General features: G+C 47.1%; 2 protein-coding genes and 1 pseudogene across 5 annotated transcripts; 2 read left to right on the plus strand and 1 right to left on the minus strand.

Moving 5' to 3' along the window:
* Window positions 1-726: 726 nt before the first annotated feature.
* LOC111589717 (uncharacterized) lies at window positions 727-884 on the minus strand (annotated as a pseudogene).
* A 22,673-nt stretch (window positions 885-23,557) lies between these two features.
* On the plus strand, window positions 23,558-26,647 carry LOC100276351 (uncharacterized). 3 transcript variants are annotated; one of them, NM_001150160.2, is made up of 4 exons: window positions 23,558-23,710; window positions 23,793-23,930; window positions 24,291-24,440; window positions 26,020-26,563. In NM_001150160.2, the coding sequence occupies exons 2-4, from the start codon at window positions 23,801-23,803 to the stop codon at window positions 26,430-26,432; spliced, it is 693 nt and encodes a 230-aa protein (NP_001143632.2). In that variant the 5' UTR covers window positions 23,558-23,710; window positions 23,793-23,800; the 3' UTR covers window positions 26,433-26,563. The 3 variants fall into 3 exon arrangements, with proteins under 3 accessions (NP_001143632.2, NP_001352127.1, NP_001170520.1); NM_001365198.1 differs by having other exon boundaries at window positions 23,584-23,710; window positions 26,017-26,647; NM_001177049.1 differs by having other exon boundaries at window positions 23,658-23,710; window positions 25,462-26,630.
* Window positions 26,648-49,536: 22,889 nt separating this feature from the next.
* LOC103629720 (potassium transporter 10) lies at window positions 49,537-54,329 on the plus strand. Of its 2 annotated transcripts, none has more exons than XM_008650835.4 (9): window positions 49,537-49,977; window positions 50,168-50,717; window positions 50,812-50,865; window positions 51,792-52,052; window positions 52,142-52,194; window positions 52,292-52,415; window positions 52,517-52,771; window positions 52,861-53,267; window positions 53,390-54,329. In XM_008650835.4, exons 1-9 carry the CDS (start codon window positions 49,915-49,917, stop codon window positions 54,065-54,067), a joined length of 2,445 nt encoding a protein of 814 aa, XP_008649057.1. In that variant the 5' UTR covers window positions 49,537-49,914; the 3' UTR covers window positions 54,068-54,329. The 2 variants fall into 2 exon arrangements, with proteins under 2 accessions (XP_008649057.1, XP_008649058.1); XM_008650836.4 differs by having other exon boundaries at window positions 49,678-50,011.
* The last annotated feature ends 16,888 nt before the right edge of the window (window positions 54,330-71,217 follow it).

The raw sequence follows: 71,217 nt of genomic DNA on the forward strand, positions 1-71,217 counted from the left end.
GGTCGACTGCGCCGTTTAAGGAAAGAAATCGGGCACCGGACAGTGTCCGGTGTGCACCGGACTGTCCGGTGCGCCCGATGACAGAAGGCAAGATCAGCCTTCCAGAATTGTTCTCAACGGCTCCTAGCTGCCTTGGGGCTATAAAAGGGACCCCTAGGCGCCTGGAGGAGGACACCAAGCATTCCTACAACATTCCTAAGCACGAAGACATCGATCTCACGCATTCGTTTCATTGTGATAGCATCTAGAGCTCTTGTTGAGTTGCGAACTTTTTGAGTTGTGTTGCGAGCTCTTGTTGCGACTTGTGTGCGTGTTGTTGCTCTGATCTTTTGAAGTCTTGTGTGCGTTGCTCATTCCCCCTTTGCTCTGTGTTCTTTGTGAACTTCAATTGTAAGGGCGAGAGGCTCCAAGTTGTGGAGATTCCTCGCAAACGGGATTGAGAAAAAGCAAGCAAAACACCGTGGTATTCAAGTGGGTCTTTGGACCGCTTGAGAGGGGTTGATTGCAACCCTCGTCCGTTGGGACGCCACAACGTGGAGTAGGCAAGCGTTGGTCTTGGCCGAACCACGGGATAAACCACTGTGTCGTCTCTGTGATTGATCTCTTGTGGTATTGTGTTTTGTTGAGACTCCTTTCTAGCCACTTGGCATTTATTGTGCTAACACTTAACAAGTTTTTGTGGCTATAAGTTTAAGTTTTACAGGATCACCTATTCACCCCCCCTCTAGGTGCTCTCACCTAGTAAGCCAGTGTGATGGACCGTCCCTCAAAAAGTACCCATAAAATAAATTTAATATCAAAGTGAATGTATAGTCCACATAGCAAATATTAAACTAATAAGAACACATATTATACTATATTAGCCAAAAGGTCGAGACATGTATGAGTTGAAAATGAGTCTAACCCCTTTTTTATAACTCGTTCGTAGCTAGCAAGGTGGTACTGTGTGGAAGTGTTACGCTGCGTGTGGTTGGGCGATTTTCATTCTCCCCTCCTCGCTGCCATTTCGTGTTCTGCCATTCCCATTACCCCTCCCCGCACTGTCTTTCTTATTCCCCCTTCCCCACAAATCCCATTCTCATTCCCACGTGCATCCCACACCTAGCTAAAATTAGATTAAAAAACACAAATGTGGCCCCAACGGGATTCGAACCTGCGACCTCTCAAACAAATATATTCGTAGCTACCACTACACCATATGTGTGTTTATGTCAATATATGTTACAGTAAAAATATCTACTACATCTCTCCCAAAGCCCACCTGCTACCTTTGCACAATGTGTAGTAGTAGATAATTATCAACGAGATTCCTGAATTAATTTTTGGATGGAGGGGGTAGTATTTAAAGAAGAGCCTTGCATGCAATTTCTTTTGTTTGAATAATGTTTTTAACTTAAATTCTTTTTTATATGTGTGACATTTATTCTACGTAATATTTTTTCCATGGACCTGACTTGTGAGTCATTTTCATAAACCAACGACAAAGATGAATCTATGTTTCTTACTTGGAAACCCCGAACAAACAACACTGGCAGGAGGCGCTCGTGTTGGCGTCGCTCATCGACAACTAGAAGAAGCTTGGTGACTGCCAGTTCGACCTCTAAAAGCAGTACTACGTGGCCGCATGCGTCACTGTGTTTGGCAAGCTCCGGCGCAGCCGCCGCTTGGACGCGGTCCAGAGCGGCTGCACTGCGCTATCCATCTTCAAATAGGGGGACCTAATGGTCATCGCCAACGCCGGCGACGACCGGGTTGTTCTGTGCACCGCATCCGACAACGGCACCGTCACACCGTCCAGCTCATCATCCACCTGAAGCTCAACCTCCCACGTAAGTCACTACTGACCGGCCATGAATTCTTGTACGCTGGGACGACGGTCGTTGCTGACGTTGTGTGAGTGTCCTCGAACAAGATTTATGTAGAGGAGTAGCACATCCGGTGGTGCAACGGCTAGGTGTACTACCTCGCTGATGAGCCCGGGGTGCACTTCGTTTGGCAGCCTAGCCAAGAGTTATCGGTACTCGTCATGTCGTGCACGTTCGGCGACTACTATATCAAGGACTATGACGTCATCTTGGCACCAGAGGTGACAAAGAGGAGGACCGACAACAACGACCACTCACCATCGTCGGGGTAGCTTTTGTGCCGGCCTGCCTTTAATTCTCTTCGCAAACACATACACTTGCTTTTTTGTTTAAGCAAGCATGTATGGTGGTGTGTACCTGATGACTGACAATGTACGAGGGAACTTCTACCGGCAGGTGTGACACATGTTCTTCAATGATGAGATCATGCAAATCGTGGCATATATTGAAGTCTGCATGATACTGATGGTTGCAATGTAGTAGTGAAACAGCTAAATTAAAATAAAAAAATTATGTATGGCTAGGATTACAAATGGATTATGAAATATTTTTTATAACAATATAAGACGCATTTTGTATATAAGTTATTATGTTATTATATGTTCCCGTTGCAACGCACGAGTACTCACCTAGTAGGCAAGAAGCGGAGAGAAACAGATCTATAAGGTTATACCCCTGTCATGTTGGGTTTAGGATGGTATCTCACGGTCCATGTGTGGGTTAATGACCTACCGGTAGGCGAAAAGCAAGAGAGAGTGAAATGGATGTGTGCTTCGTGTCTTAGTTTTAGCTCTGATGAGATAAGATTATCAGGGGAGGGGAATAACCATACGCGCTTTGCGCGTGGCACACGACGACACAAGAAACTATATCTAAAAATAGAATTAAAACATATAAGTGTATAAATATCTACTATATAAAGCATCGGCTTTCTTGGTTTCTACGAACTTGCGTGCCACTCTTCTCGCTTTATGCAAAAATAAGATAAATTGTGCATGAGTAGAGGTTGAACCTTAGTTGTTGGCTCTACATCCACACCCACATAACCAATATAATACACACATTTTTATATATTTTAAAACAATGTTTACCCAACATAATATATTGAAGTCTTAGCAATGCACGAGATAATATAAAGGGTATAAAATAAAAGATTTGGAACCCTCTATGTGAGGACCCGATTCCCCGTGGGAACAGGGATATGGTAATTTCGTCCCCACAAGGATCAAAACGGGAAAATGTAGTCCCCATTGGATTCGCGGACCATCCACCCTCTTCGTTTCCCGCGTACCAGCCCTACAAACTTCACTTGATCTAAATTAGACCATTAATATGTTAGAACTATACTAAAAGAGAACATATCTAGTGCAATCAAGCTAATTGGTGCAACCAAGACACATAAATGGAGGTGGGAGGAATTTTTTAAAAATTTCAAGGAGAGGTTGGAGGGTTATGAAAAACGATGTTTTTAAAAACGTCCCCCACCTCCATTTCTGTGTCTTAGTTGCACGGTTGCACCAATTAACTTGTCTGCACCAGATACAATCATAGACTAAAAACTCAATGTGTAATCTATTATAAAATAGCAAGCTAAGCTCTAAAGTTGACGTCTCTTATGATTTTAAATTTTATTTATTTAATTTATATTGATTTAATATAATTAGTTTAAATTTAACTCTAAATATTGCATTTTTCTAAGGGCTAGTTTGAGAGCTAGAAAACCGGAGGGGATTGAAGGGGCTAGAATCCCCCTCTTATTCAAAATTGAATAAGAAGGGAATTCTAGTCCCTCTAATCCCTTTCGGATTTGTGGCTCTCAAACCAGCCATAATGGGGTGGATTCCCGCGTGGAATCCCCAACGAGGCCGGACATGGAAAAGGATTCACCCGTAGTCATTTGTGGGGATGTGGGAAGAGAATTTTTCTCCCCACGAGAACAGGGATGAGAGCAATTTTCGACGAGGAATTTGTTAAGTAACCCTAGTTAGGGTTATGTGGGTAAATACCGGCTTTGCCCCTGAGGGGTCTCACATATCTATATAAGGAACTTGTACACCCCTTCATATGATAGAGATCAGAAAGAGGCCAGAGGCCCAACCCTATATCATGTGTCTCGTGTGTTTCCTCTGTCGTGCTTATGGGAAGGGAGACGGATTCTCTACAGCTTCTTGCGCCTCTACTGCTGACGGGGAAGGGAGCGGATCTGGTGATCCGTGGTAACGTAGTTCTCAACACGTTATCAGCACGCTCTACCTCGACGTTACTGCGAGATCAGATCTGCATCAACTCTCCGTCAAGCCGGCAGGTCTTCGATCTAGCCGAACTGTCCTATGCGACAGGCTTCGATTTCCTCTACGCAATTATGCGGTATGTTTAAATTGAATATACTATTCTTGATCTGCCAATGTGTGCGCGTTGTGATCCATGCGCCAAGAACTTGTCATCGTCATCGATGTGCTGTGTTCGCTTCAGGCCACGCCTACGCCGGAAGCGTTCGCGTCGGAGCCTCGCCGGGAGACGGGGCTACGCCAAAGTCACACCTAGTCGAGACCGTCACTGGCCAGAGGGACTGCGCTAGCACCCGGGCAAGCGTCGTGGTCGTGCTGGAAGCGGCTGCTCCGCGCCGCGTCGTTGGCCGTCTGGCCTGTAGTCTGCTAAGTCGTATGCTCCACTGCTCCTCCCACCAAATCGAGAGGTTGAGAGCAGCTGGATCCTCGGTCTTAGCAGGCTGATCCGTTTTTCCGGTAGATAAAGGAGAGCGTGCGGTTGAGATTTTTTTTTAATAAAAAAAGTGACCGCTATTGACCGGCTCGCCTCGTTTTCCGCTTGGAACAATGACTGCCGTCCATGCAGCCACACACAAAAAAAAACTTGTACGCCATGAGATTGCATGCACCATGTTTTCCGCTTGGAGCAATGACTGCCGTCCATGCAGCCACACACAAACAAAAAAACTTGTACGCCATGAGGTTGCATGCACCATGCAATGTGCCGAAAGGAAAAAAAAAGTCCACAGGGGAACACACGTTACAGATTATTGTGCAACAGCGTCTCCTAAAACTAGATGTTGTTGGTGCATTAATCAACTTTGGTGTAATTTTAATTTATACATGCTCATGTTATTTATTTTATTTATTTCTTGTTGCAAATAACAAATAGAATTAAGCATGTTCTCTACCGTAATTTTTATTTTCAATTAATTATTTCCCGCAGTAAATAATTAGTAGAAAAACACATGTTCGAATATAGGAAAAATGCCTTCATGCACTTGATCTGCTTATGCTTATGCATTAATTCCAATATTATTTGTCTGCTTTATTTCTCGTAGTAGATAATCAGCAGAAATTATTAAAATGTGTGAAGGATATAGTGCGCATACTCAAATCGCTCATAATTTTTTTTTTTGAGTTTTTGGACTCATGTCGAGCGATTAAATTGTATATTGGGTACTCAGACGCACCGATGAGATTGCGTTATTAATCGACTGCGTTATGGCATCAGCTATGCATTGGCTGCGTCCTGGCAACACGACACAGTATTTGTGTCGTACGAACTTGGCTGCGTCATGTGATTGCTATGTCGCACTCTCTATTAATCGGATCGCTCCTATTGAGTCAGACCGCCATCGCTGAGTCACGTATTTTTCGCATGCCCTGTAGGCACTGTCTGTCAGCCGTGATCGTCGAGCCACAATTGCACCTATTGTGCACGTTGCGTGGACTTATCGTGTACCCCAATTATCGAGCCATAATTGTGCCTATTGCGCTTATTACGAAGGCTTGCTGTGTTGTCGTGGCCCTGATGGCCGCACACACGTTGACGCTAGATACGCTAGAGCTTGTACTCGAGTGGATTGTGGTGGGTTGTTCAAGGTCCTGAAATCACATTATGCGCAACCTTTATAAACAATTTTGTTTGGCCCTATATTTTATTTGACTGTGTTGTGTGGCATTATATAAATATATCGCCAAGTGGTCATAACAACTATATCAAGCTCTATAGTGCTTGAATAATCTGGGAAATTAAATTGAAATACAATGAAACACAGATAAGTTAAATCTCTGCTCTCTCCTCGTGCATAAAGTTTTACCCGAAGTAACCTGAAGAAATTCAATATTAGTGCATGAAAGCCTTTTTGGCACAGAAAACATCACAAATTGGGATTCTATTAGTAAGCAAAAGGCCTTACTAAATAATTTAAGACTATAAATCTCAGCCATATATTGCTCAACCAGATGTTAGCACATTGCTCTCTTTGTCGCTAAATGACATGAAGCAAACTATGAGATAAAAGAACATGTAATCGCCAGCAACACGAAGTTGCGAGTATACCGAGAGGTTATTCTGAGAAAATTTTCACTATGTTGGTGTGAAAACCATAGTGTGTTCCCGTCGAACCACTTTACTCGTTCTATTTAGAACCTCTATGCTTGTGTCGCATACATCTCTCGGAATTGTAAATACTTATAGTCACTGAATTGACTCGGGATAGTCCTTTGACAAGTTTGGTATACACTATAAACTAAATGGTAAAGGTCGGTCCTGACTGGACACATACCTGGGGTTTATGTAGCCGAACTACACTGAATTCCACCCTTTGGTATGCTTGTAACGCCCTGAATTTGGGGGTAGATTTTTTTCTTCTTTTCTCTCACCAAATTCGGGCGTTACTCTCTTTTCTCTTTCCCCGTTTGCTCCTTCTTCCCAATTTCAAACCAGTATAGCGGCATGTGTCCGTGTCATGTATAAACCAAAACCTAAGTGTCATGGGTGTTGCATCATGCCGAAGCACATTTCTTTGTCTGATGATGAGTGTTCGTCTCGTTCCGTTCCGGATTTCGGTTCGCGATTTAATTCCGTTTAGTGGTCGCGCTCGTCGTGGGTTTTCGATCCGCGAAGTGGCCCGGCCCAGCCCAATCTAGTCCAGCCCAGCCGGCCCGGCCCGGCCCGCCCCGGCATGCGCGCCCCTGGCGCCCAAACCCCCCTGCGCCCCCTCCCCTCTCTCTCTCTCATTTGGATCTCCCGCGCAACAACTTCCCTCTCCCTCTCCCACCTCTCTCTCCCCGTGGTGCCCTAGGATTTGGAGACGGCGATCACCGGATTTTGGACCCCGAGGTGAGCTCCCCTCCCCTCCCCTTCTCCTCTCTCTCTCTCCCTCTCCCTCCTCTTCTTCCCCCCCGCGCGTGCCCCCTTTCTCCCCCTGCCCGCGCGCGACCCCACCCCGGCGGCGCTCGCCCGCGGCGGCGCTCGGCCTCGCCCGCCCGGCCTCCCTCCCCGCGGCGGCGTTCGGCCCCCCCGCCTCGGCCCTCCCCGGCGGCGCCCGCCCGCTCGGCCCCTCGGCGCGGCCCCCGTCCGGCCTCCTCGGCGCGGCGGCGCGGCGGCGCGGCCCCCGCCCGGCCTCCTCGCGCGGCGCTCCCCCGCCCGGCCTCCCACCCGCGGCGGCGCTCGGCCCCGCCCGGCTGCCCTCCCCGGCGGCGCTCGCCCGCCCGCCCCCTCGCGGCGGCGCTCGGCCCACCCGCTCGGCCCCCTCGCGGCGGCGCTCGGCCCCCCGCCCGGCCTCCCCTCGCGGCGGCGCCCGCCCCTGCCCCGGCCCCTACGCGTGGCGCTCGCCCGCCCCGCCCCTCGGCCCGGCCGGCCATGGTGGCTCGGCGCCCTCCCGCGGCGCGGCAAGCCCCGCTCGCCCGCGCGCCCCCCGCCCCCGGTTCAACCGCCCTGGCCCCAGCTCGGCCGCCCGTTCCCCGTCCCGGCCTCGCCCGACCGTGTCCCCGCTCGCCCGCGCTCGCGGTGATTATTCGTTAATTAGCGTGTTGCGTCGCGCGCTTCGCCGCGCGACGGATTTGTCTAAATTCAGATTCTATCTTGTGTTGCGTCGTGCGCTTCGTCGCGCGACGATCCATTTTTGTTTCAGGTTATTTAAGGTGTAACGCCGCGTGTGTATTCACGCGACGTTCCACTTTGGACTCAGTTTAGCCGACGTATGCCGTCGTGCGCTTCGTCGCGCGACGCTTAACGTCTCCTCGTAACTAAGGCGAAGTGTCTCGTTGCGTGCTCGGTCGCGCGACGAGTCGTTAACTTCTTAATTTGTTTTAGAGAGCTTTGTCGCGCGTCTCGCCGCGCGACCATCCTTTTATTTATCTCCACCTGCTTATAATAATTAGACATGAAACATGACTTTACTTTACGCTAAACATAGTGTCTACATTAAATTTCCTTCCATTAAGCGAGTGGTTAATTTATAGTCATGTAACGTGATCGTTTCTCGACTGTCTTTTTCTCTTTCTCTCTTAACCGTACTCGCGAGCCCGCGTGGAACGTCTGTTTACTTATTGCATTCTATTGTATGGTGTACTGTTCTTTGGTATTAAATATGTGGATGTATGTATGTTTGCGCTCGTATAGAGAACGATCCGGTTGAAGAACCCGAGGAACCCGCAGGAGAAGCCCCTGAGCAGCAGTCGGTTGGTGGAGGCAAGTGTCCCTTGACCTATCTCTGTCCTATTCATTCTTTAATTCACCTCCCGCTTTACATATTTATACCTAAGGTTTGACTAGCTTTTGTTATCCCTGTCCTTGAATACCTATTTGGGTTGGATTATTACTGTTTAGCTCTATGCTATTGCTCAAACTCTAATCAATGAACATGATGAGATTATCTATGATACGCTGTTTTCCCTTCTCTTATTATGATGTTGTACTTGTGACCTTCAAGGGGGCTCGAGCGGTTTCTCGAGTGCCTCTCCGTAAGGACCTGTTCTATGGATGACCGCCCGGGAAAACAGTGCAACCATGAGGGTAGAATGGGGTGCCCTTAGCTGAATAATTAGAGGATCCGGGGTGTAGTTCGCTTAGCCGTCGTGCCGTCAATGGGGCTCGGTGTATGCGGCTCGCTCTGCCAAGGTTGATTTGTCCCTTGGGGAGGAGTGCGGTACATTTAGGAAACCTAACGGGTGGCTACAGCCCCGGGGAATCTTTGTAAAGGCTACGTAGTGATGCCCTGCTGGGTCACCTTGGTAGTGATCAATGGAGAGTCATGATCTCCGGGTAGAATGGGAATCACGGCTTGTGGGTAAAGTGCACAACCTCTGCAGAGTGTTTGAAAACTGATATATCAGCCGTGCTCACGGTTATGAGCGGCCAAGGGAGCTCCAGTGATTAGTGAGACTTGATCAGAGATACTTTGGTACAGGTGGTTATGAGATTGATGGTTTTGGTTATGACTATGGTGCTGGTAAGTGGTATTCTTTCCGTTTGGAAAGGGTACATCGGGTTAATAACTTGGGTTAATGCTAAAACTTGGCTTTCTACTAGTAAGTAATAATCTGACCAACTAAAAGCAACTGCTTGACTTATCCCCACATAAAGCTAGTCCACTACAGCCAAACAGGATACTTGCTGAGTATGTTGATGTGTACTCACCCTTGCTCTACACACCAAACCCCCCCCCCCCCAGGTTGTCAGCATTGCAACCACTGCTCAGGCGAAGATGAAGCTGTGGAAGGAGACTTCCAGGAGTTCCAAGACTACGACGAGTTCTAGGTGTGGGTTAGCGGCAACCCCCAGTCAGCTGCCTGTGAAGGCCGTAGTTATCTACGTTTCTTTTCCGCACTTTGATTTATTGTAAGAACTATATGGACGTCTCAGACGTACGATGTAATCGACTATTATTCCCTTTTAATACTATTTTGAGCACTGTGTGATGATGTCCATATTATGTAACTGCTGTGTACTTGAATAACTGATTCTGGCACGTACATGGTTTGCATTCGGTTTGCCTTCTAAAACCGGGTGTGACATAAGTGGTATCAAAGCCATGCTGACTGTAGGACCGCTAACCTAGAGTAGAATGGTCGTTCTAAGGACTATAGACCTCTGTCTCTGCCTTGACTTTGATATCCCTTCAAAAGTTGGTCATACCGATCAAACCTATGTTCTACTATACATTATACCTTGCTGAAAATCATGTTTTATTCTAATCCTTCATTCACTCATGATTCATTATTTGCTGGTCCTATTAATTCTGTTCTCACCCTTTTGCTTGCGATGTCTTTTGTAGATGGCTCGACTTAGACACACTGCACGTAAGTCAGTCATCCCCTTCTTACCCTCCCGCCTTGCTGAGCGTCCGCTTCGCCGTCCCGTGGCTGGACAGTCCAGCCACTTGGAGAGACTGCACCACCGCCTGCATGAGGAGCAGGAACGTCGATGACAGGAGCAGCAGGGCTCCTCTTTCTCGCTCCACCAGGAGATAGAGTCTGTGAGGAGCTGCTCCCCTGTGCTTCCTCTAGAGCCGCCCCCTGCACCACCACTGGGCGTCCCAGCTTCTAGAGTAGCTGCTGGAGGAGACCCAGACGACGGAGGAGGCGACGACAGCTCGAGCCACGACACCGACTTCTCTGCTAACCTTGAGCCGGAAGGATGGGTTGCTCGACCCATCACTCGCGACGCTGCTCGCGGGTGTCACTTCCACGATGCGCTCGACACCCTGCTACGTCGGGCATTTGACCGGCGTACTTGGTCCGTCGAGTATCGCTGTGTGGTCTACCAGCACAGTCGCGGGGTCTACCCGGACCGCTGGGAGGCAACCTGCTTGGTGCGCTGTCCGGAGAACAGTCTCCAGGGTGCTGAGGTCTGCTCAGAGCACTATTCTATCTCTGAGCGGGACTCAGCTGAGGCAGCCATGCAAGATGCTGCACGGCGTGCGCTTTCGCACTACTGCTCGGTTTTCGGTGGGGCAGCTGACGGTCTTGACCTGAATTATTACCCCCGCCGTCCATCTGGCAGCACAGGAGGCGTGATTGTCTCACCTGTCGGTGAGGGCAATCCTAGGTTGAGCAGCACAGTCAACCTAGCCGCCGTGCTAAACACGGAGCTGGACCATGCATTAGATGAGCTGAGTAGGGCTCGTGCTGAGATCGCCCTGCTGCGGGCTGAGCGCGCGGAACGTCGTCACTTGGATGGTGGTTCCCCCGCTCCCGTCGGGACTCAGCACCCGTACCGCTCACCTCAGCGTGGACACCAGTCTTATGGCAACCCCGACTGCAAGACCAAGATAACTCTAGAACCATAGATCGTTAGAGTTGGATCTTGTAATTAATACGAAATATATACATAGAAGCTTCAGTCTTAGCGTTAGTCTCGCTCTTAGTTAAGTCTTAGTTAGACAGGGTAGTTTGCTATATCCTGTGCATTCATGTTTGTCATGATGAACTATGTTTGGTTTGGATCTTTGTAATGATTGTCACCAGAGTGTGGGTATCCCCTGCATTTTGGTTTACCTATTATGATAATGGAGTTAGTTATATAGTTGGGAAACCTTTTATTCCACTTTCCTCTTTATCTGAGAAGCTGTGTGGTCTGTGTTGGAGATCAGTGAAGATGCTCATCTGTTCAGTGCTGTTGAAGAACTCTATTCTCTTTTCTTATGCTGCAAGACTTGTCAGATCAGTTCTGATGTGTGGTTGCATTCTGCAGATGTCAGAGAACAGGCGCAGAGGAGGAAGGCGTGCTCAACAGGAGCGAGCCGCTCCGCAGGATGAGGTGCCCCAGCAGCAGCACCTGCCGCCCCCGCCCCCGATGTCCATCGAGCAGATGTTTCTGATGCAGACTCAGGTAGTTCAAGCCATCGGTCAGACTTTGGCCGCCATTCAGCAGCAGCAGCAGCAGCAGCAGGCCCCACCTCAGCCTCAGATGTCTCAGATGCCTAGAGACAAGCGTGCTGAATTCATGAGAGGTCATCCACCAACGTTCGCTCATTCTTCTGACCCCATGGATGCTGAAGACTGGCTGCGCACTGTGGAGCGGGAGTTGCATACCGCTCAGTGCGATGACAGGGAGAAAGTTCTGTATGGTCCCCGTCAGTTGAGAGGAGCAGCCCAATCATGGTAGGAGTCTTACCTCGCCACCCATGCCCACCCTGACGCCATCACTTGGGAAGAGTTCAGAAGTAGCTTTCGTCAGTACCATGTCCCTGCAGGTCTGATGACAGTGAAGAAGGAGGAGTTCCTGGCCCTCAAGCAAGGGCCATTGTCTGTCAGTGAGTACCGGGACAGGTTTCTGCAATTGTCTCGCTATGCTCCTGAAGATGTCAACACTGACGCCAAGCGGCAGTACCGTTTCCTGAGAGGCTTGGTTGACCCTCTGCAGTACCAACTGATGAATCACACTTTCCCGACATTCCAGCACCTGATTGATAGAGCAATCATGACAGAAAGGAAGCGTAAGGAGATGGAAGATCGTAAGCGCAAGATCAGTGGACCCCAGCCTGGAAGTAGCAGTCGTCCTCGTTTCTCAGGCAATCAACCTCAGCAGTTCAGGCAGAACCAGCGTTGACCTCAGCATCAGCAGTTCTGTTGGGGACCTTCGGCGTCCGAAGGTCCTCAAAAACAGGATTTAACAGTATTTCTGTAGTACAATGTGTGAACAGGTACCCTCAGACTAAAGTCGGCATTGCAGCAGATCGGAATAATACGAAGCTTGATACAGAGCCGAAGGTGTTGAGTAGGAAAGCTTCGGCGTAACAGCAGAAAGTGGAACCGACTTAAAGATGAAAAGGCTATTCAGACCTCGATAGACTACTATAGAGTTATTATCAAATGTAAAGGGCATGAATGTAATTTTGTAAGGGCTGTGTCCCATGTCTATAAATAGGAGAACAGTATCCCCGTACTGTTCACGCTGACTTGGCATTCGCTTTTTTCGTCACGCTTGTACTATCGTTTCCTTCCGATTGAAGGTACACTTATAGTTTAATAATATTCTTTGTTTATGTTCAATAATAATAAATGATTGTTCATGTGTTCTTTTACATTCTTTATATTTCATCCTTCGTCGTTGTTTGATGAATTTATGAAGATAAGTCTTTCATAGCCTTCGTCCGTAAGCTATTATATCCTAAGGGAAATAATGCTTCGAAGGACGAAGGGTGTTAACGATTAACATTTTCTATGTTGCCTTGTTCTTAACTCCTAGCACTTGAGAACAAGTCTCCAACAAGTTCCAAAGGCAGTACCCTCAGCATCAGTACCAGAACCGTCAGAACAATCAATCAGGAGGTCAATTTCCGAGGCAGAATCAGCAGGCACCTCGTCTTCCTGCCCCAGCAAACCAGCAGAACAGTCAGGCAGCACCAGCTCAGGTTGGAAACAGAGCATGTTTCCACTGTGGAGAGCAAGGCCACTGGGTGATGCAATGTCCGAAGAAGGCAGCCCAGCAGCAGTCAGGCCCCAATGCCCCAGCAAAGCAGAATGTGCCTCAGCCTGGAGCAGGCAATCGCCCTCAGCCGCGCTATAATCATGGAAGACTGAATCACTTGGAGGCTGAAGCAGTTCAGGAGACCCCCGGCATGATAGTAGGTATGTTCCCAGTCGACTCCCATATTGCAGAAGTGTTATTTGATACTGGAGCAACGCATTCTTTCATTACTGCATCATGGGTAGAAGCACATAATCTTCCAATTACTACCATGTCAACCCCCATTCAAATTGACTCAGCCGGTGGTAGAATTCGAGCCGATAGCATTTGTTTGAATATAAGTGTGGAAATAAGGGGGATAGCGTTTCCCGCCAACCTTATAGTAATGGGTACTCAGGGAATAGATGTCATCCTAGGGATGAATTGGCTAGATAAGTATCAGGCAGTTATCAGTTGTGATAAGAGGACAATCAAGTTGGTGTCTCCACTAGGAGAGGGAGTGGTGACCGAGTTAGTCCCGCCTGAGCCAAAGAAAGGAAGTTGTTATCAGATAGCTATTGATAGCAGTAAAGCAGACCCAATCGAGAGGATCAAGGTTGTGTCCGAGTTCCCGGATGTGTTTCCAAAGGACTTACCGGGTATGCCACCAGAGCGGAAAGTTGAGTTTGCTATAGAGCTTCTTCCTGGAACCGCCTCTATCTTCAAGAGAGCTTACAGAATATCTGGACCAGAGTTGGATGAACTTAAGAAGCAAATTGATGAGCTGTCAGAGAAAGGTTACATTCGGCCAAGCACCTCGCCTTGGGCCGCCCCTGTCCTATTTGTGGAAAAGAAGGATGACACCAAGAGGATGTGCATTGATTATCGAGCTTTGAATGAGGTCACAATCAAGAACAAGTATCCCTTGCCCAGAATAGAAGATCTGTTCGACCAGTTGAGAGGAGCCAGTGTGTTCTCCAAGATTGATCTGAGGTCAGGTTATCATCAGCTCAGGATCCGACCTTCGGACATTCCGAAGACGGCATTCATTTCCAAGTATGGGTTGTATGAGTTCACAGTGATGTCTTTTGGTTTGACCAATGCGCCAGCATTCTTCATGAACTTGATGAACAGTGTATTCATGGATTACCTTGATAAGTTTGTGGTAGTATTCATTGATGACATTCTGGTTTATTCTCAAAGCGAAGAAGAGCATGCAGATCATTTGAGGTTGGTATTGCAGAGATTGCGAGAGCATCAGTTGTATGCAAAGTTGAGCAAGTGTGAGTTCTGGATCAGTGAGGTCCTGTTCTTGGGTCACATAATCAACAAGGAAGGATTGGCTGTGGATCCGAAGAAAGTGGCAGACATTCTGAACTGGAAAGCGCCAACAGATGCTCGAGGAATCAAGAGTTTCATTGGAATGGCCGGATATTATCGGCGATTCATTGAAGGGTTTTCGAAGATTGCGAAACCAATGACCGCGTTGCTAGGCAACAAAGTTGAGTTCAAGTGGACCCAGAAATGCCAAGAGGCCTTTGAAGCGCTGAAAGAGAAGTTGACTACAGCGCCTGTCCTAGTCTTGCCTGATGTGCACAAGCCCTTCTCGGTGTATTGTGATGCTTGTTACACAGGTTTGGGATGCGTGTTGATGCAAGAGGGAAGAGTTGTGGCTTACTCGTCCCGACAGTTGAAGGTTCATGAGAAGAATTACCCAATCCATGACCTAGAGTTGGCAGCAGTGGTTCATGCACTAAAGTCATGGAGGCACTATCTGTATGGACAGAAATGTGATGTTTACACAGATCATAAGAGTCTGAAGTACATATTCACTCAGTCAGAGTTGAACATGAGGCAACGAAGATGGTTAGAGTTGATCAAAGACTATGAGTTGGAGATTCATTACCATCCAGGCAAAGCAAACGTAGTGGCAGATGCTTTGAGCAGAAAGAGTCAAGTCAATCTGATGGTTGCTCGTCCGATGCCTTATGAGTTGGCCAAGGAGTTTGACAGGTTGAGTCTCGGATTTCTGAACAATTCTCGAGGAGTCACAGTTGAGTTGGAACCTACCTTGGAGCGCGAAATCAAAGAAGCGCAGAAGAATGATGAGAAGATCAATGAGATCCAGCGACTGATTCTAGATGGCAGAGGCAAAGATTTTCGAGAAGATGCAGAAAGCGTGATATGGTTCAAAGACCGCTTGTGTGTTCCCAATGTCCAGTCTATTCGGGAGTTGATCCTTAAGGAAGCTCATGAGACAGCCTATTCGATTCACCCTGGCAGTGAGAAGATGTATCAGGATCTGAAGAAGAAATTCTGGTGGTACGGAATGAAGAGGGAAATCGCAGAGCATGTGGCTATGTGCGATAGTTGCCGAAGAATTAAGGCAGAGCACCAGAGACCTGCTGGATTGTTGCAACCGTTGCAGATCCCTCAGTGGAAATGGGATGAAATTGGTATGGATTTCATAGTCGGATTGCCTCGCACTCGAGCCGGCTACGATTCCATTTGGGTAGTAGTGGACCGCTTGACCAAGTCAGCCCACTTCATACCTGTCAAGACCAACTACAGCAGTGCAGTATTGGCAGAGTTGTATATGTCTCGGATCGTTTGTCTTCATGGTGTGCCAAAGAAGATAGTGTCAGACAGAGGAACGCAGTTCACCTCTCATTTCTGGCAGCAGTTGCATGAAGCCTTGGGCACGCATCTGAATTTCAGTTCAGCTTATCATCCGCAGACGGATGGTCAGACCGAAAGGACCAATCAAATTCTTGAAGACATGTTGAGAGCATGTGCGTTGCAAGATCAGTCCGGATGGGATAAGAGATTGCCTTATGCAGAGTTTTCCTATAACAACAGTTACAAGGCCAGTTTGAAGATGTCACCATTTCAGGCGCTCTATGGAAGGAGTTGCAGAACTCCGTTGCAATGGGATCAGCCTGGAGAGAAGCAAGTGTTTGGGCCAGACATTTTGCTTGAAGCCGAAGAGAACATCAAGATGGTTCGAGAGAATCTGAAGATAGCGCAATCGAGGCAGCGAAGCTATGCAGACACAAGAAGAAGGGAGCTGAGTTTCGAAGTCGGAGACTTTGTCTATCTGAAAGTGTCACCGATCAGAGGAGTCAGAAGATTCGGAGTGAAAGGCAAGCTAGCACCCCGCTACATTGGTCCGTATCAGATTCTTGCAAGACGTGGAGAAGTGGCCTATCAGCTCAGTTTGCCCGAAAATTTGTCTGCTGTGCATGATGTCTTTCATATGTCTCAGTTGAAGATGTGCTTGCGTGTACCAGAAGAGCAGTTGCCAGTGGAAGGTCTTGAAGTCTAGGAGGACTTGACCTACGTTGAGAAGCCAGTGCAAATCCTTGAGGTTGCAGACAGAGTCACCCGAAGGAAGACCATCAGAATGTGCAAAGTCAAATGGAATCATCACTCTGAGGAAGAAGCAACCTGGGAGCGTGAAGATGATCTGATGGCTAAATACCCTGAGCTCTTTGCTAGCCAACCCTGAATCTCGAGGGCGAGATTCTTTTAAGGGGGATAGGTTTGTAACGCCCTGAATTTGGGGGTAGATTTTTTTCTTCTTTTCTCTCACCAAATTCGGGCGTTACTCTCTTTTCTCTTTCCCCGTTTGCTCCTTCTTCCCAATTTAAAACCAGTATAGCGGCATGTGTCCGTGTCATGTATAAACCAAAACCTAAGTGTCATGGGTGTTGCATCATGCCGAAGCACATTTCTTTGTCTGCTGATGAGTGTTCGTCTCGTTCCGTTCCGGATTTCGGTTCGCGATTTAATTCCGTTTAGTGGTCGCGCTCGTCGTGGGTTTTCGATCCGCGAAGTGGCCCGGCCCAGCCCAATCTAGTCCAGCCCAGCCGGCCCGGCCCGCCCCGGCATGCGCGCCCCTGGCGCCCAAACCCCCCCTGCGCCCCCTCCCCTCTCTCTCTCTCTCTCATTTGGATCTCCCGCGCAACAACTTCCCTCTCCCACCTCTCTCTCCCCGTGGTGCCCTAGGATTTGGAGACGGCGATCACCGGATTTTGGACCCCGAGGTGAGCTCCCCTCCCCTTCTCCTCTCTCTCTCTCCCTCTCCCTCCTCTTCTCCCCCCCCCCCCCCCGCGCGCGCCCCCTTTCTCCCCCTGCCCGCGCGCGACCCCACCCCGGCGGCGCTCGCCCGCGGCGGCGCTCGGCCTCGCCCGCCCGGCCTCCCTCCCCGCGGCGGCGTTCGGCCCCCCCCGCCTCGGCCCTCCCCGGCGGCGCCCGCCCGCTCGGCCCCTCGGCGCGGCCCCCGTCCGGCCTCCTCGGCGCGGCGGCGCGGCCCCCGCTCGGCCCCTCGGCGCGGCGGCGCGGCCCCCGCCCGGCCTCCTCGCGCGGCGCTCCCCCGCCCGGCCTCCCGCCCGCGGCGGCGCTCGGCTCCGCCCGGCTGCCCTCCCCGGCGGCGCTCGCCCGCCCGCCCCCTCGCGGCGGCGCTCGGCCCGCCCGCTCGGCCCCCTCGCGGCGGCGCTCGACCCGCCCGCTCGGCCCCTCGCGGCGGCGCTCGGCCCCCCGCCCGGCCTCCCCTCGCGGCGGCGCCCGCCCCTGCCCCGGCCCCTGCGCGTGGCGCTCGCCCGCCCCGCCCCTCGGCCCGGCCGGCCATGGTGGCTCGGCGCCCTCCCGCGGCGCGGCAAGCCCCGCTCGCCCGCGCGCCCCCGCCCCCGGTTCAACCGCCCCCTGGCCGGTTCAACCGCCCTGGCCCCAGCTCGGCCGCCCGTTCCCCGTCCCGGCCTCGCCCGACCGTGTCCCCGCTCGCCCGCGCTCGCGGTGATTATTCGTTAATTAGCGTGTTGCGTCGCGCGCTTCGCCGCGCGACGGATTTGTCTAAATTCAGATTCTATCTTGTGTTGCGTCGTGCGCTTCGTCGCGCGACGATCCATTTTTGTTTCAGGTTGTTTAAGGTGTAACGCCGCGTGTGTATTCACGCGACGTTCCACTTTGGACTCAGTTTAGCTGACGTATGCCGTCGTGCGCTTCGTCGCGCGACGCTTAACGTCTCCTCGTAACTAAGGCGAAGTGTCTCGTTGCGTGCTCGGTCGCGCGACGAGTCGTTAACTTCTTAATTTGTTTTAGAGAGCTTTGTCGCGCGTCTCGCCGCGCGACCATCCTTTTATTTATCTCCACCTGCTTATAATAATTAGACTTGAAACATGACTTTACTTTACGCTAAACATAGTGTCTACATTAAATTTCCTTCCATTAAGCGAGTGGTTAATTTATAGTCATGTAACGTGATCGTTTCTCGACTGTCTTTTTCTCTTTCTCTCTTAACCGTACTCGCGAGCCCGCGTGGAACGTCTGTTTACTTATTGCATTCTATTGTATGGTGTACTGTTCTTTGGTATTAAATATGTGGATGTATGTATGTTTGCGCTCGTATAGAGAACGATCTGGTTGAAGAACCCGAGGAACCCGCAGGAGAAGCCCCTGAGCAGCAGTCGGTTGGTGGAGGCAAGTGTCCCTTGACCTATCTCTGTCCTATTCATTCTTTAATTCACCTCCCGCTTTACATATTTATACCTAAGGTTTGACTAGCTTTTGTTATCCCTGTCCTTGAATACCTATTTGGGTTGGATTATTACTGTTTAGCTCTATGCTATTGCTCAAACTCTAATCAATGAACATGATGAGATTATCTATGATACGCTGTTTTCCCTTCTCTTATTATGATGTTGTACTTGTGACCTTCAAGGGGGCTCGAGCGGTTTCTCGAGTGCCTCTCCGTAAGGACCTGTTCTATGGATGACCGTCCGGGAAAACAGTGCAACCATGAGGGTAGAATGGGGTGCCCTTAGCTGAATAATTAGAGGATCCGGGGTGTAGTTCGCTTAGCCGTCGTGCCGTCAATGGGGCTCGGTGTATGCGGCTCGCTCTGCCAAGGTTGATTTGTCCCTTGGGGAGGAGTGCGGTACATTTAGGAAACCTAACGGGTGGCTACAGCCCCAGGGAATCTTTGTAATGGCTACGTAGTGATGCCCTGCTGGGTCACCTTGGTAGTGATCAATGGAGAGTCATGATCTCCGGGCAGAATGGGAATCACGGCTTGTGGGTAAAGTGCACAACCTCTGCAGAGTGTTTGAAAACTGATATATCAGTCGTGCTCACGGTTATGAGCGGCCAAGGGAGCTCCAGTGATTAGTGAGACTTGATCAGAGATACTTTGGTACAGGTGGTTATGAGATTGATGGTTTTGGTTATGACTATGGTGCTGGTAAGTGGTATTCTTTCCGTTTGGAAAGGGTACATCGGGTTAATAACTTGGGTTAATGCTAAAACTTGGCTTTCTACTAGTAAGTAATAATCTGACCAACTAAAAGCAACTGCTTGACTTATCCCCACATAAAGCTAGTCCACTACAGCCAAACAGGATACTTGCTGAGTATGTTGATGTGTACTCACCCTTGCTCTACACACCAAACCCCCCCAGGTTGTCAGCATTGCAACCACTGCTCAGGCGAAGATGAAGCTGTGGAAGGAGACTTCCAGGAGTTCCAAGACTACGACGAGTTCTAGGTGTGGGTTAGCGGCAACCCCCAGTCAGCTGCCTGTGAAGGCCGCAGTTATCTACGTTTCTTTTCCGCACTTTGATTTATTGTAAGAACTATATGGACGTCTCAGACGTACGATGTAATCGACTATTATTCCCTTTTAATACTATTTTGAGCACTGTGTGATGATGTCCATATTATGTAACTGCTGTGTACTTGAATAACTGATCCTGGCACGTACATGGTTTGCATTCGGTTTGCCTTCTAAAACCGGGTGTGACAATGCTTACCATTATCTACCTCTGATCTACCAGAAGTGAGAAGAGTAGACAAATAACTATGAAATCCCACATCACCACAAAGCTTGTAGCTAAATTAGACATTAACATATTCTTGGTCCTCGGATCCAGAAGAGACATGTCTTGACCACTAGACTACTAGCGATGATAATTTGTGATAGAAATATGAAGATCTTGTAGAGACCTGTTGTATCCTCTCTACTCCTGATGATTTCTTCGTACGAGAGCAGTACTATCTGGTGTTGAAGATGGATCCTAGGCGGATACCAGTATTGTTTCGTTCTTGCCAAGCAGTTATCATCATTTGCTTCATCAAAAGCTAGCTATATGGTGATTTTCCCAGATAAAATGAATTCTTGGCCTTGTCTGTTCTATTCAAAAGCTTCTCTTTTTGTCGAACAACGAAGAGATCGAAATAATGCTTTATAGAACAAATTGGTATATAATATGAGGAGAAATGTTTGTCCTGCTGGCAGCATCACAAATTATTAACTATTGTTATAAATTCTCTCTCAAAATTATCATACCCAATTTCAGATCGGTATGAGTAATTGGGTAAACCATGGACAATAATAAAACGAGTTGGACTATACATCTCTGCATATAAAAATCTCTGCTTGGCAGCATTGGCCTGATGTCGTGCACTTTACTACCAATATAAACACACATTTTCCTATGTGCCTCAAAGCACAATGCAACCAGTGGATGTCTTTGTGAGCGTTAGACCCTGATGGTCATTTTACTTGTTGATCTGAAGTCAACTAATGGCTCCAAATAACGAATGGTATTCATGAGCCCCTGAAGAAGCCTTATGGATAAAATAGCGTTGTGCATGTTAGTTTAAATCTTAATGATTGACTGTGCATTTGGTAATAATAACAATAAGTTTGCAGAATTGTAACCATGAAGCAACTTGTTGTTGCGTGTCTCGCTGGATGTTGAGACTAATCCTTCATGTGAAGGACAAATATGTAGTATTCATGCCACTACATTAATCTAAGTCCAAAGCTCACTGCATAAAACCCCTATTTGTAATGTGCGTAAGATTTCCCAAATAAATCACCACAATAGCATACATTGGCCACAACTGGATGATTGTGGTTGGGGATTTTATCTGTTTGCTTTTAGAACATCTCGGCATTAGGGGGAGGAATGCCCATATATTGTAATGCCTCAATATTCTATTAAACGCACAAAAGCCAAACTGAACCTGTCGTTCGGTGTGTACTCCTGTGTATATGGAGTTTGCCAGAAATCGTTGAGGAGTAACCATATTGGTCTGAATGCTTCTACCTGATGTAGATGTGGATATACCCGGGATTAATATCATATCCACATTTTACTTATTGACATTTGATCTATTCTCGGGGACGCCTGCGAATATGATCCATTGGCCTTAGTCAAAGCATATGTTCTGTTTGCAGATTCACGTGGTCTGTGATAACTCTCCTTCGATTAATTCACTCTGATGGTGATTTGCCTCACGAAGAGGTTCATCTTGATGACGAAATTCCTAGCAATGCGCGCAATATCATTGTGCTGGGAATACGGAACAATGCATATTTCGTTTTGGGAAATGACGAAGATCATTATTAAATGTGGGAGACAAATATGTCGACACTTATCTTGCCTCTCTAGATTGCAAAGGGATCCAAAACAAAGTCCTAGGCATGAGTGATTTAAGCTCTCTTATCGGGTCATTGATAAATGCAATCAAGGCTAAACCAATAATCGCAAAATAAAAGTCACGAGCTTGAAGTTTGGACATTTATGGGCACTGTTGAAATAATGTGTGGTGAATGCGATGGTTCAAGTGGTCTTGTGAGAGACTCATCCCAAATATGTGTTGAATAAACAATGTTCCGCTATGTAATATATCTAGCAAATGGCATGAACTAAAATATGCAGTTAATAAGATTCTGAAGATCCATCATGAGATCCTAGGAGGACTCATATTTTTGAATTATAAATATGCAACATATAAATCTCGTACCGAATAATACATTCCTGACGAATGAACACTCTCCTGTGTAGGGAGAATATCTCCTAGCTGAGATTATAGTTCCCAGATGGAACCTTTTCAGAAGAAGCAAAGTCTGTGTTGAACACCAAAGTTTGATAACCCCTATTAATGGATAAAGACCCATACATACCCGAAAAAGGAATATGATGAGGTACCAAAGGACTTGAAGTTCACCAAATAAGCACATGTGCATTCCATGAGTTTTACTCATGGTAATTTCCACTAGATGTGGAATTACGGTATCCTCTAAAGCCCTGATGGCAGAAACCTATAAGGTTTAGGTGTTACTGGCAAAATATACCCATTGTGCCAGAATGACAGACTATAATGATGTATCTGATCGATGAAAAATCCCTGATGGATTACGATCTTTGATGGACTTTTGTTACACCATCATAGATGTTGCAATGGATGAACGCCTGGAGCGATGTGTCATATTTAGAATATGTATTATTGCAACTATATTATCCCCTAAGTCCTATTGAAGGACATGTTACTTGCTTTGCACAACTATGTATAAATTGCGGTGTAAGATAGAAAATTATAGCACCCCAACCTCATCCATTCTCGTTATTCCAGATGAACAATGAGACATATATCTTGAAGAGTATGCTTGAGTTATGAGGGATAACGACTTAGACGGATGTCATCGTCAGGGGGAGCGAATGCTTATATTGATCACAATTGTGAGACAATAAATATCATATTCTATGCCCTGAAGGCATCAGCTTGATGATTAATATGTGAACCTTTATGGAAGTTTCTATCAAATATAAAGATCCAGTCGATCGAACACCATCAGTCAAAGTGGCTTGTTTATGTTGATACGTGTACTTACCTCGTATATCCTAGAAGTGAGTAGAGGTGAAGTTCCTGAAATAATCCTTGCAACAGTATGCAATCTGTTTGCTAAATCTCTATGTGCGTATACTTCCAGAAGAAGATGTTGTGCCATATTGATACGTTTTTCCAAGGATCAGGGGGAGCACATTTCTAAATTTAGCCCTTGTAGAAGATTCGATGGAATCCTGATCCAGAAGATCGAAATTTGTTCTGATGACATTTGTTGTACTCTTTTTTCCTTAGTGAGTTTTTCTGAAGTTTCTCACATAAGGTTTTTAATGAGGCAACAAAGTGCAAATGCAATTTGCGTCACCATGTACTCTTTCTCCATATTTTTCTCACTGGGTTTTTGGGAGTTTTAAAGAGTCATGTGTTGGTCGCGGTATTCGCCCAAGGGGGAGTGTTAAGTAACCCTAGTTAAGGTTATGTGGGCAAATACCGGCTTTGCCCCTGAGGGGTCTCACATATCTATATAAGGAACTTGTACACCCCTTCATATGATAGAGATCAGAAAGAGGCCAGAGGCCCAACCCTATATCATGTGTCTCGTGTGTTTCCTCTGTCGTGCTTATGGGAAGGGAGACGGATTCTCTACAGCTTCTTGCGCCTCTACTGCTGACGGGGGAAGGGAGCGGATCTGGTGATCCGTGGTAACGTAGTTCTCAACAGAATTCACTATTGAGTATTGACCTCCCTGTTCTCCCGGGCTCCCCTTCCTCCCACTCCCAAGTCACAAATGGGCCCTCGTATGCTATATATGGACCAAGAAAGACATTCAGTCCATTTGGGCCAGATTCGTCTACTGAGCCCAAGGAATAGAATCAATCAGTGTCTACTCTCTCCACAGGCCCAAAACGCCTCCAAGCCGTCCAAGGGTACTCGAGCTCGAGCTACACTCGGCGTTTACGGCGCCGGCGATCACCCACCGCGTCCTCCGCCTTGTCCTCTTTCCTCAACCTAACCCCCATCCAGCGAGGTTTCTCCGCTCTCATATAGGTGAGGCCCCAAACCCCCTGCCCCTCTGCGTTCTCTGCGAGCTTCGGATTGAGTGGCGCTGACCGCGTTTGTGGGGGATCAGAATCAGATATGAAGAGGGCGGCGCCGTCTCAGGAGCCCCTCGACGTTTCTTCCGGGGACTCCTCGGGCTCGGATTCCGATCAATTAGGCGGCAAGGATAAGGGCGGGAGCGCCTCTAAAGCTGCTGCAGGGGCTGAAGGTGAGAGCTCTCCGATGGTTTGCTGACTCTAGATCTGCTAATCTAATTGCATATGCGTGTTCCGGTTGCTGCCTTGGTATGGTTGATCGATGGTTCACTGTGCTGTGACTGTTGAAAGTTTTACTTGCTCCACTGGCCCTGAGATAATTGATTGGTCAATTCTGAGTAGTCTAGTCGAATATGAGTAGTCTGGTCGATTGTTAGTGTGTGGTCACATAGTTCTTATTGTTCAGTTTTCACTTTCACAATCGATGCAACATAGTCTATAGGATTTATTGATATTAACCAACTATACATGAAGAATCATTTATGAAGATTATCTCCTAATGGAGTGGCACTGACCATGTTTCTGGTTACTAGATGTGAAGAGGGTGGTGCTGCATAAGGAATCCCAGGACGTATCTTCTGATGATGACCTTAGCTCGGATTCTGATGATGATGCTGGGAAGGGGAATGCTTGGAATGCCTTTGGGCTGCCCAATTCCTCCAAAGCTGCTTCGACGGCAGAAGGTGAGAGCTAATGACTTTGTTTCTATGTGTTTCACTTGTGGATAGGACTAGGTGACGAATTGATATGGTTGATGTACTGTGACTGTTGAAGTTTGTGGATTGGACCTTAGCTGACACCTGGTTTTTGAGTATGCTTGTCTCTGGGTTTCACCTTTTCGATGATGCAGCGTAGGTCATAAGGCGTATATTTGCATTGGAACCCTACATGAAGACTACTGCCTATTGGTTCATGAATCTGGTCTTGTCAAATCAAATTTAATATGGAGAGAATAATCAAAAGCAAGTTATTGGATAGACTTCTTAGTTGATATTTATTTGCCTTACAAAAGTTGGTGTGCAACTGAAAAATAGGCTCAACAAGTTTCATTTTAAAATGGAAGAACAAAAGTACTTTAGGAATGTAATTACCATAACCGGAGCTCTCTTCGAACATGGTAGTCTTCATGTGATTGAGTGAACTCTATGATATGTTGGCTTGATTTCCATGGAATGTTGTCAGCTTATCCTACATATAGTCTTGTCCTTGAGTGGAATAGTTGAAAGTTTCGAGTTTCCCAAACTTATGGTCATCATATTAATACAGCAGCAGCTTGGAATTTTTGGTAGATTAGGTTTGTTGTTCTTTTTTACAGATTGTTATGGCACTAAATAGGCTCGCCTTTCCTGACCTCCAATGTTTTGCTTTAAGCTGCAGCTGCTGGTTTACCAGCCAATGCATGTATTTGGTTATCCGGTTTATTTAAGAAATTTGTTTCTGCATTTTCCCAAGGAATAGTTTGTGCTACCAAGGAAGATGCTTTTTAAAATATGGCTTTAGTATTTATTTTTTTTGGTTGCAACTTTTTTTTGTAACTACTATAGCCAAATCAATTCTTGCGAATAAGACTAAATTCTTTGATTTTAAAAATGTCCATTGAGAAAAAGAGACTATTGTTTCTTAACTTGGCACGTCTGAGACATGGATCGAGCTGCCACAGATCCTTGGGAATGATCTTTCTAATGAGGTAATGGGATCGTGCAGGTGCTCTGATCAGGAGGGCCGAAATGTATCAGCAATACATGAAGCGCATTCCGGTTCCTGCTTACCGTGATTCTGTAATCCCATTCACATCGTGGCTGGGACTCGCCGGATCGCTGAAGCAGCTGTATGAGCAACCCTTGCATTACCTCACCAATGTCCTCTTAAAAAAGTGGGACCAGCAAAGGATTGGGAGCGATGATGAGCACCGGCGTCTGGACGCTATCATCCACCCTGCCAGAGCTGAGACCCTGGTTTGGGCCACTGAAGAGGTCCATAGGCTGACCACCTCTGGCCAGCACTTGGCTAGCCTCTGGGCCTCAGATCCCATGTATCATGCTCACGTAGATCCCGTGTTTGCTTCCGTAAAGCTGGAGTAGCCACCGTTATGAATTGGGGGGTTTTGGTGTTTCCATGGTGTAAGCCTGCACATTTTGATTTGCTAAAACAGCAAGTACCAATCTAGTGACGCGAACTCCAGTCCAGATGACGCTTGTTCTGAGTATGATATCTTGTCGTTACGGTTCATTTTAACATTAATCTTAGCTCTGTGAACAGCAGCCAGGTCAAAGAAGAAGAAGAAAACCGGTGTGGATTTCAGCGCTCTGAGCCGGCACGGATACCATGGCGGCCCATCCGTCTTGACAGTTCGTCCGGCAGCGGAGGAACCGAACTGGTCCTGGTCCACTGGGAAAGACCGCGACGGCAAAGAGGACGCACACGCACCCGAGTCCTACGAGGAACGCGAGCGTACCAGGGCCGCAGTAACCGAAGGGGAGAAGTTCATCGGGCTGCAGAACGCGCCGCCGAACCAGCTGTTGCTGGAGAAAGACAGGAAGGAGAAGGACGCCTCCTTCTCGCAGAAAGAGAAGCGGAAGAGGGACCGGGGCCAAGCCAGCAGGGGGAAGAACTACGTCGAGGAGGAGAAGCGGCTCCTGAGGGGCAGCGGCGTGTACTCTGGCTTTGACACTTAGCAAATACCAAGAGCTCTAGCATGTGTGCATACCGAGGGTTAGCTGCCTTTCATCGTGTGCTTTGGCTGTGTTTATTTGGGCTTTGGATGTAGCTATGCATTGCGTTCAAATAGTACCGCTGCCATATTCTGTGTGCCATGTCTTGCTGCATTCGCGAGTTGCCATTGATATAAAAAAAATTGGAACTTCAAATATCTTATGAACATATTTGCTTCAAATTGGAAGTTACCGTGTAGTTTTCCAAATACATGATAAAGTAACATATTGTCTAATTTTTAAGATATTAAAATACACGACATCACTCATATTATTTAGACTAATTACAACTTTTGTTTTTTCTCTTATTCATTCACTTGAACACAACAAAAATATGTAACTTAAATTATACGCTAGATGTATCTTATATTATATAAAAAAACGGTATCATCACGACTCGTAAACGAAAAATACGAAAACGATCGAAAATCTAGCTAAATCGTTTTTGTATCGGTTATAATCGGTTCCCAGATAATTCAAAAAACGAACGGGTAAAATGGTATTCGAAAAAGGATGGTACAAGATTTTCCCGCCTCGTTTTTATCCCTAATCGCACTTATATGAAAAGTTTATAAGGCTTTGTTCTATTATTCCTACTAGATCATATAGATTGGATAGATTAAAAAATAGTAGAGATTTTAACTCGTTATAGATTTAAACTTATCTAATCTCCCCTAATTCGTATGTATTGAGATGAGAACTAACAAGCATACAAAAAAACTCAGGCTAGGTGGCCTCACCGGGTCGGGACGAAGGGGGAAAAAAGGGGGAATGGTTGGCGCGTACTTCCCATTCGCACAGGCCGCTTGTACAGTAAGCAAATCTGAGTTTGGGCCCAAATAAAACGGTGAGCCTGCAGCGAGCGAGTACTTCCTCCCATCGCGAAGCTGGAACTTGCCGGGCCGAACGCATTACGATTCAAAAGCCAGCTGCATCCCAGGTCAAATTTCGAGCTTTTCAGCCAAAATCCTATAGAGATCCAAGGAACGCGTGCATGCAAACGTGGCCGCGCGATCGGACTGGACTGGTGCCAATTGCCCATGCGCGTTTTGAGATATACGGGCGGCTCCACAACCAAACCAATAGTTGAGGTGCCTATCTTATTCCACTAGCCAACTCGGAGCGTCCGTCCACTCGTGCCCACCGGATATCAGGATATGTGGCAAATTCGCAATTATCCAGTGGATTTCATACCATGAACTGACATGATATTGTTTTCTAATTAACCACTAGTGGTATGGGTGGTAATTGCTCAAGATCCAAATGTTTCTTCTCAATTTATTTGGACTCTTAATTAATTTTATAGTTTAAAAGAAACTTCAAGCAGAGTTCGGTCCTAATTCGATTCAATTTTAGATTTTATATTGTAAGATTTAGAGCTAATTACCCCCTACTAGTGGGCCTACTTGATGTAGAAGCAGACATCAGATATGAGTGGTTTAATTACTAACGGCCGGTTTGCTTTTGTTATGATTTTGCATGGTTTTGACTCGTATAGTTCCTGTCCGCTGCTGCGGCTTTAATCCACCTGTTTCTATTTTTTTTTCTATAATATTTTATCTTTATTTATCGTGTACTCCTTCGTCTGAAGACGTCACATGGATCGGTGTGACCGAACTATATTCCAAGAACTTAGAACCTCTCCTTTTTTTGTCTTGGCCCACTGCCCATACAATACGGGCTGTAAAACTTCCGAGGGCATTTTAGGCAAAGAATCTATATATCAACAGAAAGCCTATATTCGTTTCTCCTTATCATTATGTCATGTCATGTCAAGATAGAGGGAAAATTATACTATTTGCATACAAGAGCTTCACTTTTTTTAGGGTCGTGTTTGGTTTCTAGGACTAAAATTTTTAGTACATCTATTTTATTATATTTTAGTCTCTAGATTACCAAATACGAAAACTAAAATAAAACTAAGAGAATAAAAATTAGTCCATAGAAACCAAGTCTAAGAGAACATGTACGGCAGTCGGTAAGCATGTTCAGAAACTCACGCTCGGAAGCGCAAACTGCGTTGGCAGAGAAAGAAAAGCTCATCCGTTAACACAACTCACGCACAACCAAACACAGTACGCTGGGCTTCATCGCCATGCGGACCGGTTTGATGACAAAGGGGTTTAGAGGGAATCTATAGGGAGCCTCATGAGACTAGCCGCAGTGATCGACTTCACGTGAGACGCTACTGGGATGGAGTCCGTTATGCAGTAAAATATCTGGTGCAGCGGCCAACTCTATCGAAGACCGTAAAATAGAGACGGACTCGAAAGACGCCATTTACAGAGTTCTCTTTCTTTACTCCATACCTCTCTCCTCTCCCAACTACCGCACGCGCGCGCTGTCGGGCTCCGGCGTCCGTCTCCATCACTACACCAAAAACATACACTTCCTACGGTTTTTTAACTTCCTACAGCTTTTATAACAAACCGTAGGAAATAAATAACTTCCGAGAGGCAACTGGTAGCTCTAGAAAATAAACATAACTTCCTACGGTGTTTTATAAAAGCTGTAGGAAGTTAGCTTTCACATGCTGACCCGAGCGTGTGGTCAAACGAGCTGCTTACTTCCTACGGCCTGCTCTAGGAAGTTAGCTTCTTCTGCTAACTTCCTACGGCCTACTCTAGGAAGTAAGCTTCTCCTGCTAACTTCCTACGGCCTACTCTAGTAAGTAAGATTCTCCTGCTAACTTCCTACGACCTCCTCTAAAAAGTTAGCTTTCAGTTGGTGACCCGTGGGTGCGGTCAAACGAGCCGCTAACTTCCTACGGCCTCCTCTAGGAAGTTAGGTTTCAGCTTTTGACCAGTCAAACGAGTCGCTAACTTCCTACGGTCGCCTCTAGGAATTTAGCTATCTATGCTAACTTCCTACGGCCTCCTCTAGAAAGTTAGCTTTCAGCTTTTGACCGGTCAAACGAGCCACTAACTTCCTACGGTCGCCTCTAGGAAGTGAATTAACTTCCTAGAGTACATGTACAACCTCTAGAAAGTTAAGTAACTTCCTACGGCTTTACTCTAGGAAGTAATATTTTTTTATCTTAACCTGCGAATCTACCTTATCTTTCCCTCACTCATCTTTCTCGCTCCCGTTCGTTGCAGCCGCCAGGCACCGCCGCCCGCCGCGCCCCCACGCCCGCCTGCTGGTGCCCCCGCCGCGCCCCTCCCCGCACCGCCGGCACGCCCGCTTCGCCCCAGCCCGCAGACACCCCCGCCCGCGACGAGCTGTGCTGCTGGTGGCGGTGGAGCGCAGTGAGGATGAGGCGCGCGTCGCGCCTGGTGGCCGGGTCATGGAGGCGCGCCAGCAGAGCCCTGAGCTCGCCGTAGGCGGCATCGCCAGAGGGCTCGCACCGCTGCAGGGACTCCTTGACGATGCTGCCGTCGTCATCCGCCTCCACGCCCACGCTGCCCATCTGATTCCGATCTGATTCCAGTCGCTGAGGTCCGCCGGAGCTAGCTAGAGCCTATAGCTTGGCTTCTTGTTTGCTTCTTCCAGCCTGTACGCAAGGTACGGTGGTGCAGTACACGCCATGTATGTAGTTTTGCTTTATAGACGCCACAGACATAGTCGACGACGACCTTTGTGCTAGCTAGCTAGCTCTCGTCAGTCGTCATATTTACATTTAGTATTTTTTCCATAATATACTCACAGCAAATTTCGAGTGAATCCATAATTTGGAACCGACAAATAGATGTGTGCATGATTTAGGTCGTCGGATTTAATTTAACTTGACTTTAAACAACCAAATTAAAATAAGCAAGTGGTGGTCGACTGCTCACCCTAACCAAGGGACAATTATTATCTAATGTGCCTCCGTCCATTAAAATATGTTTAAAGTTTGACTAGGTTTATAAAGCCTAGTTAAATTTAACTAAGAATTCTTCCGAGAGAGGTTGCATAGTGCAACGCTCAACGTGGGTCGTTTGGCTTTTGTGATTAAGATAACTAGTGGACTAATGATCACTATCAAAGTGAACGTTGCTACATTTTTCATTTTTACTTAAGTATGAAGTATAAAATACAAAGACATATGTACCATGTTGGCTAGGTGGTTGCGAGTGTGGATTTAGAGCCAACAACCATAGTTTGACACTACACAAAAAACATACACTTCCTACGGTTGCGAGTGTGCTGATTGTTTTGAAATGTTTGGTAGGTTCTGTTTATATGGATTTTTGTATATAAGATTGCATTGTTCTTTCGTATGAGGCTGCATATGACGAGACGATGTCTAGTCAGCACGGACCAGACTATGACTGGAGGACCTCACCTATTGATCCTCAGGTTGTGTATGCAAGTGGTGGAAAAGGTCATGGAAGGTGCGGACTCTACATATCTTATATTGTTTCATTGGTTGAGTGCAATACATGTATTCTGAATCTGTCGTGATGTTACTTGTTTTGTAGGTACACAATATTTGCTAACGTCAACGACTCGATCCAGGTGAGAGTTCAGTGTGGAGGTTCGTCGAGATCTGCTGCTCGTAGCTCCCGTCGCTCCAATCAAGATCTAGTAGAAGTGGCGCAACTGCAAGAAGAACTTAGGCGACATCAGGATTACTTGAGACAATAAGCTGCGCAACATGAATACTATGCTACACAGATTCAACAACAACAAACACTCATACAAGTAAGTTCAAAAGATAATAGCTTTCGCTTTAAGATATGTATTGATTTAAAACGCTAATGTGAATGAGTTCAACAATTTTGTAGCAACTAGCACAGGCCCAAGGGATACATGTCCCGGTGTCCCCACCACCACCACCACCACCTCCCGTACATTATTCTTGGTCTTCACATCCACCTACACCTACATCTCCACCTACCGAACATCAGGTATGCAAATTCATCATCATTTACTTGTTGTTAGTTATATTATGATGTAACTCAGCAAATATAATAGACCCCTCCAGCTACCTTTCCGACACATGAACGAGAAGACGGGTTAGACTTTGTCAAAACCCTCTTCGCTAGTGGAGGTATCGACCATCACTCATCACTGTACCCCAATGGTGATCGACGATCGTGAGCTTCCATGTTATGTGTTGTAATACTTGAGACTTTTATTATGACTATGTATGAGATATTGTCTCTTATAATGACTGGATGAGATGTGTCTTATTATGACTATGGATGAGACTTTTGTGATGTAATTGATGAGACTATGGATTTAAATATCGTTATGTGATTGTGTGTGAGTTGATTTATGTGAAAATATGTTGTGCTATATAGCTGTTGATATATTTGTTATGTTGTGGAATATGGTGTAAAATAAAAATAAACAACATTTGTAATGCTGGTCAAATTAACTTCCTAGAGGCCAACTGGGCCGTAGGAAGTTAGTCAGCTAACTTCCTAGGGGCTACAGTCAGCCGTAGGAAGTTAGTCGTAGGAAGTTAGTCACCTGACGGTGCTGACGGCGTGAAGCTACTAACTTCCGAGAACCTACTAACTTCCGAGAGGCTCCTTTGGCTGTAGGAAGTTAGCTAACTTCCTAGAGGGCTCTAGGAAGTTAAGCTAACTTCCGACAAAAAATTTTCGAGAGCCAAACTTCCGACGGGATGGCTTTACTTCCGAGGGTTTAGCTAACTTCCTAGAGTTTAGGGCTAACTTCCTAGGGTTTAAGCTCTAGGAAGTTCACTATTTTGGTGTAGTGCATCGACCGCGGCTCGTCGGGCTCCAGCGTCCTTCTCCATCGACCGTGGCTCATCGGCGGCACGCGAGGCAGGGAGCTGCTCCGAGCGCGCGGGCTACGCCAGCCGGGCAAGGCAGTCGCAGGAGACGCGGACAGAGGCGCGGGCGAAGCAGCTCGCCGAGACGGAAGTGGGCTGGCCGGGAACCACGCCGGCGACCGAAGCGGGATCCGGACGAGGTGGAGGTGGGCGCTGCCGAGCCTGGATCCGGAGGCCTCCGCCGGTAGCGGGATCCCTCTCCGCCAAACTGGAGGAAGCGAAGCCATCCCCCAGATCGGGAGGCTTGGAGGTTGGGGGAGGAGAGGAAGAAGTCGGATCTGCTCAGGGAAGCGCAAAGGTGAACGGCAAGCGGCGACGTTCGAAGGAGGTAGACGCATCATCGGAGGAGAGTTCCACCGCGCGGTCTGCTCGTCCATTTCGTCGATTTAGGTAATTTGTGAATCCAGTAGATCTTGTTTTTGAATGAGATTCATGGTTTGTGAACCTGTTTTGAATGAGATTCAACTATATACATATGTGTATGAACTCTCAAATACTTATTATAGGCTAACAATGTGTCTAACAATTTCCCTTTGTTATGGTATTTTGTTGATATTCACACCTGTCCATATGCTGATATACCAGCTCTAAAATCCATTGTTGAATGAGATTCATGGGTCTGCTTGTTCCCTATGGTTTACCTTTAGTATCCCTTTGTCATTCATGTTCAAATTGTTGCTGGATTTCTGAAGTTCTGCATCTTCATCATGAGTTACACTGTTTTCTGTAATTCAACAATGGATTTTAGAGCTAAATAACTTAATAATGTAGTTAGAAGTACTAACCATAGAAAAATGTGAAGTTATTGCAAAGTAAGATTATTATTGCCAATGTTATGTTGCTTCATTAAGGTCCATATGAACCAGAATACAGCAGGAGAATATTAATGATAATTCTACCACCACCACCAAGTGAAATTGGTAGCTAATAAAGTTTATGAGTGAAAAATGTTCTACAAAAAATGTATAGTCGTAGTCAAGTATAACCTGGTCAGAAATGCTTGCTGCTAGAAAACAAGTTAAAAGAACCTGTCCTTATGATTTTTTAGTGAACTCACAAATTAATACTATGCTTCTCTCAATACTTGTTAGCTCTGAATATTATGCTTCTCTGTATTACTATGCTTCTCTGAATAATATTTTCTGTTGTGCAGGATGGATGGCACAAACAACAGTAGGGGTGACAGCACACACCCACAAGGTCAGCCTGGTGGCTGGTATCCACCAGCGAACCCATCTTCATACCAGCCCCTCCCTCCCCCTGGCTGGAACCCATACATGTTTCCAATGCAAGGTCAGCCTGGTGGCTGGTATCCACAAGCAATCCAGCTTCCCCAACATAATGTTAGCAACTTTCATCCTCCTTGTGGACCTGATATTGTATCAGTTGACCCCGCTCAATGGAATGTGGGACTGGGGGCTGAGGTAGAGGTACTTCCTCCAGAGGATTCAACACATTCAATCCTGAAACGGGGAAGGACTAAGTTAGGGAACTTCAGCCCACAAGAAGATGTAATCCTGGTGAAAGCATGGTTGGAAGTTAGCTGTGGTCCTGTTATAGGTAATGGCCAAAAAGGAGATAGGTTCTAGAAGAGGGTGCTGGACCGATATAATTTTCGGAGGGGGCCGAACCCAGAAAGAAGCCTCAGATCACTACAGAGCCGCTGGACCAATAATATCAAGCCTGAGGTTGGAAAATTTGCAGGCTACTATGCAGAAGCCCTGCGACAAAATCCCAGTGGAATGTTAGATGCTGACAAAGTAAGTTGCTTCCATTTCCTTATGAAGTTCTTTTTGTTCGATGACATTGTTTTAGCAAGCTCATATAATCTGTTTTCATCTTTGTAGACAACACTAGCAACCGGCAACTTTGCAGCTGTAGAAGGGCATGCGTTTGGATTCATGCACTGTTGGGAACATATGAAGGACGAGCCAAAATGGGGTAACCCAACACAAGTTGGGACTGAAGGTGATCTAGAAGGCGCCGACTTGGAAGAGGACTCCAACAGGGTGCACATTGATGCAGACAAGTCATCTGGGAAAAGGCCTATGGGTAGAGACAAAGCTAAAGCAGCCAACAAGAAATCTAAATCGGTTTCAGGCGATACATCTTCTTCAGAGTACGCTAGTAGGATGCAGGACATGTCCATTCAAAAAATAACTATCATGCAAGAAGAAAGCGTGCGCAAAGGTGAGCGATTCCAGCAACTTGCTACAATTGATGAGAAAAGGTACCAGGAAATGCGTAGTCACAACCAATCGGTATTAGGTATTGAGCAAGAGAAAGTTAGAATCATGTGTGAGAAGCATGACCGGGAGGAGAAGAAGGAGGATGAGAGGATTCTGAGTATTAATTTGGACTCCTGCACACCTTCCCTGAGAATGTATTATGAAGCTTTGCAGGAGGACATAATGGCAAAGCTTGCTGCTAGACGCCAAGGGAGGCATGCCCCATAAGGCTGTCATGTGGTTACTGTTAGGATTATGTTGTAATAATTGTTAGGACATTTGCATTATTCAATGTTGTTGTACTTGTGAGGACAATGTTTGACATTCAATCCTGTTGTAAGTGTTTGTATTAATTCGAGGACAATTTGCATTGGACAATTATGGTGTAATGAGTTCTGCTGCCTGCAGTTTGGTTTTTGTTGGTGTATCTTTTTTGTGCTGCTTCATGCTTGCTTTGGGTTATTGGTGATGGCATGCTGCCTTCTTGGGTGTAGGTACTTTTTGGCTTCTTGGTGAAGGTACTTCTGATTATGCTCTTTCAAACATGTCTTGCTTGGGACTGACATGTTATGTTATTTCTATTTGTAGTGCTCTTGAAGCTTGGGACTGAGCCTGATCTATTGACGAGTTCAGCTGTGCCTGTCAAATTTGTCGACATCTATTCTGTGCATGATACAACTAAGAGTTAAACTTCTTTGTTTCCTTGTAGCGGTTTGGAGCACCAACACGTACATGTAGCATGCAACAGCTCGCATGCTGGTGCATACAGGTAGCACCAATACGTACAGGAGCACCAACCCGTGAAACATGCACTGTGGCGAGGTAGTTGGGTGGCAGTTGAGTAGAGAATGAAAGAGAATTGAAAAAATGATATTATATATGGTAGTTGATATAGAGTTGGGATATAGAGTAAATATGATTGCGGAGGATTACGGTATAGAGTAATGAATTTTGCTGACAAGGACGGAATATTCCTTTTAGAGTAGAGATTTAGAGTTCAATGAGTGTGGATAGCCTGATACACTTCAATTCTCCAGTCACCAAACTAGTAGTCCGAAAAGAGTACTATTCCTCTGACTTGTTACGGGAATGCGGAGGCAGTAGTGGCGTCGTAGTTTTTTATTATTTTTTTCCGTGGTTCCTGAACATGGCAGCGCACAGTATAAGGTGTACTTTATGGACGTGACGCGAAGTGCTTCATATAGACGGTGTTAAACGTTTTATGTTCTCCTTGTGTACACTACTTGCGGGCGGAGACAGTTTAACAAGAAGCAAGAAGCAGGCCGACGGCGACAGGGGCATCTTGTTTTTGGCGGGACTGGGTTCAACGAGTGGAGACTGCGACCAAAGGCGGACGCTGCGTGGCTGACAAATACTACCATGACCATGACCACAGTCTGCAACCAAGTACTGTACGAATGGCATATGCTGGATAGAGTCTAGCACTAACTGCAGGTAGTATCTATCTGCGACCGTCCATCACCTGTCGCTTTCGGACCACCTGAGGTTGCCTGATAAACTGGCGGCTGTAATGCTCGCGCGCGCAGTGGTAGCTAGAAAGTCGGCGGCGGCGCCTGGTCGGCCTGACGGGCCTCGCCTCGGTGCGCGAGCCGCGAGGGGCCATGATCGCCGCAGCACTCCAGTCCCTGGACTCGCAACCGTCGGGGGGGGGGGGGGGGGGGGGGGGGGGGGGGGGGGGGGTGCGGTGGTCGGGTCGGCCGAGATGGTTACTACTCCTGCACAAGGAAATGCCACCAGCAACGCCGTCGTGGCTGGGCGTCCAGCACGACTCCTCGAGCCTCGAAGTGAAATCGGGAAGAGTCCTTTTTATTGAAGAAAACAAGGCGAAAGCCCGGTTCAACGTGGTAAATCCGTCGCGTCGCGTCACGTCGTGCACCATCTAGACACGACAGAGACGTGCGGGCGCCGAGGCCGGCGGCGACCCGGGCGTCCTCCACCTGGATCCACGTCACGCCGCCTGCCCGCCTCAGACCACTGTTCGCGTCACCGGCCAAGTGGGTCGCTCGGGTGGCGGCGGCCACCCGCGGCGACTCTGCGGGCTGTCCGGCTGTGTGTGTAGCAGTAGCAGGCAATGGGCAGCCGGCAGGCGAGAAGCGCACGCGCAGATCACTACTCTCGAGCTCGCGCTTTGCACGCCTGCCGGGTCACCAGATCGGTCAGGGCGTCCGGTACGGGTAGTGGCCCGGGTTGATGCTGGATTTTCTATGCCGATGCCGAGCCATTTATCCTATATAATACTGTATTATTTATAGTTGCTACAAGTAACAACAACAAATACATCGTCTTGATATAAAGTTTCCTAAGATAATAACACGTTAATAAGCAGTTTGGGAACTATATTTTTTCAAGGGATTTTAATTTTCACAAGAGAAAAATGAACTAATTTCTTTTAGAAAAATAAAAAATCCCTTAAAAATGAGGTTCTCAAACTAGCTCTAAAAAGAAGAACAAATGACATGTTACGGAAGTTTCACACATGCTTTGTTTGGTTCAACTGTTCATCAAAGTTTCATTTTATGGCATCACTGTATTTTTTTACGCTTTTACATAGAATACTTCCGACATTTCAGGGTTTTTTCCAGTGCTCTATTTTATCAAAAACACTTGGTCGCATCAGGTTCTTTTTTTCGTTTTAACGAACTATAGGATCCTCTCGGTGTCTCATAGCAACGAACGTCATCTTTAATGATGATAAAAATAATATTCCCTCCATCTCAAAATATTATTCATTTTACAATACTAATAGATTTATACAATATTTGATGTGTGTGTCTTATTTATGTGTTTAGATTTATTGTCATCTATTTAAATATAGACACAAAAATTTAGAGCTAAAACAAACAATGAAATAAGACACAGGGAGTATATTTGAATCGTACTTTGACGAACTAATAGAAAAATGATTGCATGCCGACGTACTTTTATATTCTAATCCATTCATTCTTTTTTATTTGTCATATTTTAGTTTAAAAATGAACTAATGGACGACAAGTATTCGAGACCCCACATGACAATTCCAACCTTCCGGCAATAAACAAAGAAGTCTAAGGGTGTGATTGGTTCAGGAGTGGAGGGAAATAGAGCGGCTCTATTCTAGTTTTTTAGATGTTTGGTTTCCAATAAAAGAGTAGTGGAGTAGCTCCTGGAGTCTGCATATAGAAATTTACCATAAATAGTTGGAGTGCTCTCACTCCACCAAAATGGTTGGATGTGAGCGCTCTCTCGGACGCGAGCACTCTCCTCCATGTTCACCCCTCTACACTCATATCGCTCTCCAACCAAACAAAGAACGAAGCGATTCCGCTCTATTCTACTTCTTCAACCAAACAAAAAATAAGAGTGGCTCTGTTCTACTTGCCAAACAGATAATAGAACGACTTCATTCTCAAAAACAAGAATGGAACCGCTCCATTCTAATTGACTCTCCAGCCAAACTAACTCTAACAAGTCTCCATCCACGCATTTAATAATACATGACATGTGAGGAGCTACAACTACCATTTAACATCATTCAAATATATAGATCCATATCAGGTTCAAAAGGAGTAAACCATTGCCGATGTTTCGAACCTCGCTCCAACAAGTAAAATTATTGTATGTGTTCCGAGTTTCGAACGGTGTGTACGATTGTCGCAAGATTTATACTGATTCGGACAGAACGTCCCTACTTCTAGTCATCGGTGTCTTACGCTACCGTTACCATTGATGGTCAAATCTCGTAGTAGGGGTTTGTCGGTGTTTCGAACCTCGCTACGATAAGTAAATTTGTTGTGTGTGTTCCGGGCCCCGGACGCTGTGCACGGTGAAAGGGAATTAGGCTTACACCTAGTTCCTATATAATTTTGGTGGTTGAATTGCCCAACACAAATCTTTGGACTAACTAGTTTGCCCAAGTGTATAGATTATACAGGTGTAAAAAGCTCACACTCAGCCAATAAAAAGACCAAGTTTTGGATTCAATAAAGGAGCAAAGGGGCAACCGAGGGCACCCCTGGTCTGGGTGCCACCGGACAGTGAACAGTACCTGTCCGGTGCACCAGGGGACTCAGACTCCAACTCTTCACTCTCGGGAATTCTCGGAAGCCGGCGCGCTATAATTCACCGGACTGTCCGGTGTGCACCGGACATGTCCGGTGCTCCAAGGAAGCTCGGCCTCCTGAACTCGCCAGCCTCGGGTTCGCGCGGCAGCCGCTCCGCTATAATTCACCGGACTGTCCGGTGTGCACCGGACTGTCCGGTGTGCCAGCGGAGCAACGGCTCCCTGCGGCGCCAACGGCTCCCTGCGGTGCATTAAATGCGCGCGCAGCGCGCGCAGAAGTCAGAATCGCCCATACCGGTGCACCGGACATCAAACAGTACATGTCCGGTGTGCACCGGACACCCAGGCGGGCCCACAAGTCAGAAGCTCCAACGGTCGGAATCCAACGGCAATGGTGACGTGGCAGAGGCACCGGACTGTCCGGTGTGCACCGGACTGTCCGGTGCGCCATCGAACAGAGGCTGCCAGCAACGGTCACTTTTGGTGGTTGGGGCTATAAATACCCCAACCACCCCACCATTCATTGCATCCAAGTTTTCCCACTTCTTAACCACTTACAAGAGCTAGGCATTCAATTCTAGACACATACAAAGAGATCAAATCCTCTCCAATTCCACTCAAGCCTTTAGTGACTAGCGAGAGAGATTTGCCGTGTTCTTTTGAGCTCTTGCGCTTGGATCGCATTCTTTCTCTCTCTTGTGCTCTTGTGATCAACACTCGATTGTAACCGAGGCAAGAGGCACCGATTGTGTGGTGACCCTTGCGGGGAAGTTTTGTTCCCGGTTGATTGAGAAGAAGGAAAGCTCACTCGGTCCGAGGGACCGTTTGAGAGAGGGAAGGGTTGAAAGAGACCCGGCCTTTGTGGCCTCCTCAACGGGGAGTAGGTTTGCGAGAACCGAACCTCGGTAAAACAAATCCGCGTGTCACTCTCCTTATTTGCTTGCGATTTGTTTTGCGCCCTCTCTCGCGGACTCGTTTATATTTCTAACGCTAACCCGGCTTGTAGTTGTGATTATTTTTGTAAATTTCAGTTTCGCCCTATTCACCCCCCCTCTAGGCGACTATCAATTGGTATCAGAGCCCGGTGCTTCATTAGAGCCTAACCGCTCGAAGTGATGTCGGGAGATCACGCCAAGAAGGAGATGGAGACCGGCGAAAAGCCCACTACAAGCTACGGGAGCACTTCATCGGAAGAGTCCCGCACCAAAAGGAGGGAGAAGAAGAAGAGCTCCTCCAACAAAGGGAAGGAGAAGAAATCTTCTTCTCACCACAAAGAGAAGAAGGAAAAATCTTCTTCCCACAAGCCGCATCGGAAAGGCGATAAGCACAAGAGGATGAGGAAGGTGGTCTACTACGAGACCGACACTTCATCAACTTCTACCTCCGACTCCGATGCGCCCTCCGTCACTTCTAAGCGCCAAGAGCGCAAGAAGTATAGTAAGATCCCCCTGCGCTACCCTCGCATTCCTAAACATACACCTTTACTTTCCGTCCCATTAGGCAAACCACCAACTTTTAATGGTGAAGATTATGCTATGTGGAGTAATTTGATGCGATTTCATCTAACCTCTCTCCACAAAAGAATATGGGATGTTGTTGAGTATGGTGTACAGGTACCATCAATAGGGGATGAGGACTATGACACGGACGAAGTGGCCCAAATCGAGCACTTCAACTCCCAAGCCGCAACCATCCTCCTTGCCTCCCTAAGCAAGGAGGAATACAACAAAGTACAAGGATTGAAGAACGCCAAGGAGATTTGGGACCTACTCAAGACGGCGCACGAGGGTGATGAACTCACCAAGATCACCAAGCGGGAAACAATCGAGGGGGAGCTCGGTCGCTTCCGTCTTCGCCAAGGGGAGGAGCCACAAGACATGTACAACCGGCTCAAGACCTTGGTGAACCAAGTGCGCAACCTCGGGAGCACAAAATGGGATGACCACGAAGTGGTTAAGGTTATTCTAAGAGCTCTTATTTTCCTTAACCCCACTCAAGTACAATTAATTCGTGGGAATCCTAGATATCCACTAATGACCCCCGAGGAAGTTATCGGGAATTTTGTGAGTTTTGAATGCATGATTAAGGGCTCCAAGAAGATCAACGAGCTTGACGAGCCGTCCACCTCCGAGGCGCAACCGGTGGCCTTCAAGGCAACGGAGGAGAAGAAGGAGGAGTCTACACCAAATAGACAACCAATTGACGCCTCCAAGCTCGACAACGAGGAGATGGCCCTAATCATCAAAAGCTTTCGGCAAATTCTCAAGCAACGGAAGGGGAAGGACTACAAACCCCGTTCCAAGAAGGTTTGCTACAAGTGTGGTAAGCCCGGTCACTTTATTGCAAAATGTCCTATGTCTAGTGACAGTGACAGGGGCGACGACAAGAAGGGAAGAAGAAAGGAGAAGAAGAAGTATTACAAGAAGAAGGGCGGCGATGCCCATGTTTGTCGGGAGTGGGACTCCGACGAAAGCTCAAGCGACTCCTCCTCCGACGAGGACGCCGCCAACATCGCCGTCACCAAGGGCCTTCTCTTTCCCAACGTCGGCCACAAGTGTCTCATGGCCAAGGACGGCAAAAAGAAGGTAAAATCAAGGTCCTCCACTAAATATGAAACATCTAGTGATGAGGATGATGATAAAAATGAGGAGGATAACTTGCGTATTCTTTTTGCTAACCTTAACATGGAACAAAAGGAAAAATTAAATGAACTAATTAGTGCCATCCATGAAAAGGATGATCTCTTGGACTCCCAAGAGGACTTCCTAATCAAGGAGAATAAGAAACATGTTAAGGTTAAAAATGCTTACGCTCTACAAGTTGAAAAATGTGAAAATTTGTCTAGTGAGCTAAGCACTTGCCGTGAGATGATTGACAACCTTAGAAATGAAAATACTATTTTAAATGCTAAGGTTGATTCACATGTTTGTAATGTTTCAATTCCCAATCTTAGAAATGATAACGTTGACTTGCTTGCTAAGATTGATGAATTGAATGCATCTCTTGCTAGCCTTAGAATAGAGAATGAAAATTTAATTGCTAAGGCTAAAAATTTTGATGTTTGCAATGCTACTATTTCCGACCTTAGAACTAAGAATGAAATGTTGCATGCTAAGGTTGTAGAACTTAAATCTTGCAAACCCTCTACATCTAATGTTGAGCATGTTTCTATTTGCACTAGATGTAGAGATATTAATGTTGATGCTATCCATGATCACCTAGCCTTAATTAAAAAACAAAATGATCATATAGCTAAACTAGATGCTAAAATTGCCGAGCACAACTTAGAAAATGAGAAATTTAAATTTGCTCGTAGCATGCTTTATAATGGGAGACGCCCTGGCATCAAGGATGGCATTGGCTTCCAAAGGGGAGACAATGTCAAACTTAATGCCCCTCCTAAGAACTTGTCTAACTTTGTTAAGGGCAAAGCTCCCATGCCTCAGGATAACGAGGGTTACATTTTATACCCTGCAGGCTATCCTGAGAGCAAAATTAGGAAGATTCATTCTAGGAAGTCTCACTCTGGCCCTAACCATGCTTTCATGTATAAGGGTGAGACATCTAGTTCTAGGCAACCAACCCGTGCCAAGTTGCCTAAGAAGAAAATTCCTAATGCATCAAATGATCATGCCATTTCATTTAAAACTTTTGATGCATCTTATGTGCTTACTAGCAAATCCGGCAAAGTAGTTGCCAAATTTGTAGGGGGCAAACACAAGGATTCCAAGACTTGTGTTTGGGTACCCAAAGTTCTTGTATCTAATGCCAAAGGACCCAAAACAGTTTGGGTACCTAAAGTCAAGAACTAAATTTGTTTTGTAGGTTTATGCATCCGGGGGCTCAAGTTGGATACTCGACAGCGGGTGCACAAACCACATGACCGGGGAGAAAAGGATGTTCTCCTCATATGAGAAAAACAAAGATCCCCAACAAGCTATCACATTCGGGGATGGAAATCAAGGGTTGGTCAAAGGTTTGGGTAAAATTGCTATTTCACCTGACCATTCCATTTCCAATGTTTTTCTTGTTGATTCATTAGATTACAACTTGCTTTCTGTTTCCCAATTATGTCAAATGGGCTACAACTGTCTTTTTACTGATATAGGTGTCACTGTCTTTAGAAGAAGTGATGATTCAATAGCATTTAAGGGTGTGTTAGAGGGTCAGCTATACTTAGTAGATTTTGATAGAGCTGAGCTCGACACATGTTTAATTGCTAAGACTAACATGGGTTGGCTCTGGCACCGCCGACTAGCCCATGTTGGGATGAAGAATCTTCATAAGCTTCTAAAGGGAGAGCACATTTTAGGACTAACCAATGTTCATTTTGAGAAAGACAGGATTTCTAGCGCATGCCAAGCAGGGAAGCAAGTTGGCACTCATCATCCACACAAGAACATAATGACGACTGACAGGCCACTTGAGCTCCTACACATGGATCTATTCGGCCCGATCGCTTACATAAGCATCGGCGGGAGTAAGTACTGTCTAGTTATTGTGGATGATTATTCTCGCTTCACTTGGGTATTCTTTTTACAGGAAAAATCTCAAACCCAAGAGACCTTAAAAGGATTCTTGAGACGAGCTCAAAATGAGTTCGGCTTAAGGATCAAGAAAATAAGAAGCGACAACGGGACGGAGTTCAAGAACTCTCAAATTGAAGGCTTCCTTGAGGAGGAGGGCATCAAGCATGAGTTCTCCTCTCCCTACACGCCCCAACAAAATGGTGTAGTAGAGAGGAAGAATCGAACTCTATTGGACATGGCAAGAACCATGCTTGATGAGTACAAGACACCGGACCGGTTTTGGGCCGAAGCGGTCAACACCGCCTGCTACGCCATCAACCGGTTATATCTTCACCGAATCCTCAAGAAGACATCATATGAACTCCTAACCGGTAAAAAGCCAAATATTTCATATCTTAGAGTTTTTGGTAGCAAATGCTTCATTCTTATTAAAAGAGGTAGAAAATCTAAATTTGCTCCTAAAACTGTAGAAGGCTTTTTACTTGGTTATGACTCAAACACAAGGGCATATAGGGTCTTTAACAAGTCCACTGGACTAGTTGAAGTCTCTTGTGACGTTGTGTTTGATGAAACTAACGGCTCTCAAGTAGAGCAAGTTGATCTTGATGAGATAGGTGAAGAACAGGCTCCATGCATCGCGCTAAGGAACATGTCCATCGGGGATGTGTGTCCTAAGGAATCCGAAGAGCCTCCAAGTACACAAGATCAACCATCCTCCTCCATGCAAGCATCTCCACCAACTCAAAATGAGGATGAGGCTCAAAATGATGAAGAGCAAAATCAAGAAGACGAGCCACCTCAAGATGATAGCAATGATCAAGGGGGAGATACAAATGATCAAGAAAAGGAGGATGAGGAAGAACCAAGACCGCCACACCCAAGAGTCCACCAAGCAATCCAACGAGATCACCCCGTCGACACCATCCTCGGCGACATTCATAAGGGGGTAACTACTCGATCTCGGGTTGCTCACTTTTGTGAACATTACTCTTTTGTTTCCTCTATTGAGCCACACAGGGTAGAGGAAGCTCTCCAAGATTCGGATTGGGTGGTGGCAATGCAAGAGGAGCTCAACAATTTCACGAGGAACGAGGTATGGCATTTAGTTCCACGTCCTAACCAAAATGTTGTAGGAACCAAATGGGTCTTCCGCAACAAGCAAGATGAGCATGGTGTGGTGACAAGGAACAAAGCTCGACTCGTGGCCAAAGGGTATTCACAAGTCGAAGGTTTGGATTTCGGTGAAACCTATGCACCCGTAGCTAGGCTTGAGTCAATTCGCATATTATTGGCCTATGCTACTTATCATGGCTTTAAGCTCTATCAAATGGACGTGAAAAGTGCCTTCCTCAATGGACCGATCAAGGAAGAGGTCTATGTTGAGCAACCTCCCGGCTTTGAAGACAGTGAGTATCCTAATCATGTCTATAGGCTCTCTAAGGCGCTTTATGGGCTCAAGCAAGCCCCAAGAGCATGGTATGAATGCCTTAGAGATTTCCTTATTGCTAATGGCTTCAAAGTCGGTAAGGCCGATCCTACACTCTTTACTAAAACTCTTGAAAATGACTTGTTTGTATGCCAAATTTATGTTGATGATATTATATTTGGGTCTACTAACGAGTCTACATGTGAAGAGTTTAGTAGGATCATGACACAGAAATTCGAGATGTCGATGATGGGGGAGTTGAAGTATTTTCTAGGATTCCAAGTCAAGCAACTCCAAGAGGGCACCTTCATTAGCCAAACGAAGTACACTCAAGACATTCTTGCTAAGTTTGGGATGAAGGATGCCAAACCCATCAAGACACCCATGGGAACTAATGGGCATCTCGACCTCGACACGGGAGGTAAGTCCGTGGATCAAAAGGTATACCGGTCGATGATTGGTTCATTGCTTTATTTATGTGCATCTCGACCGGACATTATGCTTTCCGTTTGCATGTGTGCAAGATTCCAATCCGACCCTAAGGAATCCCACCTTACGGCCGTAAAACGAATCTTGAGATATTTGGCTTATACCCCTAAGTTTGGGCTTTGGTACCCTCGGGGATCCACATTTGATTTGATTGGTTATTCGGATGCCGATTGGGCGGGGTGCAAAATTAATAGGAAGAGCACATCAGGGACTTGCCAGTTCTTGGGAAGATCCTTGGTGTCTTGGGCTTCAAAGAAGCAAAATTCGGTCGCTCTTTCCACCGCCGAAGCCGAGTACATTGCCGCAGGACATTGTTGCGCGCAATTGCTTTGGATGAGGCAAACCCTGCGGGACTACGGTTACAAATTAACCAAAGTCCCTTTGCTATGTGATAATGAGAGTGCAATCAAAATGGCCGACAATCCCGTCGAGCATAGCCGCACTAAGCACATAGCCATTCGGTATCATTTTCTTAGGGATCACCAACAAAAGGGGGATATCGAGATTTCTTACATTAATACTAAAGATCAATTAGCCGATATCTTTACCAAGCCACTTGATGAACAATCTTTTACCAGACTTAGGCATGAGCTCAATATTCTTGATTCTAGAAATTTCTTTTGCTAAGCTTGCACACATAGCTCATTTGAATACCTTTGATCATATCTCTTCTATATGCTATGACTAATGTGTTTTCAAGTCTATTTCAAACCAAGTCATAGGTATATTGAAAGGGAATTGGAGTCTTCGGCGAAGAAAAAGGCTTCCATTCCGTAACTCATACTTCGCCATCACTCCGAGCAACTCTCTATTCCTTGGGGAGAAATGAGCATCAAAGAAAAGGACTTCATCCTTCAAGGAGAGAGTAAAAGCTCAAAAGCAAAAGGACCGGATTTCGTCTTTGGTATAATCTTAACTCATTTACTTATGACCAAAGGGGAAGAACTTACTTCAAGGGCTCTAATGATTCCGTTTTTGGCGATTCATGCCAAAAAGGGGGAGAAATGAGCCCAAAGCAAAAGGACCGCACCACCACCACCAAATTCAAAAACTTAGTGCTTTCCAAAAGTCTTTATCATTTGGTATCCTATTGTGTTCAAAAGGGGGAGAAAGTAGTATTTCAAAAATGGTATATCAAAACCCTCTTGAACACTAAGAGGTGGATCTCTTTTAGGGGGAGTTTTGTTTAGTCAAAGGAAAAGCATTTGAAACAGGGGGAGGAAATTTCAAATCTTGAAAATGCTTTTGCAAACTCTTATTTATTTACCTTTGACTATTTGCAAAAGATCTATGAAATGGATTTACAAAAAGAATTTGCAAAAACAAAACATGTGGTGCAAACGTGGTCCAAAATGTTAAATAAGAAAGAAACATTCCATGCATATCTTGTAAGTAGTTTTATTGGCTCAATTCCAAGCAACCTTTACACTTACATTATGCAAACTAGTTCAATTATGCACTTCTATATTTGCTTTGGTTTGTGTTGGCATCAATCACCAAAAAGGGGGAGATTGAAAGGGAATTAGGCTTACACCTAGTTCCTATATAATTTTGGTGGTTGAATTGCCCAACACAAATCTTTGGACTAACTAGTTTGCCCAAGTGTATAGATTATACAGGTGTAAAAAGCTCACACTCAGCCAATAAAAAGACCAAGTTTTGGATTCAATAAAGGAGCAAAGGGGCAACCGAGGGCACCCCTGGTCTGGCGCACCGGACTGTCCGGTGTGCCACCAGACAGTGAACAGTACCTGTCCGGTGCACCAGGGGACTCAGACTCCAACTCTTCACTCTCGGGAATTCTCGGAAGCCGGCGCGCTATAATTCACCGGACTGTCCGGTGTGCACCGGACATGTCCGGTGCTCCAAGGAAGCTCGACCTCCTGAACTCGCCAGCCTCGGGTTCGCGCGGCAGCCGCTCCGCTATAATTCACCGGACTGTCCGGTGTGCACCGGACTGTCCGGTGTGCCAGCGGAGCAACGGCTCCCTGCGGCGCCAACGGCTCCCTGCGGTGCATTAAATGCGCGCGCAGCGCGCGCAGAAGTCAGAATCGCCCATACCGGTGCACCGGACATCAAACAGTACATGTCCGGTGTGCACCGGACACCCAGGCGGGCCCACAAGTCAGAAGCTCCAACGGTCGGAATCCAACGGCAATGGTGACGTGGCAGAGGCACCGGACTGTCCGGTGTGCACCGGACTGTCCGGTGCGCCATCGAACAGAGGCTGCCAGCAACGGTCACTTTTGGTGGTTGGGGCTATAAATACCCCAACCACCCCACCATTCATTGCATCCAAGTTTTCCCACTTCTTAACCACTTACAAGAGCTAGGCATTCAATTCTAGACACATACAAAGAGATCAAATCCTCTCCAATTCCACTCAAGCCTTTAGTGACTAGCGAGAGAGATTTGCCGTGTTCTTTTGAGCTCTTGCGCTTGGATCGCATTCTTTCTCTCTCTTGTGCTCTTGTGATCAACACTCGATTGTAACCGAGGCAAGAGGCACCGATTGTGTGGTGACCCTTGCGGGGAAGTTTTGTTCCCGGTTGATTGAGAAGAAGGAAAGCTCACTCGGTCCGAGGGACCGTTTGAGAGAGGGAAGGGTTGAAAGAGACCCGGCCTTTGTGGCCTCCTCAACGGGGAGTAGGTTTGCGAGAACCGAACCTCGGTAAAACAAATCCGCGTGTCACTCTCCTTATTTGCTTGCGATTTGTTTTGCGCCCTCTCTCGCGGACTCGTTTATATTTCTAACGCTAACCCGGCTTGTAGTTGTGATTATTTTTGTAAATTTCAGTTTCGCCCTATTCACCCCCCCTCTAGGCGACTATCACACGGTGGTCGCAATATTTATACTGGTTCGTGCAGAACGTCCCTACTTCTAGCCATGACGGCTTGCGCTACCGGCACCATCGATGATCAAAGCTCGTAGAGAGGGAGGAGGTGGTTACAAAGTGTAGTCATGTCTAAGTCTTGGCTTGGCATCGAGGCTCCGGTCTCTGGGTCCTCCTCCTTTTCGTCGATCCTTCTAGGCGTCTTCTTGTTTGGGGTCTGTCCTGCGTCCGTCGTGTCTTCAGGGATCCAAGAGTCCGTCAGCCTTAAGCCCTTGGCAGACCTCCTCCTTTTATAGGCCAAGGAGGGGATCCACCAAGAGTGGCTTCCTTAAGAAAGGGCCACTGGGCGACGGTGAAGTCGAGCGTTCTACTATGGGGTAAAGCCACACATGCTCGTGGGTCTCGAGATCGCCTGACTGTCTCGTATTCTTTATGGCGAACGAGGGCAGCGTGAGCCCGAACGCCATCATTTGGGCTATATCGACCTCTGCCCTTTGTAGCCCAGGGCTCGGCACGACTCGTCTGTCGTACCCTGCTAGCGGTCTGCGCACTTGCAATTCATGTGCCATGCATTTATGATTTATGATGTAGTTCGTAATTATGACCTTATTGATAGAAAATATCTAATAGATGTCACGTTACTAATAAACAACTACTAGTAAAATCTATAAGGCCCAATACACTAGTACTAGTATCTTGGATATAGATTTATTTGCAACGAAAAACGGTTTTCTCAACTGTATATCTTTCTTTCCCTTCTTTGTTATTTTTATATTATATCTAAATGGCCCATCATTTGTTTTAGCTGATATACATATTATATCTGTACTAGCATATATTTATATTAAATCTAAATGAGCTCTCATTTGTTTTAGATGATATATTATACTTATAGTAGCATATAGGAAGGGATATATCATGAGAGAAGTAAAGCATTTTTTATAGTTTTTATATAATACACTGGTTTTTAATAATACTATAGTATTTTATGTAATAAAGTGTTTGGTCGTATTCTTTAAAATTATGTTTTCAAAACCATGGTATTCTAGATATTATGAGGGCATGTTTGGTAATGCAGTTTTGAAATATTATAATTTTAAAATACCATAACTTACAATTATACATGACACAAATCCTACAATATACCTTTACCATAATAAAATTTCAGTATTGTTTAAAACTGAGATCTGTTTGGTTCCATTGAAAAACCAAAGTATGTGTAGAGAGAAGATATGAAAACTGAGGTCCTGAGTGTAGTTTCAAAAATTCTAAAAATACTATAGTTTTAGATAAACCATGATATTTAAAAATGTGTTTTGCCTGGATCAACCAACCATTGTTTAGCTTCCAATACCACAATATCATCAAATAACATAGTATTATTTCAAAACTGCAAAATTACTGCACTTCCAAACATAACCTGATATTTTTAGAATATTAGAAACTACATCAACCCAAAGTTTCCATGGCATGACTTGTTTTCTTACTAATAATATAGTTTACAATGCCGTATTCAAAAACTGTTTCTACAATATTTTTAGGGCTGGCCAAAACTATGTAGTATCGGAACAATTATCAAGTATAGTACAATAAAACCCTAATTTTAAGAAATATTGTTGTCAAACAAATTTTAGATAGCTAGCATTTGCAATGGTGACAAGTGACAACGTCAGGAGGGCCACACAAAGACAAACAAGAGACGCCCTTTGACCATAGGGAAAACCCACCCGCCGCTTTCTCTCCTGCTTTTATGCCCCCTTGTCTCTTCTTCTCTCGTGTCCCAGTCCCACTCGCCACCAGTATATTCTCTCTCCGCTCTGCACTGCCCACTGCTCGTCTCCTTGCTTGCGCTTCCTCCGTCCCCCTAGCCGCTGCAGGTCCTAGTTGCCCCACCCCTCACGCCAATGCAGCTTCCCCCTGTTTTGTTGCTTTGACCGCCTTAAACACCTCAGGGCCTGCAGATGTCGCACCGAATCACATCCCCTTCACGCCTCCTGCTCGAATTCCTAACGCCCGAGAAACCAATAACCTGGTGGTGATGCCGCTGAGCAACGCCGTCACCGTCACTTAATCCCAACTCCCCCACTAGTTGTCTCTCTTCTTCTCTTCGGTTACAAGAGCAGACCGGAGTTAGCGGGCAGTGGAGGCCGCGATGAAGAGCCCCCCTGTCATGGACCCCGAGGCGCCGCCGGCGGGCACTCCTCCCGATGACGAGGTACGGTGGCCGGAGTTGTCTGCTGTTTGAAAAGGTCCAATCTTGCCGGGCGGCTCCTGTTCTCTCGTCGTCACCCTGGCTCCTGAATCTCGGAATGCCCCATGTCCGGGGGTTTTCTTGCGACCTTGGAGAGTCCCGGTCCTGAAATGCGCTGGTTTCTTTTGTTTGTGTGGCTGCGCTGTGTCCGCAGGAGGAGAAGCGGGGAGGACGGAAGGGGGTGCCGTGGCGGATGACGCTGAGCCTGGCTTACCAGAGTCTCGGCGTGGTGTACGGCGACCTCAGCACATCGCCGCTGTACGTCTACAAGGCGGCGTTCGCGGAGGACATCCAGCACACGGAGAGCAACGAGGAGATCCTCGGCGTGCTCTCCTTCGTCTTCTGGACGCTCACGCTCGTCCCGCTCCTCAAGTACGTCTGTGTCGTCCTCCGCGCCGACGACCACGGCGAGGGCGGCACCTTCGCGCTCTACTCCCTCCTCTGCCGCCACGCGCGCGCCGCGCTCCTCCCGCCAGGACGAACCGCCGCCTGGGACGAGGACCAGTTCTCGGACGGAGCCGGCGGTGGCACCAACAAGGCTACGGCGCAGAATGGCAATGCTGTGACGCTGGGAGGGGGCGCCGCCGCCAGCGTCAGGAGGCTGCTGGAGCGGCACAAAGTGCTGCAGCGGGTTCTGCTCGTGCTGGCGCTGGTGGGCACCTGCATGGTGATCGGCGACGGCGTGCTCACGCCGGCCATCTCCGGTGAGTCCGCTATCGCCTTGCCTGATTTGTTTGGGCTGTGTTGGTGTGCTGTGTAGTTCCGTTCCGATTCTGACATGCTGCTCTGCTGTTGCAGTGTTCTCTGCGGTCTCCGGGCTGGAGCTGTCCATGGCGAAAGAACATCATAAATGTGAGGATCCAATCATCGCCCTTCTATTGATTTTGTATTTGTTGTCTAGATTTGTCTTTGTAGCTTTATAGGTAGCCCTGTTCTGTTCGTCGATTGAAGTTGTTAGTCAAATGAATCAGGGTCCATCTCAAAGTTTCCTGGTACAATCATACAATTTGTGAGATGTGTTATGTCTCCGACTCTCCGTCTTGTTTCAGTGACTGCTTCTTATCTGTGACAAGTTTGCAAGACTGGATTTGTTGTATTTGGAGTTTCTCATAGGAAAAGGTGGTCAAATCAGATGTCTTGTAACTGAAGAATTTGGTTACTGGAAGTTTTAATCCCATGGTGTGAACTGTCGAACACAATCGCCTCGAGTTATCTCTCTGTTTAATCTGAAGTTGTGGTGGAGATACAGTTCATCTTGGAGGGTCTTTGATTCTTTGACTGGGAGAACAGGAAGAGATCATCAAAGAAGACAGATCTCTTTAGTAGTCATGTATACTGACAATTTTCATGTGTAGCAAAATCTAACTATTGGTCAACCCATGCTACAATACATGGAACTACTCATTTTTTAGGGATATAGGTAGAGGTCTTAAACTGAACTGCTCGTCATAGAGGAAGGATAACAGTTCATGTAAGATATGCTACCCAAATTGATGCTGTGTTAGTATAAAAAAGTGGGATGGCAGAAAGATGGTACCACACAGTAAGATTCAGGGACTTGGGGGAAAAAAGGGCCACTTGTGCTGAAAGAAGTTCACATTTGCCAAGGTCAAATTGTGAAGCAAAGGACCCTATTCTTGACTTTTCAAATAATAATTTCCGCTTTGTCAAGCTAATTATGACATTACTTTATTCTGATTCCCTTTTGCGCCAATAATGTGCTGTTTTATTCCAAGTCCCTTCTGACTGTATCAAGTTCTGCTAATGTGAATCTGCAGATGTGGAACTTCCTATTGCCTGTATCATACTGGTTTGCCTGTTTGCACTGCAACACTACGGTACACACCGGGTTGGCTTCATTTTTGCTCCAGTGGTGATCACATGGCTCCTATGTATAACCCTGATCGGTGTTTACAATATTATTCACTGGGAACCCACTGTATATCGAGCATTATCTCCGTATTACATGTACAAGTTCTTGAGGAAGACACAGAGAGGAGGTTGGATGTCCCTGGGAGGAATACTGTTATGTGTAACCGGTACTGTGCTCAGCAAACCATTTCCGAACCTTTTGTCTTGATCTTTGGAGTGTCTCTCTTACTACAAGGTGACTCTTTCACTCTTTCAGGTTCTGAAGCAATGTTTGCTGATCTGGGGCATTTCAACCAGTTGTCAATACAGGTGAAGAATGTTTGCTGCAAACTAACTTTTTCTCTGTGTTTCATCCTAGAAGCAGTATATGGCGAATTATTCTCTGATAAAAAAAATTCTTGGGCAGATTGCTTTTACATGCATGGTGTATCCAGCATTGATCCTTGCATACATGGGACAAGCTGCTTATCTGTGTAAGCATCATATCATGGAAAGTGACTACAGGATCGGATTCTATGTGTCTGTGCCAGGCAAGTTATTCTCGTCGTCAGTTCTTATCTTCAGAGATGCGAACCATAGCACGATATCGGACTCGGTGCTGATTCTTAATGCTTACAATGTACCATTTCAGAGAAAATTAGGTGGCCCATTATGGCAATTGGTATTCTTGCAGCAGTTGTGGGAAGCCAAGCCGTCATCACTGGTACATTCTCAATGATCAAGCAGTGCGCTTCTCTGGGCTGCTTTCCTCGGGTGAAGATAATCCATACATCTGCCAAAGTACACGGGCAAATATACATCCCTGAGATCAATTGGATTATGATGATACTGTGCTTAGCTGTAACCATTGGTTTTAGGAACACAAAACACTTGGGAAATGCATCAGGTATGCCAATGTATATACATACATACTAAAAGTGAGTAGTAATGGCTGTCCATCTGACCATCTCACATCTACTTGTTATTTTTACATAGGATTGGCTATTATAACCGTCATGCTGGTCACAACGTGCCTGATGTCCCTGGTGATAGTCCTGTGCTGGCATAAGAGCATATTCCTTGCGATTGGCTTCATCCTGTTCTTTGGGACCATTGAGGCACTGTACTTCTCAGCCGCACTCATCAAGTTCAGGGAGGGAGCCTGGGTCCCAATCGTTCTTGCTCTCATCTTCATCCTGATAATGTGCGTCTGGCACTATGGCACCATCAAGAAGTACGAGTTCGACGTCCAGAGCAAGGTCTCCATCAACTGGCTCCTTGGTCTCAGCCCGAACCTTGGCATTGTCCGCGTCCGTGGCATTGGCCTCATCCACACCGAGCTCGAAACCGGCATCCCAGCTATCTTCTCGCATTTCGTCACCAACTTGCCTGCCTTTCACCAGGTAGCCTCGATTCTTCCTTGTCCAATTGATGGTTCCATACTTCCATTGTCCAAAGTTGAGACATGGATTCAGAAGTACGTTTGCCCTGCTATTGAGTATTGAGAATCGTTGGTCATGACCAGGTACTCATATTTATGTGCATCAAGAACGTGCCGATACCACATGTCCGGCCTGAAGAGCGGTTCCTCGTCGGAAGGATCGGCCCCAAGCAGTACAGAATCTACCGGTGCATCGTCAGGTACGGCTACCAAGACTTCCACAAGGACGACGTGGAGTTCGAGAAGGAGCTGGTGTGCAGCGTGGCCGAGTTCATCCGGTCAGGGTCGTCCAAGCTGAACGGCACGGCTGAGGAGGTCGACGAGGAGGAGGAGCAGCGCATGGCGGTCGTCCGCTCCAACAGCGTCCGCATGCTGGAGGAAGAGGCCACGGTGCAGAACACCGTCGGGGTCGGCCCGTCGTCGCGGGCCAGCAGGGAGATACAGTCGCCGTCGCCGGCCCCGGCGACTGGGGTTGGGCCCAAGAACAAGAAGCGGGTGCGGTTCGTGCTGCCGGCAGCGAGCCCGAAGCCGGACGCCGGCGCGCAGGAGGAGCTGCAGGAGCTGTCGGACGCGCGGGAGGCCGGCATGGCGTTCATCCTGGGCCGCTCGCACGTGAAGGCGAAGAGCGGGTCCGGCTTCCTCCGCCGGCTCGTGATCAACTTCTGCTACGACTTCCTGCGGAGGAACAGCCGGGGACCCCGCTACGCCGTCACCGTCCCGCACGCCTCCACGCTGGAGGTCGGTATGGTGTACTTTATCTGACTGGACTGAACTGAACAGCCCCCTGAAACTAACTCTGGGAGTGAGAAACTCAGAAACATAGGAACATGAAAAGATAAGATGAGGTGAAACAAAAAAAAAGGTTTTCAGCTGTATATGCTAGGTTTTGTAACTGCTGGTGAGTTTCGTTGTAAAATGCAGCCCTGTTTTCTTGTTAGGCGTTCAGCTTCTCTCGTAATCCACTAGAAAATTTATTATTATGGGCTAGTTTGGTAATATATTTTTTCGAGGTATTTCTATTTTTCGATGGAAAATTAGTTCATTTAAATGAAGCTCAAGTTCTCAAACTGCTGCAAGATCAGCCAAGATTCTTCCAGCTACAGCCTAGAAACGCCGGGAAGTACCTGGCCAGCCCAGGCCAACACGTACGCTGCTCGCGAGATGTGAGCGTGGCTGCCGCGCACGAGGCGATGAGGTGTGATCTGCTCAAAGAATTATCGTGCCTGGTGCTCCGTTGAAGTGCAGGGACAGAAGCACACACTTTGCTCCTCGGAGACACGTACCATGACGAATACTCGGCAACATATGAGGTCTGCAATGCATTGGCCTCCCGGCTCCCGCCGTCGCCGAGCGATCCGTGCGACCAATGGATTATGTCAGTTGTTGTTGATCGTTATGCAATGCTCTGCGTGGTGAGTGATGACTGCTGCAGTTGAGAATTGTCGTCTAGTATGACCTCAATGCCTTAGGGGGTGTTTGGTTTCTAGGGACTAATGTTTAGTCCCTTCATTTTGTTCCATTTTAGTATATAAATTGACAAATATAGAAACTAAAATAGAGTTTTAGTTTCTATATTTGATAATTTTGTAACTAAAGTGGAATAAAATGTAGGGACTAAAAATTAGTCCCTAGAAACCAAACACCCCCTTATTCTTGTGAGAGCAGTTTTGGTCCAAAAGTTTATCAGATCATTCTCGTTTCACGCCAGTGGCGTAGATAAAGCAAAATTGAGAAGGGTGTATTTAGACCATAAGGTACATAACTTTTTTTTTCTAGGAGTGCATATATGATGAAATTTTAACTGAATATATAAGATTGGTATTTTGTGAGAGTACATTTGCATCCACCATGTTGAACCTAGCATACAAAAGTACGTGATAGAAGGAAGTTTACAATTACAAGTGAGCAAGACTTTCAGGTTTGCTACACTGTACCAGATCCTGATGAAAACACAAAGATAACCTGGGGATTGGGGAATAAGTTAGCACAGCAAAGGACATGATGTCACGAGGTATAAGGCATTGTTTGTTTACTTATAAGATTAGCTTGTGGATTATATAAGCATCTATTGATCTGCTTATGGATTATCATAATTTAGGTATTTTAATTATATAATTCACCTAATAATATGTGTAGTTTGTTTACCTCTCAATTCATTTAAGCTAGATCATACATTGCTTTGTTTGTTTGGGCTTTTTTCAGGTTCTCGCCATCAAAAGCTGCTGCAGACTACCAAATGCTCTAGTTTTTCAGACCGCTTCTATAAAAATCGCTTTGGTAAAAACCGTCTAAAGTCAACATAAAACACAAAATCGGTCGAGTCGTCAAAATAGTAGGAATTCATCGCTTCTAGATCTTGAACCTTTTGGACCATTTCATCTTTCTCTGCCCGCTATCTTCATGGTACTCAGGTTTTTCTCACAGCCAGATTCTCTCCACAGCTAGATTCTCAGAAAAGTTGGTCAGAAAAAAGTTAAACCAAACAGGTCCATAATCCATAAGATAAATAAATAGGGTGGGCTAAATAATGTTTAACTATGTGATATATATAAATTATAGTGACCCACAAGCATAACTAGTATGTATATATTATCTATTCCCTCTGTCGGCGTTTCGACCACGGGGGGTCCCTGGACCGACGAGTAAATTTTTCGCTGCGCGTCCCAGCCAGATGGGTTGGCGCAAGATGGAACACAAGGGGGAAAACGCGGCTCGTGTTATCCCGCGCCAGGGGGTGTGCTCGTAGTAGGGGTTACAAGCGTTCGCGCGAGAGAGAGTGAGCATGTTCGTCAGCTCGTTCTCCCGCGCGACCCTCTCGCATGAAGGCTCTGGACCTTCCTTTTATAGATGCAAGGAGAGGGTCCAGGTGTACAATGGGGGGTGTAGCTAGGCGCTAACGTGTCTAGCAGAGAGGTGCCTGAGCCCTGTGTACATGCCAACGTGGCTGTCGGAGAGGTGCTAGAGCCCTGTGTACGCGGTATCGTGGCCGTCGGAGAAGTGCTTGAGCCCTGTAGAAGCACAGCTGTCGGTGCTGCTGGGATCTTGCTGACGTCTCCTTGCTTCCGTAGGGGGCTGAGAACCACCGTCGTCATGGACGCACGCGGGGAGCCATCATTACTTGTTACCGGGGCGAGCCAGATGGGACGCCGGTCTTGTTCCCCCGTAGTCTGAGCTAGCTAGGGGTAGGGTAATGATGTATCCCCCGTGGCGCGGTCGGTCCGAGCCCAAGGTCGAGCGAGACGGAGACTCCTCCTGAGGCCGAGGCCGGGGTCGGGCGAGGATGCGATTCCTCCCGAGGCCGAGGTTGAGGCCGAGCCCTGGGGTCGGGTGAGGCGGAGACCACCTTCCGAGGCCGAGGTTGAGGCCGAGCCCTAGGGTCGGGCGAGGCGGAGACCTCCCGAGGCCGAGGCCTAAGGTCGGGCGAGGCGGAGCTTTCTGTTGCGCCTGAGGCTGAACTTGGCTGTTGTCAGTCTCACCCTGGTGGGTGGCACATCAGTCGGAGTGGGGCGAGCGGCGCTGTTTTCCTGTCAGGTCGGTCAGTGAAAGGGCGAAGTGACTGCGGTCACTTCGACCTTGTCGACTGAGGCACGTTTGTCAGGATAAGGTGTCCGGCGATCCTCGCATTGAATGCGCCTGCGATACGGTCGGTTGGAGAGGCGATTTGGCCAAGGTTGCTTCTCGACGAAGCCTGCCTGAGTTGAGCCTCGGGCGTGCCGAGGGTGCGCCCACTGCCTGAGAAGGTCCTCGGGCGAGACGTAACTTCGTCCGGGACTACAGTTCCCGCCCGAGGCTGGGCTCGGGCGAGGCGAGATCGCGTCCCTTGGGTAGACGAAGCCTTGACCTGAATCATGCCCATTAGTCTCTGCAGCTTGTGCTGATGGCGGTTACCAGCCGTGTTTAGGAGTGTTGGGGGTACCCCTAATTACGGTACCCGACAGTAGCCCCCGAGCCTCAAAGGGAGTGTTGGTACTCGCTTGGAGGCTTTTGCCGCACTTTTTTGCGAGGGGACCGGCCTTTCTCGGTTACACTTTGTTCCGGTGGGTGCGCGCGAGCGCACCCGCCGGGTGTAGCCCCCGAGGCCTCGTGAAAGTCGCCTAGAGGGGGGGGGTGAATAGGGCGAAACTGAAATTTACAAATATAAACACAACTACAAGCCGGGGTTAGCGTTAGTAATAAAGAAACGAGTCCGCAAGAGAGGGTGCAAAACAAATCCCAAGCGAGTAAGCAAGTGAGACACGGAGATTTGTTTTACCGAGGTTCGGTTCTTGCAAACCTACTCCCCGTTGAGGAGGCCACAAAGGCCGGGTCTCTTTCAACCCTTCCCTCTCTCAAACGATCCACGGATCGAGTGAGCTTTCTCTTCTCAATCACTTGGAACACAAAGTTCCCACAAGGACCACCACAAGTTTGGTGTCTCTTGCCGCAATTTACAAGTGAGTATGATCGCAAAGAATGGATCAAGAAAGAAAAAGCAATCCAAGCGTAAGAGCTTCAAAAGAACACAAGCAAATCACTCTCTCTAATCACTATGGCGTTGTGTGGAGTTTGGAGAGGATTTGATCTCTTTGGTGTGTCTAGAATTGAATGCTAAAGCTCTTGTAGTAGTTGGGAAGTGGAAAACTTGGATGCAATGAATGGTGGGGTGGTTGGGGTATTTATAGCCCCAACCACCAAATGTGGCCGTTGGGAATCCTGTCTGTTCGATGGCGCACCGGACAGTCCGGTGCACACCGGACAGTCCGGTGCCCCCTGCCACGTCATCACTGCCGTTGGATTCGACCGTTGAAGCTTCTGACTTGTGGGCCCGCCAGGGTGTCCGGTGCACACCGGACATGAACTGTTCATTGTCCGGTGCACCGGTATGGGCGCGCCTGCCGACTGCGCGCGCAGAGCGCGCATTGAATGCGCCTGCAGGTGACCGTTGGCGCGGAAGTAGCCGTTGCTCCGTGGTTCACCGGACAGTCCGGTGCACACCGGACAGTCCGGTGAATTATAGCGGAGCGGCTTGAATTAAAGTCCGAGGCTGGCGAGTTCCTGAGGCCGACCTCCCATGGCGCACCGGACACTGTCCAGTGTACACCGGACAGTCCGGTGAATTATAGCGGAGTCGCCTCTGGAAATTCCCGAAGGTAGCGAGTTCGAGTCTGAGTCCCCCTGGTGCACCGGACATGTCCGGTGGCACACCGGACAGTCCGGTGCGCCAGACCAGGGGTGCCTTCGGTTGCCCCTTAGCTCCTTTGTTGAATCCAAAACTTGGTCTTTTTATTGGCTGAGTGTGAACCTTTTACACCTGTATTATCTATACACTTGGGCAAACAAGTTAGTCCAAAGATTTGTGTTGGGCAATTCAACCACCAAAATTATATAGGAACTAGGTGTAAGCCTAATTCCCTTTCAATCTCCCCCTTTTTGGTGATTGATGCCAACACAAACCAAAGCAAATGTACAAGTGCATAATTGAACTAGTTTGCATAATGTAAGTGTAAAGGTTGCTTGGAATTGAGCCAATATTAATACTTACAGGATATGCATGGATTGTTTCTTTCTTATATAATATTTTGGACCACTTTTGCACCACATGTTTTGTTTTTGCAAATTGTTTTGTAAATCTATTTCAAAGTTCTTTTGCAAATAGTCAAAGGTAAATGAATAAGAATTTTGCAAAGCATTTTCAAGATTTGAAATTTTCTCCCCCTGTTTCAAATGCTTTTCCTTTGACTAAACAAAACTCCCCCTAAATGGGATCCTCCTCTTAGTGTTCAAGAGGGTTTTGATATATCATTTTTGAAATGCTACTTTTCTCCCCCTTTTGAACACAAAAGGATACCAATTGAAAATATTCAACACTTAAGTTTTTGAAATTGGTGGTGGTGCGGTCCTTTTGCTTTGGGCTCACTTCTCCCCCTTTTTGGCATGAATCGCCAAAAACGGAGTCATTAGAGCCCTCAAAGTGCTGTCTTTCCCTTTGGTCATAAATAAATGAGTTAAGATTATACCAAAGACGAAGTCCGGTCTTTTGCTTTGGGCTCATTTCTCCCAAAGACACGGTCCTTTTGCTTTTGAATTCTCCCCCAAATGATGGAGAGAAGCGTGGAGTGACGGCGAAGGATGAGTTACGGAGTGGAAGCCTTTGTCTTCGCCGAAGACTCCAATTCCCTTTCAATATGCCTATGACTTGGTTTGAAATAGACTTGAAAAACACATTAGTCATAGCATAAAAGAGACATGATCAAAGGTATACCAATGAGCAATGTGTGCACTTTAACAAAAGAAGTTCCTAGAATCAAGAATATTGAGCTCATGCCTAAGTTTGTTAAAAGATTGTTCATCAAGAGGCTTGGTAAAGATATCGGCTAATTGATCTTTAGTATTAATATAAGAAATCTCGATATCTCCCTTTTGTTGGTGATCCCTCAAAAAGTGATACCGAATGGCTATGTGTTTAGTGCGGCTATGCTCGACGGGATTGTCGGCCATTTTGATTGCACTCTCATTGTCACATAGCAAAGGGACTTTGGTTAATTTGTAACCGTAGTCCCGCAGGGTTTGCCTCATCCAAAGCAATTGCGCGCAACAGTGGCCTGCGGCAATATACTCGGCTTCGGCGGTGGAAAGAGCGACCGAATTTTGCTTCTTTGAAGCCCAAGACACCAAGGATCTTCCCAAGAACTGGCAAGTCCCTGATGTGCTCTTTCTATTGATTTTACACCCCGCCCAATCGGCATCCGAATATCCAATCAAATCAAATGTGGATCCCCTAGGATACCAAAGCCCAAACTTAGGAGTATATAAGCCAAATATCTCAAGATTCGTTTCACGGCCGTAAGGTGAGCTTCCTTAGGGTCGGCTTGGAATCTTGCACACATGCATACGGAAAGCATAATATCCGGTCGAGATGCACAAAGATAAAGTAATGAACCTATCATCGACCGGTATACCTTTTGATCCACGGACTTACCTCCCGTGTCGAGGTCGAGATGCCCATTAGTTCCCATGGGTGTCTTGATGGGTTTGGCATCCTTCATCCCAAACTTGTTTAGAATGTCTTGAGTATACTTTGTTTGGCTGATGAAGGTGCCCTCTTGGAGTTGCTTCACTTGGAATCCTAAGAAATACTTCAACTCCCCCATCATAGACATCTCGAATTTCTGTGTCATGATCCTACTAAACTCTTCACATGTAGACTCGTTAGTAGACCCAAATATAATATCATCAACATAGATTTGGCATACAAACAAGTCATTTTCAAGAGTTTTAGTAAAGAGTGTAGGATCGGCCTTTCCGACTTTGAATCCATTTGAAATAAGGAAATCTCTAAGGCATTCATACAATGCTCTTGGGGCTTGCTTGAGCCCATAAAGCGCCTTAGAGAGCTTATAGACATGGTTAGGATACCCACTGTCTTCAAAGCCGGGAGGTTGCTCAACATAGACCTCTTCCTTGATTGGTCCATTGAGGAAGGCACTTTTCACGTCCATTTGATAAAGCTTAAAGCCATGGTAAGTAGCATAGGCTAATAATATGCGAATTGACTCAAGCCTAGCTACGGGTGCATAGGTTTCACCGAAATCCAAACCTTCGACTTGGGAGTATCCCTTGGCCACAAGTCGAGCTTTGTTCCATGTCACCACACCATGCTCATCTTGCTTGTTGCGGAAGACCCATTTGGTTCCTACAACATTTTGGTTAGGACGTGGAACTAAATGCCATACCTCATTCCTAGTGAAGTTGTTGAGCTCCTCTTGCATTGCCACCACCCAATCCGAATCTTGAAGTGCTTCCTCTACCCTGTGTGGCTCAATAGAGGAAACAAAAGAGTAATGTTCACAAAAATGGGCAACACGAGATCGAGTAGTTACCCCCTTATGAATGTCGCCGAGGATGGTGTCGACGGGGTGATCTCTTTGAATTGCTTGGTGGACTCTTGGGTGTGGCGGCCTTTGTTCCTCTTCCTCCTTGTCTTCCTCATTTGCATCTCCCCCTTGATCATTGCCATTATCTTGAGGTGGCTCATTTGCTTGATCTTCTACTTCATCAATTTGAGCTTCATCCTCATTTCGAGTTGGTGGAGATGCTTGCGTGGAGGAGGAAGGTTGATCTTGTGCATTTGGAGGCTCTTCGGATTCCTTAGGACACACATCCCCAATAGACATGTTCCTAAGTGCGATGCATGGAGCCTCTTCTTCACCTATTTCATCAAGATCAACTTGCTCTACTTGAGAGCCGTTAGTTTCATCAAACACAACGTCACATGAGACTTCAACTAGTCCAGTGGACTTGTTAAAGACCCTATATGCCCTTGTGTTTGAGTCATAACCAAGTAAAAAGCCTTCTACAGTCTTAGGAGCAAATTTAGATTTTCTACCTCTTTTAACAAGAATAAAGCATTTGCTACCAAAGACTCTAAAATACGAAATGTTGGGCTTTTTACCGGTTAGGAGTTCATATGATGTCTTCTTGAGGATTCGGTGTAGATATAACCTGTTGATGGCGTAGCAAGCGGTGTTGACCGCCTCGGCCCAAAACCGATCCGAAGTCTTGTATTCATCAAGCATGGTTCTCGCCATATCCAATAGAGTTCTATTCTTCCTCTCCACTACACCATTTTGTTGTGGAGTGTAGGGAGAAGAGAACTCATGCTTGATGCCTTCCTCCTCAAGGAAGCCTTCGATTTGAGAGTTCTTGAACTCCGTTCCGTTGTCGCTTCTAATTTTCTTGATCCTTAAGCCGAACTCATTTTGAGCCCGTCTCAAGAATCCCTTTAAGGTTTCTTGGGTTTGAGATTTTTCCTGTAAAAAGAATACCCAAGTGAAGCGAGAATAATCATCCACAATAACTAGACAGTACTTACTCCCGCCGATGCTTATGTAAGCGATCGGGCCGAATAGGTCCATGTGTAGGAGCTCCAGTGGCCTGTCGGTAGTCATTATGTTCTTATGCGGATGATGAGTGCCAACTTGCTTCCCTGCTTGGCATGCGCTACAAATCCTGTCTTTCTCAAAGTGAACATTTGTTAATCCTAAAATGTGTTCTCCCTTTAGAAGCTTGTGAAGATTCTTCATCCCAACATGGGCTAGTCGGCGATGCCAGAGCCAACCCATGTTAGTCTTAGCAATTAAGCAAGTGTCGAGTTCAGCTCTATCAAAGTCTACCAAGTATAGCTGACCCTCTAACACTCCCTTAAATGCTATTGAATCATCACTTCTTCTAAAGACAGTGACGCCAATATCAGTAAAAAGACAGTTGTAGCCCATTTGACATAATTGAGATACAGAAAGCAAGTTGTAATCTAAAGAATCTACAAGAAAAACATTGGAAATAGAATGGTCAGGAGATATAGCTATTTTACCAAGCCCTTTGACCAAACCTTGATTTCCATCCCCGAATGTGATCGCTCTTTGGGGATCTTGGTTTTTCTCATATGAGGAGAACATCTTCTTCTCCCCTGTCATGTGGTTTGTGCATCCGCTGTCGAGTATCCAACTTGAGCCCCCAGATGCATAAACCTACAAAACAAGTTTAGTTCTTGACTTTAGGTACCCAAATGGTTTTGGGTCCTTTGGCATTAGACACAAGAACTTTGGGTACCCAAACACAAGTCTTGGAGCCCTTGTGCTTGCCCCCAACATATTTGGCAACTACCTTGCCGGATTTGTTAGTTAAAACATAAGATGCATCAAAGGTTTTAAATGAAATGTCATGATCATTTGATGCACTAGGAGTTTTCTTTCTAGGCAACTTAGCACGGGTTGGTTGCCTAGAGCTAGATGTCTCACCCTTATACATAAAAGCATGGTTAGGGCCAGAGTGAGACTTCCTAGAGTGAATTCTCCTAATTTTGCTCTCGGGATAACCGGCAGGGTATAAAATGTAACCCTCGTTATCCTGAGGCATGGGAGCTTTGCCCTTAACAAAGTTGGACAATCTCTTAGGTGGGGCACTAATTTTGACATTGTCTCCCCTTTGGAAGCCAATGCCATCCTTAATGCCCGGGCGTCTCCCATTATAAAGCATGCTACGAGCAAATTTAAATTTTTCATTTTCTAGGTTGTGCTCGGCAATTTTAGCATCTAGTTTTGCTATGTGATCATTTTGTTGTTTAATTAAAGACATATGATCATGAATAGCATTAATATCAACATCTCTACATCTAGTACAAATAGATACATGCTCAACAATAGATGTAGAGGGTTTGCAAGAATTAAGTTCAACAATCTTAGCATGTAGAATATCATTTTTATCTCTAAGATCGGAAATTGTAACTTTGCAAACATCAAAGTCTTTAGCCTTAGCAAGCAAGTTTTCATTTTCATTCCTAAGGCTAGCAAGAGAAGTGTTCAACTCATCAATCCTAGCAAGCAAATCAACATTATCATCTCTAGGATTGGAAGTTGAAACAATACAAACATGAGAATCAACCTTAGCTAATAAATTAGCATTTTCATTTCTAAGGTTGTCTATTGTCTCTCGGCAAGTGCTTAGCTCACTAGATAATTTTTCACATTTTTCTACTTCTAGAGCATAAGCCTTTTTAACCTTAACATGTTTCTTGTTTTCTTTAATTAGACAATCCTCTTGGGAATCCAAAAGGTCATCCTTTTCATGAATAGCACTAATTAATTCATTTAATTTTTCTTTTTGTTCCATGTTAAGATTGGCAAAAAGAGTACGCAAGTTATCCTCCTCATCACTAGCATTATCATCACTAGAAGATTCATATTTAGTGGAGGAGTTAGATTTAACCTTTTTCCGTTTGCCATCCTTTGCCATGAGGCACTTGTGGCCGACGTTGGGGAAGAGAAGTCCCTTGGTGACGGCGATGTTGGCGGCGTCCTCGTCGTCGGAGGAGTCGCTTGAGCTTTCGTCGGAGTCCCACTCCCGACAAACATGGGCATCGCCGCCCTTCTTCTTGTAGTACCTCTTCTTCTCCTTTCTTCTCCCCTTCTTGTCGTCGCCCCTGTCACTGTCACTTGATAATGGACATTTAGCAATAAAGTGACCGGGCTTACCACACTTGTAGCAAACCTTCTTGGAGCGGGACTTGTAGTCTTTCCCCCTCCTTTGTTTGAGGATTTGGCGGAAGCTCTTGATGACGAGCGCCATCTCCTCATTATCAAGCTTGGAGGCGTCGATGGGTTGTCTACTTGGTGTAGACACCTCCTTTTTCTCCTCCGTTGCCTTGAATGCAACGGGTTGAGCTCCGGATGTGGTGGGTTCATCAAGCTCGTTGATCTTCCTTGAGCCTTCAATCATGCACTCAAAACTAACAAAATGCCCGATAACTTCCTCGGGGGTCATTTTTGTATATCGACGATTACCACGAATTAATTGAACTTGAGTGGGGTTAAGAAAAATGAGAGATCTTAGAATAACCTTAACCATTTCGTGGTCGTCCCATTTTACGCTCCCGAGGTTGCGCACTTGGTTCACCAAGGTCTTGAGCCGGTTGTACATGTGTTGTGGCTCTTCCCCTTTGAGAAGCCGGAACCGACCGAGCTCCCCCTCGATCGTTTCCCGCTTGGTGATCTTGGTGAGCTCATCTCCCTCGTGGGCGGTCTTGAGTACATCCCAAACCTCTTTGGCGCTCTTCAACCCTTGTACCTTGTTATACTCCTCTCTACTTAGAGAGGCGAGGAGTATCGTTGTTGCTTGAGAGTTGAAGTGCTCGATTTGGGCCACCTCATCCTCATCGTAATCCTTATCCCCTATTGATGGTACCTGTGCACCAAACTCAACAACATCCCATATACTTTTGTGGAGTGAGGTTAGATGAAATCGCATTAAATCACTCCACCTAGCATAATCTTCACCATCAAAAGTTGGTGGCTTGCCTAATGGGACAGAAAGTAAATGTTTAGATGTACGAGAGTAGTGCAAGGGGATCTTACTAAACTTCTTACGCTCTTAGCGTTTAGAAGTTACGGAGGGCGCATCAGAGTCGGAGGTCGATGTTGATGAAGTGTCGGTCTCGTAGTAGACCACTTTCCTCATCCTCTTTTCCTTGTTCTTACTCCGGTGCGGCTTGTGGGAAGAAGATTTTTTCCTTCTTCTCTTTGTGGTGAGAAGAAGATTTCTTCTCCTTCCCTTTGTTGGAGGAGATCTTCTTCTTCTCCTTCCTTTTGGTGTGGGACTCTTCCGATGAAGTGCTCCCTTGGCTTGTAGTGGGCTTTTCGCCGGTCTCCATTTCCTTCTTGGCGTGATCTCCCGACATCACTTCGAGCGGTTAGGCTCTAATGAAGCACCGGGCTCCGATACCAATTGAAAGTCGCCTAGAGGGGGGGTGAATAGGGCGAAACTGAAATTTACAAATATAAACACAACTACAAGCCGGGGTTAGCGTTAGTAATAAAGAAACGAGTCCGCAAGAGAGGGTGCAAAACAAATCCCAAGCGAGTAAGCAAGTGAGACACGGAGATTTGTTTTACCGAGGTTCGGTTCTTGCAAACCTACTCCCCGTTGAGGAGGCCACAAAGGCCGGGTCTCTTTCAACCCTTCCCTCTCTCAAACGATCCACGGATCGAGTGAGCTTTCTCTTCTCAATCACTTGGAACACAAAGTTCCCACAAGGACCACCACAAGTTTGGTGTCTCTTGCCGCAATTTACAAGTGAGTATGATCGCAAAGAATGGATCAAGAAAGAAAAAGCAATCCAAGCGTAAGAGCTTCAAAAGAACACAAGCAAATCACTCTCTCTAATCACTATGGCGTTGTGTGGAGTTTGGAGAGGATTTGATCTCTTTGGTGTGTCTAGAATTGAATGCTAAAGCTCTTGTAGTAGTTGGGAAGTGGAAAACTTGGATGCAATGAATGGTGGGGTGGTTGGGGTATTTATAGCCCCAACCACCAAATGTGGCCGTTGGGAATCCTGTCTGTTCGATGGCGCACCGGACAGTCCGGTGCACACCGAACAGTCCGGTGCCCCCTGCCACGTCATCACTGCCGTTGGATTCGACCGTTGAAGCTTCTGACTTGTGGGCCCGCCAGGGTGTCCGGTGCACACCGGACATGAACTGTTCATTGTCCGGTGCACCGGTATGGGCGCGCCTGCCGACTGCGTGCGCAGAGCGCGCATTGAATGCGCCTGCAAGTGACCGTTGGCGCGGAAGTAGCCGTTGCTCCGTGGTTCACCGGACAGTCCGGTGCACACCGGACAGTCCGGTGAATTATAGCGGAGCGGCTTGAATTAAAGTCCGAGGCTGGCGAGTTCCTGAGGCCGACCTCCCATGGCGCACCGGACACTGTCCGGTGTACACCGGACAGTCCGGTGAATTATAGCGGAGTCGCCTCTGGAAATTCCCGAAGGTAGCGAGTTCGAGTCTGAGTCCCCCTGGTGCACCGGACATGTCCGGTGGCACACCGGACAGTCCGGTGCGCCAGACCAGGGGTGCCTTCGGTTGCCCCTTAGCTCCTTTGTTGAATCCAAAACTTGGTCTTTTTATTGGCTGAGTGTGAACCTTTTACACCTGTATTATCTATACACTTGGGCAAACAAGTTAGTCCAAAGATTTGTGTTGGGCAATTCAACCACCAAAATTATATAGGAACTAGGTGTAAGCCTAATTCCCTTTCACCTCGGAGGAGTGGTTTGACTCCTCTGAGGTCTTAATGCCTTTCGTGACGCCTCGGCTGGCCTGGTTGTTCCCTCATGCGGTCTGGCCGTAGCCCGGGTGCATGGTCAGGTTCCGAGTTTTTGGGCTGGTTTATTGACGCTGTCAACGGTTTGGCCGTAGCCGGGTTGCGAGAGCAGCCCCCGAGCCTCCGCACGGAGCGAGAGGACGATCAAGGACTGTCTCGACTTTTATTATACGCCCCTTCGTCGCCTTTCCGCAAGGAGGAAGGGGGGGGGGAGCGCCATGTTGCCCTCGGAGGGCGCCGAACATGGTGTCTCCAGTGAGTTGCTAATGGGTGATCCGAGTGGACGCCTGTGCCCCGTTCGATAAGGGTCGGCTAGTGGCCCAGAGGCACGCTCCAAAAGTACCTGCAGGTGATTTGCCGGACCCGGACCCGTTCGATAGGGTCCGAGGGCTCGATGCCTCCCTCTGGTGGGATTCCGTTACAAAATCGCTCCTGCTGGTCTCGGAAATGTCCTAGGGTACCTCGGAAGCATAGCCCGAGCCTCGGCCATGTAACGGACGTACCCAGAGTCATCCCTCCCTCTGCGTGCTCTGGGGCGGCTGTCGAACCCTTCCGAGGGGCCAGCCTTCAAACCCCTGATCAGTAGTGGGCGCGAAGCCCGAGTGCTCTGGGGCGACTGTCGAACCCTTCCGAGGGGCTAGCCTTCGAACCCCTGATCAGTAGGAGGGCTCGGGGCCTGCTTCTTTCGCGGAGAAGGATCTCTTTCGAAATATCCCCTTTCCCGGTCCCTGTTGCAAGAGAGAGAAAGGGGAAGAGGAAAAGGATATGAATTTAAACGGTGTGGCGCACCTTTTTTGACGCGGTCATCATGGCGGAGGTGAAATGACGCCCGCTTCGCCTGCCAAAGGCGTCGCTTGCCTTGCCGAGGAGTTAATGCGATGGGATGGGCTATTCACGGGGCGGCCGCGTGCGCGAGTCATTTGAGGAACGGAACACGGGCGCGTCATCTTCACGCCGTGGGAGAGGGCTCCCTTGCTGGTTCAGGAGGGGACGCGAGCCTGCAGGCGATTTGACCGCTGCTTCCGCTCGTCTGCTGCCGCCATTACTGCCAGTCCACTTTTGGCCATATCAACCGTCGCGCTTCCTCCCCCGGCTGACTGACCCGTGATCATTGTACTCAATTGGCATTGTTGGGCCATGCGCAGGGTTGCCTCGAGTCACGGCACCGGTTCCGCAGTCGAGAAGGCGCGACATTGGCGCAAGTGGTGGTGCAGTTTCTTGCACGTAGTAACCGGTGCGCCGGTTGCATGACGTGTGGGCCTGGGCCTCCATGCCGGCGGCGACAAAGCCGAAGGGGTGCGCCACTGCGGTGCGGTTGCACACCACCTACATGGCGGTCCACCCTTTCAACCGCTGGTTTCGGCGAGGATGGAGAAGTGCTTGTAACCGTGGGGCGATTACATGCTCCGTGTGCGGCGGTTTGGCTTCTTCCGTTTCGGGTCAGCTTGCATGACGTGTGGGACCCAGCCCCTGTGTCGTAGGGGGAGGACCCTGGAGCACATCGGTGAAGACTTTGCCCTTGACGCTTGAGGATGCGAGTGGGGAGAGCCGCCTTTAAAAAGGGGTCGATCCCCCGGGCGGTAGACATGCCTTCGCACTCCCCTCATGCATCGCGCCCTTCCACCTTCCGAGCCCCCGGATGGGGAGCACCAGCGTTGCTTTCGTCTTGCCGTTGTTGGAAGAGCGCGACTTCGTGGGGGTTGGCGCCCTTCAGCCATCGCTCGGCTTCAAGGATTTTCATCATGCAGCCCGGCTGCATTCCCTCACCAATGGTCATCCAGGATGATGACCACCAGTTTGGTGGTGGGGAGAAGCAAGCCGGGCTGCGGCCTCTGCCCCGCCCTCAGCTTCAAGGATCTTCATCATCCTTGTTGTGGCGGAGGGCGAGTTGAGCCGGGGAGGGGGGCGCACCGAGTTGGGCCCTGCCTCCGCGTGGGCTGGCGACCCGCTTCTTCCTCCGGCATTCAGGGGAGAAGGGCATACTCCAGCTCTGCGGAGGAGGCGTCCTCCAGCCATGCGGGGGAAGGCGAACTGCTACTTCGTGGATAGGGTGCAACTGTCCGTCCTCCACCCGGGCGACGGCCGTGCCGCGCGCAGGCCGGCTACGTCCAGGTCCTCCCTGCGCTGTCGGCTGCACAACACGTCGCACGCCGCGAGGGTGGTTGTCACACCCGGGTTTTAGGGGTCCAAAGCCCGAGCGCGAACATAAACACCAGGTGTGCTGGGACCAAGTCTCACACATATGATGCATAGTAGCACAGGATCGAATGTCACATCTTTACTATATAACAGGAGTTCTATACAAAATAATTAAATAATTACATCATATGAGGAAACGATCCAGCAACCCAAAGTTGACTGGGAGACGACGGCCTAGATCTCTCACGAACTCATCGTAGCATCCTCCATGCGCCTCATCTTGCGGTACCTGTTCTTGACCTGTGGGGGGGTGTGAGACAGCAAGAGTGAGCTCACATACGTTCATCGCTCAACAAGTTGTGGGGAATAATGTGAATGAACTCGCCAAAGGTGGGAGTTCATGTGAAGTGTAAGGCTTACCAAAAGAGGATGGTTAGAGCTGAGCATTGCTTTTAAAGTTGGTCAAAATTTTATTAGCAATTACTAAGTATAAGTAAATACCAACCCAATTAAATAGTAGAACAGAAGTAACGACATCACCTGCGATGCAATGCATATGACAAATTGAATTTAGTTCCATAAATTAATCATGTGAGGGTCCGAGCTGCTCATGACCGTGAGCACGGCTAGTATACCAGTTTTACACTCTGCAGAGGTTGCGCATCTTTACCCACAAGTCATGTTACCCATCTGCCAATTGATCGCGACTTCCCATACACCTCTACCAAGGAGGCGAGGCAGGGTAACACTACGAGGCCTTTACAAAGTTCCACTAGCTTCAGAAAACCCGCTACAGTTTATAGGAAGCTCCAATGCAGGAATCCCTTGCAGGACCGCCATCGCAGCAAAATCCTCCCGAGGGCCTCCCTACACTGACCACTCCCCTACTGCCCTTGCCCCTTTCGGGTAAGGTAGTCCTCCACTAGCTTTCCTAATTAATCAGCCAAGGGCGTCCCATTATACCCTTGTGGTAGCACTGTTTTCCCGGGTGGTCGCTCCATGTTCCAATTAACATAATGATCTTATCATGAACGATAAATAACAACGGATAACAAAAGTATAATCATGAACATTGTATCTTCATACCCAAAACCACATAAAGCACTAGCAAGTACTACCCAAAAAGTTCAGTGGTAAACAAGGTATAAAGATAGACAAACTAGGGTAACCTATTGGGTCCCATCAAAATTAACCTATGCAGATCATTATGATTAATTAGAACATGAGTGGGTAAAAAGAAGTGATCAAGGGCACAACTTGCCTGGGACTTGAGATTCCAGGTACCAGGATGATCTTCAGATGACACGTGTCCTCACCGCTAAACGTAGCAATACAGACATACATGGTATATGCAAAATTAACATCACACCAAACATAAGAACAAAATACATATTAATAATCTACATATTAAAATAAGATCATAAGGATAGGAATCATAATTTTTCGAGTTATAGATTTTAAGTTATGGATTTTCAAAGGTTTTATGTGTTTAAAATAGGATTAAGTGTGGGATTAATTTTCTTACTGTTGTCATGATAAAACAGAGACTCTAAGTGGTAGGGAATAATATTACAAAATTTTAGCAACTGGAATGAAGTAATTTGGAGTTCATATGCATTTTCTATGAATTATTGAAGTTCTAGTAATTATTTTCTCATTAAAAACCATTTCCTGATATTATTTATTCAATTTTCCATGACCTGGACTGCGCGCATATTTAAACAGAGATGCAGGGGGCTCGGGGTAAAATTGCCTAGACACAGATCGGCTGGCGCCAGGACTGCGGGTTTATTCTGCAGAACAACGAGGGCTCTTTTGAAAAACAGTCGTAGCGAAGGGGTACGGTTACTCTCGGCCGTCCGATCAAATATCGAAGGCCAGGATTAGATCTAGGCTCACAGAACCGGTACGGTACGCCCGCGCTTGGATCGCGATCCTGCGATCCAGATTTTAATAACCCGCGGTAACCCAGGATCGCCCGATCCCATTCCAACCGCCCGGATCAATCCATCGAAGCGGTATGCGTTGTTTCTAATCTCAGCCGTTCCCCTCCGATCCAACGACACACGCATTACTCAAAGTGGTACGTACCCACGTCCGCTGGATCGTGATCCTACGATCACGGACCATCCTCCACT

The sequence above is a fragment of the Zea mays genome, chromosome 6 (assembly GCF_902167145.1).
Source record: "Zea mays cultivar B73 chromosome 6, Zm-B73-REFERENCE-NAM-5.0, whole genome shotgun sequence".
Taxonomy (NCBI): domain Eukaryota; kingdom Viridiplantae; phylum Streptophyta; class Magnoliopsida; order Poales; family Poaceae; genus Zea; species Zea mays.

Bases quoted from the DNA above. Each gene is read 5' to 3' on its own strand.
- LOC100276351 (NM_001365198.1), top strand. From the start codon at position 23,801: ATGAAGAGGGCGGCGCCGTCTCAGGAGCCCCTCGACGTTTCTTCCGGG. The intron at 23,931-24,290 runs GTGAGAGCTCTC...TCTGGTTACTAG, and splicing joins AGCTGCTGCAGGGGCTGAAG to ATGTGAAGAGGGTGGTGCTG. The intron at 24,441-26,016 runs GTGAGAGCTAAT...CTCTGTGAACAG, and splicing joins AGCTGCTTCGACGGCAGAAG to CAGCCAGGTCAAAGAAGAAG.
- LOC103629720 (XM_008650835.4), top strand. From the start codon at position 49,915: ATGAAGAGCCCCCCTGTCATGGACCCCGAGGCGCCGCCGGCGGGCACT. The intron at 49,978-50,167 runs GTACGGTGGCCG...CTGTGTCCGCAG, and splicing joins GCACTCCTCCCGATGACGAG to GAGGAGAAGCGGGGAGGACG. The intron at 52,053-52,141 runs GTACTGTGCTCA...TCACTCTTTCAG, and splicing joins AATACTGTTATGTGTAACCG to GTTCTGAAGCAATGTTTGCT.